The sequence below is a fragment of the Rattus norvegicus genome, chromosome 11, assembly GCF_036323735.1.
Source record: "Rattus norvegicus strain BN/NHsdMcwi chromosome 11, GRCr8, whole genome shotgun sequence".
Lineage (NCBI taxonomy): Eukaryota > Metazoa > Chordata > Mammalia > Rodentia > Muridae > Rattus > Rattus norvegicus.
The window spans coordinates 87326843-87398931 of record NC_086029.1 but is presented as its reverse complement, the minus strand read 5'-3'; the positions used below and the strand labels follow the sequence as shown (position 1 = coordinate 87398931).

The following is a 72089-nucleotide window of genomic DNA, read 5'->3' as shown; positions in this document are numbered from 1 at the left end:
TAGTCCTGCAAGTGAATTCTCACATTTACAAGCTTTTATTGTACAAACCTTGTTCCTTGATTTAAAACTATGAGTTAAATAAAAATTTTTACAGCCAATTTGGGAGGGATTAAAGGTAGGTGGGTTTTGAGTTAACTGGTTGGGTTTGGAGAAGAAAGAGGAGAAAAGAGAAAACAGGATAAGGAGAACAAAGAGGAGGAGAGGAAGATGCCACCATGAGGGGAGAAGGACCATGAGTGAATGGACAGGACAAATGGCAAGTTTTGTGATCAGCACTGGGGAGGTAATCAGGCCAGAAGTTAAAAAAGTAGATAAAGGTTACCTTAATAAGTGACAAAGCCAAATAAAATAGTCATAGTCTGAGTCTCGTTTATTTATAAGCTGGTCGAGAATAAACTTAAATTGGTTCTACTACACCCGCTCTTTTCTTTCTCACATAAATAAATAAACTATTGTTTATTATCTAGAGCTCTAAAGTTGTCTCCTTTGTACCAGGAAGAATGAAGAAATAATTCACAAGGTAAACTGTTCTTTTGAAATAAAGGGTCACTATATTCCCCTGGCCTGGAACTCTCTATGTAGACCAGATGGCCTTGAACTCACAGAGATCTAGCTCTCTGTCTCCCCAGGGTCAGAACTATAAACTGTGTGCCATATGTATCTATATTTAGAAAAATATTTTTTCTTATAGTGTCAGATTTCTTGAATTCACTTCCTAAGACCAGACAAACATCTACATTCCTTTCCCTCATTTCCATGAAATATTTATCTTTACAAAAATGATTTCGTGTTAAATTACATTAGATATTTTGGAGGCTTTTCATTTTCATGATTTCTCATTACTAATCCTGACCTACCTCAATTACCTCCTACCTTAATTTTCATTGTTACCCTGGAAATTCTAATTCATTTCTTTCCCTTTCATGGTAACCTAAATGCCTCATCTCCTACTTGCTAACTGTGCGACATTTATGATAAGATTTTTTGTTAAAATAAACTGTGGTTTTCAAAGGCTTGCAGTGAGATAGCAGCAGAGTAACTTATTACTTTTTCAATGTTACCCTTTGCTCAGCTTCCTGTAATCCTGCCTTTCATTGTAAATGACTTTAATTATGGAAGGCTTTTTAAAAGGAAGAACATAATGAAATATAAAACCTGGTGTTGGCTTGTATGAATTATAAGTTAACTAGCGTAAAGTACTAAGCAGGTTTCTAATGTAACAAAAAAAAATGTAACAATGAACCATAGAACCAGGTGCACCTCAACGAGACCTAAATAAATATTGTGAGACAAATTGCTCAATATTAATTTATGCTTTGAGTAGCTCATTGAATGGCAAAAAGGTCCAGGAAACCTGTTCTCATACCACAGCCTACCTTCAAGAAGGATCCAAAACTGGATTATTTAGCCCCAGAAAGTCACAAAGAATATGTTGAAACTATTTGGCCTAGACTTCTAATTTCACACAATTATCATCAACCTTTATTTTTGTGTATGAGTAATTGTTGCCCAAAAAGGAAAAAGGATTTGTATCAAGTTTCACTATTTTCGAAAAAGTCACAGGGACAATTATCCATATATGCTGTTATTTATTTGAGAGTTAAATTTTGAATACTTACAATTGATTGTCGTATTTTGTATGGATAACATGGTGCATAGGCAGTACAAAATACTGAACTTCATAACTTTAATTTCCTTTTCCATTTTTTCATGTGTGTATGGTACTCATGAGTATATGGATACGTATAGGTGCACACATGTATGGGCACAGATACACATGTGCACATTTGGAAACCTGGGATCGCTGTTGAAACTCATCCTTGATTCACTGAGACAGAATCTTCCAATTGAACTTGAGAGATTCCCTTCTGAGAATAGGATTACCGGTGAGTGCCTTAGCCAACCCAGCATCTATTTGGGTTTTTAAGGATCCCACCTCAGTCGTTACACAAGACCTTAAGCACTGAGCCATCTCCCCAGCAGCATATGTTTACCTTTAAAAGTATGGTTCTTCAACATATGCTGTTTAAATATAATAATCTTATTTCTCGCTGCTTTGTTGATTTACCAATTACTCATGTAGTGATGGCTACTGCTAAGAAGTTCCTCCGTGTGGAAAAACTCCTTAGCTTTTGGCTGTGCACTGTTTTCATTGTAATCATTCTTGTTTAGGGATTTGTTTACATTGAAGTATAAAAAGTTTTTCCAGGCTTCTTTGACTACTTACCATCTCCGCCATAGAGCTAGGCTTTCTCTGGTGGTTCCTGGCCCCTTTATGGGACAAAAGGGCTTAGTATCCAAGATCTGTGTGATGACAGGTGCAATACTGTTCGGTATTTTTAGAAAGATGGCTATGGTGTATCTGCCGAGCATGTTACATGAGTCTAATCTGAGTAAGCATTGCTCAAACCTAAGCCGAGAACCATTTCACAAAATAAATACCTCGCATTCTTCAAAACTGCTAAGGTCACTCAAGGAAGAAAAGACTTGGGGAAGCATAGAAACAGTAAATAAAGGCAAGGTAACCTTGAGTAATCCTGCCACAGGGGAGGAAAACCAACAGAACACTGCAATTTTAAATAAAGTATGATTACTGATTACATTCAGAGTAGAAAGATGCAGCTTTAATGTGAAATGCAGAATAGCAAGGTGAAAATTGCTTACTATATGGAATTCCCTGGCAGTCTGGCATGATCGAGTAAGTGCCAGAACTCTCTCTCTCTCTCTCTCTCTCTCTCTCTCTCTCTCTCTCTCTCTCTCTCTGTGTGTGTGTGTGTGTGTGTGTGTGTGTGTGTGTGTGTGTGTGTCCCATGTGCACTGTATGCGGGTGAGGATATGGATATGGATGCATATCTATGCATGTTACAATATGGATGCATATCTATGCATGTTACAATATGGATGCATATCTATGCATGTTACAATATGGATGAATATCTATGCATGTTAGAATATGGATGCATATCGATGCATGTTAGAATATGGATGCATATTTATGCATGTTAGAATATGGACCCCCATTAGTACTCATACAGAGGCCAGATCAGGGTATCAAGTGGTCTTCTCTCTCATTCACTATCTTCTGAAGACAAATTCTTGAGACAAAGTTTCTCAGTGAGCCCAAAGCTCACATTTTTCTAGGCTAACTGGTCAGAACGCTCTTGGGATCCACCAGATTCTTGTCTCCAATGCTGGGGTAATAGCACTCACAGCCATACCTAGTCTTCTTCCACCAATACTGTAAATTTGAACTTAAAACCTCATGATTGCAAATCAAGTATTCTTACAGAACCATTTTCACCCAGCCTTTAAATAGTTTTAATGAAATAACACAAGTTTAATCCTTAATCCTTTCAAATATTAGGTAGCTACTTAATTATTTTGAAGCCACTTAGTTACACTGATTCTCATATGCACGATAATTATATGGATATAATTTTGAAAGGTGAGACATTTAAAATAGGTGTAAATGTTTAGTTTTAATTCTGGTATCTGTAAAGTGTCTCCCTTGTGACTTTGCTGCTCTGCACAGCATATGTCATTTACTATATGTATCAATATAATATAGCAGCATCTTGATGAAGATATGTTGTCATTATCTCCATAATTTTATAGAATGAATTATGATACTGGAGCACAAAGATGAACTCAATGTTATTTGCAAATGATAAAAATTGATATCTAGGAAAGGTTGCTATTGTTAACTCCTAAGTTTCTCATTATACTATTTTAGAAGTCGACAATTCACCCTGGTTTTTTCTTCTTACTGATAACACCATGAAAACTGTCCTGAAATGTATTTTTGGGTCAGTGAAGTAGCACACTTAGTGGTGAACTGTCACTGCTCTAGATGCAGTGGGAGCTGGGAGCATGGTGCTAATAAATGAGACAGATTAAAGTCTCATGCTGTTGGGTTATATTGAGTGAAGGTATATCTTTAGCTATTCCTTGGTTAAGTTTGCACCAGCAGAGAGCTAAATGCTGGTAGGATCTTGGTATTGTTATTTCTATGGACCATCACCAGTCTCACCTTTTGTAAATATTCATCTTTCCTCACTAGCCTAGAATCAATCTAGCTTTGTATCAGATTAGCTGTAATGAAGAGCTGACAGCCAGTAGCTAGGCAGGAAGTTAAGGGCAGAACTTCTGAGAGAAAAAGCAATGCCAGGAGAAGAAATGAGACAGGGGAGATTCACCAGAGACACAGAAGTGAACTGACAGACCAGAGGAGAACAGAGGCACCACATGGTGGTGCATAAAGCCAGGGATAGTTGGGTTAAAGTAGATAGTTGGCTGGGAAACTGCCGAGCTAAGTAGCCTAAGCTTTAAAATATCAAAGAGCTTATGTGTCATATGTACATCTCTGGTGTTCAGAGAAAATCCTCTATACATGAATGCAACTGTATTCAGAGTATTAGACAATTAGTACTTGGAGGGTAAAGATCAGTCACCTGAGTAATGTTCTCGTGAGTTCAAGCCATACACAATCACAGGAACAAGTTACATGAGGCAAAACCACACTTCTCCATAAAGACATATGAACAAATAATGATAATAAGTTGTGATGAATAATCTGAAGTCAACTCATTCTTATCTACTATGCCTGGGAGGAGATAAAAACACATTCAAAGAAAATGGTTTTGGAGAAACCAAAGTCTCAAGACTGTGGTCTTGTTTTCTTGGAGTTTTCCCACAATCACACAGAATTCCTGATGTCATTCTTGGACCATGTTCTGAAAATGCATGTCTGTTATCACAACAAGTTATCACAAACCTGATGACTTTAAAGACCAGTTGATAAATACTCATTCTGCTGTAGCTTTGGAGCCCCGGAATGCAGAATTAAGACATTTTCAGTGTTAGTTCATAGCAAAACTTCAGAAAGAGTCGTGTATGTGTTTGCATCCTAATTTTAGGAGCTTCAACCAATTCTTGGTGTTAATTCGTTCTCTATCTCAACCTTCACATGAATTGTTTCCGTGTTTGTCTATGCGTCTATGTAAAATGATGTCATTTGACCTAGAATACTTTTAAGAAAGGAAAGATGAGTTCTCTCATTTCCTGGTAGAATAAGAGTTTATTTTATGAGCTAGTGTAAGGAACCTGTGTAAAATCCATTTTTCTTTTGGTTTCAGATTCTCCATGATTGGAAGTGCAGATGTCTAGAACTGGTAGTCTTGGCCCAGGTCAAACTGGAGTATAGAATTTCTGGCTATTAGATGAAAGCCAACATTCCTGAGAAACTTATGAAACTGGTTCCTACTCCAGAAAAGGAATCACTTTCCTTACCTCTGGCAGATGGGAAATGTAGCTCTCCATTAACAAATACCCATGGTTCCGTACTGAAGTCCATATTGGCCTCCGGATTCTTTCAGCCCCTATTCACAAGCAGCCACCATACACTTCAAAGCACACACACTAGCACCCTTACCCTTTACCTCAGATTTTGGCCTGTTTATAAAGGCAAGGTTTGTGGCTCTCCCTCTAACCCTGCCCCTTCTTGCCCTACCCTGCTCTTTTCTACTGCTCCTTTTCTTGCTATCTCCACTAGTCTCACTTACTAGTCTCTAATATTCTTACTTCCTTAGCCCTGGTCATGTTCAATATCTTACTTTTCTTTCAGCTCTGGACTCCAGTTAACACTGGATGTTTCTCTCTCTCTCTCTCTCTCTCTCTCTCTCTCTCTCTCTCTCTCTCTCTCTCTCTCTCATATCATATCATAAAAGCATCTCCCATTAACCATGGGGTGGCCATAGCCATTTCAGTTCTTTACTGCCCTCTCACATACACTCCATTTTTGTGGATTTTATTTTTAAAGGAAGAATAAATCAAATGCAAAAGTAACAGCCTTAACAAAAGCATATGTGTTCATTCACACATTTCTGCATATTTCTCATAATCTTACTTTTCAGTGAACAATAAATTCAAAAGATAAAAATACAAGACTAACGTGGTTAGACATTTATTGCTCACTGCTTTCATAATCCAAAGGCAGAGTTTGGTTTTGCCTAGCTTTCTCTTAAGTGCTTTAGAGATTAGTCAACTGTAACTCTCCACTGGTTTCTCTAGTAAGAATTGCTCTGCAGAGCGAGTGGCTCAATAGAGTCCGAGAGCCTTTCCTGTCATATAGTGGATCCCAAAATATCTTGAGTTTCCAATCTGACAAAGCCTGTCCCACATTAGTTCAACAAAGACGAAGTCCGTCAGAAAATGTCTCAAAAGAGTTAAAACAGCAAACAGGAAAGCGAAGCAAACATAAAAACTCATACATAGATAATAAACTTAACAAAGACTCCGTGTTCTCAAGAATCCATTTCTCTCCATTAAAATGCTCATTTTTCTTCTTCACCAAAGAGAATTTTTAAAAAGCTGCTGATGCTACTGGAATTGGAAAGAGGAGAAACAGCCCGGAAGTAGATGTTTTTACTTTTACTTTGTTGCTGCATCCATCTTTTTTCCCATCCAAAACCAGTTTCCTGCTGACGATATATCCATTAAATTGTGTTTTTTAATCACTTTGTGTTTGCCATATTGTTAGCAAATGTGTGGTCATATTCTATACTTCAAGCAGCCAGGTTTTGCCACAGTTCTTTAAAAAAAAAAAAGTCAATCAAAGCTGTAAAAGTAATAATAAAAAGCTATAATGTGGGGATGTATTTAGTGTGGCCACATTGGGAAGAGGTGTAAAGAGAGCCAATACACCCACCTAAATCCATCCAGGATTATCCATATCTAAAGAGTCCTGGTCAAGGTGTCGTCTCTCCCACCATTGAGTCATCCTTGATCAGGCTCTGGTCTCTCCAATAAGCTGGTATGACAAGCTATATCTCTGTTTGAAATCTCTTTCTGGGAGGCGAGCTGTATAAGTAACCAACTTAGGCTTCAAAGGGAGAGCTAGTGTGAAACCAACAAGGGAAGTTTCTTGCTTTAGTCCATCCAAAAGTAGTAACTAAGACTTAAAGAACATAGTTCTTATGCACAGCTATCTGGCACAAACAAATGTGCTCTAAACTTAATCCTACTCCAACTGCTTATGGTATTTGTTTCAGCCATAGGCATATGTTTCCTCAAGATTAAGTTGTTAAAACAGAAGTTATGGAGTAAACCACCTGGCAAAGATGAAGCTATTTTTAAAAGACACCTGAACACACACACACACACACACACACACACACACACACACACACACACACACACACACTGAGAGAGAAGGTTAGTTGCTGGGTTTTTGATATTGTTGTTGTTGTTGTTGTTGTTACTGATGACTGATTGTCAACTAGACACAAGCTAGTTATTTCAGAGGAGAGGAGAAAATGTGCTCAACTGATTGGATGAAAGGTTCTAAGAGTGAGAGGTGGTGATTGACTTCAAGCAAACAGTATTTTATCAACACAAAACAGTAGTTGCACATATGAATTACAGTGACTGTGAAAGCATGCTCAAGTTCAAGCTGAACAAACTCCCGGTATGAGGATGAGAAGGATTGTACATGAAGTGTAGCCACTAACTGAGAAATTGTTGGCATTTGATGGCTGCTTGGAAGAGGGAAGCCGAAGTAGAAGGCTTGCAAATTTGAAGGCAGCTTGGGCTATGTAGTAAATGTGAGGTCATACTGAACTATATTGTGAAATTCTCTTCTAGAGATAAAAAAAGAAGTATGTGGAGGTTGATGTCATTATGAAGGTGAAGGCAGGCCAGGATGGAATGAGGCCTGTCACTGAATGAGAAGTAAAGATGGGCGGGAGAAAAGGTTTAGAAAGGAGGAGACCGGAGTTAGAGGCAAGCAGCAGGAGAAGCAGCATGAAGGCAGACGTAAACGGTCCTCGCCGTGCAACTCTACATAGATCCAGGGTGTAATGAATATTCTTAAGGGATGCATGTGTAGCAGATTTTGTGTGTCTGGATGAGCAAGCTATATTTTATCTAGGTGGGCAGTTTATCAATTTGTTGTAAGTGAATTGTGTGGCTGTACTGTACATTGAGCATTTCACACACTAATCTGGTTGCTGGGTTCCAGTTTGCTGAGTCATGATTTCACTGGGTTGTTGGGAGTGTGAACAGAGTCTGTGACAGGAGGCGTGGCATGGGGGCCACCCTACCATAGCCTGCGGAACTCGATGTGAGTCTCAGGCATGGTAACAGTCACGAAGGGGACAGTGTGTGAAAGCAGCAGCAGAGAAACAGCTAGAGCACGAGGATCCCACGTGGACTGGGAACTCACGGGAACCAGGTCATGCAGCTTTATTAAATATACTGCAACATGGCGGGGCAAGAATGAGAGAAGACAAGAAAGAAAGCCAGAAAGCAAAAGGGTATGTGAGAGAGAAACAAAGAATGAAAGAGTGTGAGAAACACTGTGTGTGAGAGAGACGAAGACAGAAAGACAGCGAGAAAGTGAAAAGGGGAGGGACAGAGGAAAGAAGAAAGTCAAAAGAAACAAGCAGGAAGCAAAAAAAAAAAAGGAAGGCTTGCTCTAATTGAAAGTATTGACACTCATCCAATAATTATAAGTTAATAATAGTAACAGAACAAGAAACTGGAAAGGGATGACCTTATTTTTCCACTCAGACCTTTCGTGGGTTAGAGGAGAGACTGATAATCCTACATTTTTCATGACTTGTGTGCTTATACTCTTAGTCATCATTTACATTGATACAATCATGGGCTTTTAAATACCTTACTCTTTTAATCCTATGAAATAAATTATCTGACATATGCTTTGTAAGGTATTATTAATAAGTGCATCCACACTTTAAGAATGCAACTTTGACATCTTGGCCCCAGCCAGAAGACACTCCCCAAAATGTCCTCGGCATGTACCACTTCCAATCCCAAGATCTACCTCCAGGTTCCACACTCAATACCCAGGCATAGTATCATCTCATTATTCCCACAACCCACAGGCTTTGGACAGGAGGCACATCTCCAGCAACCAACAGCTCTTCAACTGGTTTCTTGCTAGAAACCCATCCAGATACCTAGGTAGGGTGGTCAGGGGAACTTTCAACCGCCACCTTACCATGGCAGCATAATTCCTAAGCACTTGTCTTTATTCCCACAGATAAATGAGCTCTTCACCTTTCATCAAAGAAACCTCATCGCAACAGACAGAGACCATTACAGAAACCACAATTGGCCAAATACAGAGAGCAAGTGATTGTGGGGATTCCCACCCCAAGCTACAACACAACTCTGGTACCTAAGGTTCAGGAAACATTGTCAAGCCAGAGGGACCAGAGGAACCAGAAAGGGTATAAGAGCCAGAGCTTCAAGAAATCTGCTGAGATTCTGTCTCCTAAAAATGACAGAAAAGCTTCATCCATTATACTCCAATAATAGCAAGCTAAATAGGTCTTGAACAACTACAACACCAACAGGCATGTTAACATGGAAGGGGAAATATGTGATTCCACACAAGAACAGAGAACTAAAGACAATGAAGAAATAGTCCTCCATTGGGATGAGCCCATAATTGGTTATCCAATATCAATAGTCAGCCCCGCAATCATATATATGTATATGTGTATGTTTTTGCCCATGTATATGTATGCAATCATGTATATACACACACAAATATTCTTGTATCTATACATATATGCATACATCATATACACATACACACATGTATACATACATTTATATATACATCTATCATACACATATATACATATATATATATGTACCCACACAGACACACACACACACACACACACACACACACATATGACACACTAAACAGACTGAACAGGTTGTAGTTATATACTTAGATATTTATGTATGTGTGTATCAGTTACAAGTAAAGAAAAATAGACCATAATTTGAAAGGGAGCAAGAGTAAGGAGATACATGGAAGGGGATGGAGAAAGAAAACAGAAAAGGAAAGCAATCTAATAATGTTTCCTGTGCTCTCTCTCTAGTCTGAATTACTCCATTCTTGGGAAGGCACAGGGGGAAACATCTACAAGTTCAAGTTCACTGTTCTTCCGGTCACAATCAGCAGGGTTCCTCTCCTTGAGCACCACATGCATGTCCACTGAATATTTTTTTAAATATTGTAAACAGAAAAGTAATTTCGGAATGATCAGATTCTAAATAATCATAACAATAGTGCTATAATCAATATAATTGTATATTATAAAATTTATTTTTATTATATCACTACTTGCCTTGCAGAAGATTTTACCTTCATCTATTTTATGAAATACCACCTATAATCTATCACTTTTATATTTTCCCTCAAGAGGGAATAACTGCAGAAAATCTCCGTGATATGAATGCTGAATAAAATAATACAAAATAGTATGTAAAAATGATACCAAGTGTGGAAAAGAGTGATTTTCCACACCTACTCATCTGAGTGTGCACCCTACTCAGTCTAAGAGTACATACACATGCACGTAAACTCACACAAATGTCACTGCAAAGGGTACAATGCACATTGTCCCTACCTCTGACTTTGGATCTTGATGGCTCCTTAATGTTTTCTCTTAGATTCCTAAATTATCTGACAGATAAATATTACTTTCACATATAGAGAATGAGTACAAGGTCATTGTTCGAGACAGCATGGAGAATCGATGGTAGGACTTGGCAATGCTTCTTAATACAGGGGAAGTTGAGGCAAGGGCATTTATGTTTGTCTATGCTCAGAACTTGGTTCCTTGGCTCAATTTATTTTTCTGGGTCAGCTTCTGTGTTACGAACTGGCAGTCAGGAGAAGGAAGAAAAGCCCGTTCGCTTAATGGTGATAAATACCTGGTTTGGTCCTTACCTGGGAGGCGGCAGTAACCTGGGTCTGCCTTTTGTGCGTGCCTGAGGGCAGCAGGCAAGAATTCCCCTGGTAGCTGTATGCTGGCAGGGCTCCCGTTTGGCGTGTGTCTGACATTGTCTGGGGAACACTTTGTGCCTGGTGAGGCATACTCCTCTCCCAGGGCCCACAGCTAAGAAAACAAAAGCTCTTGGTGCCAAGGCTGCCAGTCTTATCTGTAAATCACTTCTCCTTTTTGTGTCTCTTCAAGGGTACGCTGACCTTAGCCTAGAGCCTGGGCAGGCAGCTCATCAATTTTTTACTGACAACTTAAAAGATCAAAGGGATTTGGCTTCCCTCGTCCTTGACTCTGCCAGGGTTTGGATGTATCATTGTCAGCCTATCTGTCACTAGCACCTCCAAGAATTTATGTGTGCAGCACACGCTGACATGTGTGTGCTTGTATTCATAGCTACCTGTAAATGACTATTCATTAAAATATATGTAAGAATTCTGCTTGATTGTGTAACTTGAACAACATTAGTACATTTAAGTCTATTAGCCTTTACTATATGAAAATATGAACAAAAAGATTAAGGAAGTTAATAGGGCATAGTCTATAACTTTTACTTTTAGTATTTTTGCATTTATAAATGGCAATAATGCAAAATAAAAGAATCACTCAAGCCAAGAAAGCTTGTTTGCGGCTCAACAGAGTAAAAACCTTACCTTAATGTCCTAATGTCTTAGTATCATACACCATATCTGTCAGAAACAGCTGTCTTGTTCATACACAGTGTACTAGAGAACACAATCTACACAAATGCCAGCATATTAATAATCTCATCAGTAAAAAATCATTAGACATTTCAATTATAACCATCATCATCACAGCCAGACACATTGGTAGTGATTTTTATCATTTTTGCTATTTGAATTTTAACAAATTTCGATTTAAGCAGTTGCTATCTTCCTGTCCTCTAGCACACACACTAGTTGACATGTATGCAGTGCTGTGCTGGAGCATATCACATGGATGATCTCTGTTGTGCATCCTTATAGCCAATCACAGGAATCAGTTTGCATAAATAGTGCTGAATATAATAGAGTTCAGAGTCAGGGCTTAGTTTAAACCATTCATTTTCTTTGAGAATTATTCTTACGAAATATGTCAGAAAAACTTCATTTCAGTGTCAGTTGAGAGAGGAATCAAAGTTTCTAAGAAACCTAGTAACGCTCTTAAACAGAAGCCTCCTCTTCTGAGACAGTCTAGACTGCCTCCAGGTCACTGACCAGGAACATTTACCCCACAGGGTTCACAAAGAGGAAACACGGTGGCTACTTTAAAAATCTGCATGGATAACCAGTCTGAAAATAATCAACTCGAGCTGTCCCCACTAAATGTTACATGAAAGTCTCCAAGGTGACCAGCTAAAGTGGAGGAATGTTGATCATTTCAGACCTTTTGTTGGTAAGATGCACGTTACCATCTCTGACTTGCTGTCTGATGCATGGCATCAGTTATTGGGCCCCAAGTGAACATCCAGTGTTGTTAGTTAACACTGCATAGTGACTGTCTGTCACAGACCTGGGCAGGCTTTGTCTGAGACAGAGGTGATGGGACTTTGGGTATGGAAACCTTCTCTGGCTCATGTTTTGCAACAGAGATTTAAGGGACAGCTACAGACACGTCTTGTTTCCCCAAAGATAAAATCCAGTGACCTCTCTGAATTATTTTCTGAAGCTCTCCTAGAGTTTACTGCCCAGGGTTTGTCTCCAGGATTACAAGATTTGTGTACAGTTCTTGAGTGCTCTTTGTCTCAACAACTCATGCTTTCATAATGCTTTCTGAGATACTCTCAGCTCAAATTTAATTACATGTTGGCAAACAGTATCTAATTCAGTATCCAGTCATGTCTATGGGTATTCGTGCATGATCTGCTTCATTTTTTCCCTTATAATTTTACACCAAGGAAGGAAAAAGTGATAACATCATTTAACTGGTGAGTAATCTGAGACTCAGTGAAATCACAAATGTCTACCCAAATCCACACAGCTCAAAGTCAAATTTCTCCTATTCTTCATGAGTGCTTGACCTCAAATATGGACAGTTAGGCTATAGTTGATGTCAGACTGCTATCGGTGCACATGTACGGTGTTGATTTGTAACCAAGTGCAAGTCCATAGCATAACCCTTACGTCATCACATAGGTTCATTCATCCAGTAGAAAGTACTGGACTTCATCTCTTATGAAGAGATGGTTTCTTACTGACTTTCATCAAAATTTCCTAATACCATTTAGTCAGAAAAAGTCTATCTACAAAGCTCTCTCTGTAGTGTCATTGTTGACACTGAACACATTTTTTTTTTTGCTTGAGAAGAAATGGGGGGAAAGAAGAAGTTTGTTATGAAGTTCAGAGGTGATCACCTTGTGGATTATTGTATTATTCAGTAATTAATCAAGGAGAACCGATGTGACTGGAAAAGCAGACAACTTGGTTAATTAAAATAATTAAAAGAAGCAGGAGAAAGGTTCTGTGCATTTTTCCCAGAAAATGAATGACAATAATTTTTCAGCAATTCCACCATTGATTGCAAAACATACCAGTAGATGGTGCTGTGCATTAGCAAACATCCTGTCCTAGACCGGCCCGTTCTCCAGGGAGCCATTCCCTGAGTAAATGGAAAGAAGATAGCATTACAGCAGGGAGAAATAGTGAATAAATGATGCAGTAAAAAGGCACACCAGTGTGATTTGGAATGTAAAATTATTTGTTTTTTCATAAGGCACTGAAAAACACCTTAGTTATGTCTGTTGGAATAATTTTGGTGAGAGAAATCTAGCAAATTCTATGTAGTCCAATGAGCAGGGAGTTCATATAGGAAAACGTCTGCATCGTCTTGACATTTACCTAGTTTAGCAAGTGTTACATGGATGTCCAGTTAGTTCCAACCTGGGTGCTGCTTTCTGTGTTCCAATTAAGCACGAGTTCTCACACTCAGTTCTTCACAAGCCCTCCTCAAAAAGCACATGCCTATGAATTGTATGTATTCTGACAATCTCAGCCACTTTATATTTTAAATATTTTTCTCTTGACACTTGTGGAACAATAAAAAGACTTCAGTTCTTATAATGAGCATGGTGGCTCACTCCTTTTATCCCAACCTTCAGGGAGCAGAGACAGGCAGAACTCTGTGTCTTCCTGGTCTGTGTGTGGAGTTCCAGGTCAGGCAGGGTTACATAGTGAGAGCCCTTTTCACAACAGGAATCCATTTAGTCTGTGTCAATACTGCTCATACTTGGCTTTGTGCTCAATACAGGTTTATTGACTGGTTAATTCGTGACACACATTAGAGTGAGGTTTCTCCACACTCATTCACCCATTTTCAAAACAAAAATTATTCTGGCCAAAGTGTAAAAAGCAAATCGCATTTGTCTTGGGGTCAACAGGGATAACATGTTGCAGTACTGAAAGCTGAAGGCAGATAGAAGCCCACTGACAAATTGCAAGTGTGAAATTAAGTACCTGCTGCTACTCGGACAGTATGGAGACCTAAGCATCAAGGACGACCAGCAAGACACCTTATGGGAGATGTCTGACTCATAAGTTAAATGAAATATCACTGCCTTGAAGAAATGTAACTGGAAATGTAAGTTAATGGAGACATTGACAATTTTTAAAGTTCTTTCTTGGGAAGATACAGTGCATTTTAAACCAAAACTATCAGGTTTTATCTTGGGTTGATGCAGGATGCCACCAAGAAAGCTCAAGTTACCCCATCCGGAAAGCAGCAGGGCATTTGATGATAATAAATATTATATTTGCAAGTTTGGAGACAGAGAGGAACTGGCTAAGCAAGCAACAGAGAGGAAATCTGGACTTTCCAGATGCCTTTCTTTCTTTCTCTTTCCAAAATAATTATTGAAAGGACATATGAAGACTGTGTGTTTAGTGGTACAGCGACTAATTAGTCTTCCCAGAGGGATTGCTCCACTGAGAGTTCATTATGGCTTGAGGGATTAACTTTTGGAATAGATGACATCACTGTGCAGAGTGAAATGATAGACCTCTGTAAATAGTTCGATGTTGGAATAACTGAGAAACAGGAATAAATTAGAGTGATGGCCATGGGATAGACCAAGGAGATTTTATTATGTCAATCTCCATGGAAAAGAAAAGAGAAAGGGCAGACTTGGAAAGAAATTGGGAAAAAGTGAAAGATGAGCTATTTATTTGTAACATTGAGGTACAGGCCTGAGGGTATAGTTCTGTCAGAGATGTGCTCACACTGCATGTGTGAAGACATGAGTCTGATGCCCGAACCAATGTAAAAAATCTCTTCAGGCTTAGTAGTATGCTTTTGTAAACCCTTCACTAGAGAGTTAGATGTTGAAGTCATGTTTTTGTGCTCTATGTAAAAATTATCCTTATATTATTCAAACGTTGATTTCTGAACCAGCAGAGAACTGATCCAGAGACTAGCAAAAAGCTTAATAGTAAGGTGGGACATCCAGAGAGAGGGGAGGAGGAGAGAAAGAGAGGAGCTCTAGGAAGGAGTCGGGTGCAAGGGATTCAGCCAGATGGACACAAAGGAAGAAGCCAGCCCAGAAGAAAGGAGAGGCAACCAACCAGCCGTGTGGCAGAACTTAGATTAGTATAAATGGGATAATTGAGTTATGAGCTTGTGGAAAACACTGCCTAGTTAAAAGGTGTAGGATGATGCCATGCAGGTGTATGTAGGTACAAGATACAATGAGGCCTGTCATTGGACGAGAAGGAAGGATGGGCAGGAGAAAAGATTTAGAGAGGAGGAGATTGGAAAAGGCGGAAGAAGCAGCAGAGAGAACATGGAGGCTGATGCTAAGATTCCTCTCTGCACATTTACAGGTTGTTATGAATATTCTTAAGGGATGGATGTGTACAAGGCTTTGTATGTCTAGGTGGGAAATTATATCTTATCAATTGGATGAGAGATTATTATGTGTGTGTTCTTTCATGTGGTGATTTAAGTTTAAGAGAATATGTGGTGGCCAGAGACACTAGGCCACCATAGAATTGGGATGTATACTTCTGGCATGGGGCAAACCTGCCTTGGGAACTAGATGGGTAGAGAGATTGTTGCCAGGCTCAGAGAGAAGCCATCAGCAGTGTGACGTGGGATGGAGCAGTGCGGGTGAGACGCTTTGCTGACTGAGATGATTATGTCTACCAGATACCTTGGGGCACTATGGTGCCAGATCTACTGTGGGTAAAAGGAAAGCATTTTTTTAAAATAATTTACAGCAACAAAAAGACCAAAAAAAACATATAAATATAGTCTCTGTGTCGTTGTTTGGAATATGAGATGGGCATAGAAAATCCCATGGTAACAGTTTTACGGGACAATCCCTGGAGCTTATTTGGGAATCTCTGTGGCCACAATGGCCATCAGAATGCAGATCAATATGAGTAAAGTAAGAAGTCTGGTTCAACACAACTCAGTAGCCAGTGTTGGTGAAACTCTAAAAGCCTGACTGGGCACTTTGCTTTAGGCATATGTAAGTATGGTACAATTTAAAAAAAAAAAGGTTGTTGGTGATAGTTAAGTCAGTCCTGTGCATACCACAAAGCTTAAGATGGGACTACATTGAAACTCTTTGTAAAGTACATGATATATCTTCCATAAACATGGGTTCTATAGACTGACTACATGTGAGATGTAAGGGTATGGGGAAGAGCCTTGCATAGTCTTGGTTATATAAATAGCACAAAGGTCGCCAAGCTTTCTGGGCATAAATCAAGTTATATATGTCCTCCTTTGGAAGGACAGCCCTACATACGGAACACACTTGGTCTTCCTAGTGCTTATCTGTAAGCGCAAGGACCTCTGTGTCTCTACACTCACTGGGCCACCAACCTCAGCAAGAAGAAAAGCTCCAAGCCAGACACAGAGTTAGTTTACTTAAAATTAAAAAGGTAGGGTACGAGCAGGCCATTCCATTCAGCCAGGAATCATCTAGGTTAACTTCAGATCCTCACCTCCCCCTCCTCTCCTCCAAATCTAACTCTCCAGTCTCATCCACACCTCTGTAGCAGGCCTCCTGTTTAGCCTTCCCTCCAGCCCTGCCCTGAGGATCATTCACATGTTCCCTTCCAACCTTCCTCTCCAGTCATCTTATCCCTGCCCTCAACTGCAGCAGACATTCCCTGAGACCCTGTCAACTAAGCCTGCCTGAGAAATAAGTGGGGGAGCAAAGCAGGCAGGGAAGCTTCAGATTTTCTCTCACCCTCCTCTCCTCCAGATTCTCTCCCAGTCTTTGTAGAAGACATTTGCTGTGTCCTTCCCTCACTCTCTTTCCCACTTCCAGGGGTCTAAGCAGACCCTGATGGAATACTATGCTTTCCTCCCTCCTACGGACCCACATTCCCAACATCCCTCAACACTTGCCCATTCAGAACTAGCATTCTCTCATATCCAGAAACTTATTTTGCCTTAAACCAGAACTGTCCACTCATATAAAGATTCTAAAAGAATCTTATTTCAAAAGATTCAGATTAAAAGTATGCCTTCTGACTTTAAATTATCTAAATTTATCATCATCATCATCATCGATTAAGGAAAGTATTTCTCACGTGTGTACACAGATAATTGGAGTTTGGTTAATTCTAGGTATAGTCAGGTTGACAACCAAGAATAGTCATCACAAATCCACTCCTTGTCAACTGGAAGAAAAATCGTATCTTATTATGCCATATTAAATTACTAAATGAAAACAATGACTAGGTCACAATTATGCTTAACATGATATAAATATCCAGTGTACCACGACAAATTCATTGTATGTTTAACTATGTCATTACTGTGCCTATCGTGATATAGCTATCCCTACTACAGCAATAACTGCATTAGAAAAGTTTAGAGTATGTAGAAATATTCCTTGAGAGATATTATTTTAGTATCTCAAACAAATATAGATAACCACTGATATTCTCTTAACTGATGTCGTATTACATAATTTTAAGAGTTGAGGAAATAAATATAAATATCTGTACAATTACACTTTTAACAAAATATGACAAAAGCATCTATATAAATTATATTCCTTAGGTTTGCAACTCCTCACATGGGCTTAACTAGTATTTTTATAACTACTTTCCTCTGCTGCCTATTTTCTATTTCTTCCACCCACTTTAATCACCTAAGCATGTATTGGTTCTATTCCTGGAGGAGTGACACATACCTTCATTCTTTTTTTTTCCTTCGGAGCTGGGGACCGAACCAGGGCCTTGCGCTTGCTCCACTGAGCTAAATCCCCAACCCCACATACCTTCATTCTTGATGGTTCTATACCCTTTGTCATCCTGCCTAAATTAGTTGTTATAGTTTCCCTTTGACTCTAATCACAAGACACGGTAGTACCAATGGATGCCCTAAAGGATCTCCTGCCCTCCAGAAATAATCTTTCTTAACTCCATTATAAAGAAACAATTCAATTTCCCTTTGGCAATATGGATCAATTACCCTTCTTAATACCATTATTCCTTTCTTAGCCTGTTGGCTTAAGGACATCAGACAGTAGATAAAGCTAGGACTTCACATTTCACTGTAATTCAACCAACACACATGTACACACACACACACACACACACACACACACACACACACACACCCCACAAAAACAAAACAGCAAGATCAACAAGCATTGTTCATTGATAACTCTTAATATCAATGGTCTCAATTCATCAAGACAAAACACAGAGTAACAGAAGGGATGTGAAAACAGGATCAATTTGTCTGCTACATCCAAGAAGCACACCTTAATATCAACTGTAAACATCACCTTAGGGTAAAGGGATGAAAAAGATAGTTCAAATATATGGACCTAAAAGCAACCTGGTAGAGCCATTTTAATATATGACAAAATAGACTTCAGAACAAAAGTAATCAGAAAAGATAGGGAAAGACACTACATACTCAAAGGAAAAATTTAACAAGTTGACACTGCATTGTGTTTTAAATTTTCATTCATTTATTTATTAACTTTACATCCCAATCATGGTCCTCCCCCTCTTCTTTCCTCTTCTCTGTAGGGGGCATACCACACCACTTGGATATCATCCAATCCTAGTATTGCAGAACTAGGTGCTTCCTCTTCCACAGAGGCCAGACAAGGCAGCCTAACTAAGTGAACAGGATCTATAGGCAGGCGACAGACACAGGAACAGACCCACTTCAGTTGTTACAGAACCTGCTGGAAAACCGAGATACACATCTACTTGTGTAGGAGGAGCCTAGGTACAACCATGCCTGTTCTTTGATGGATCCATCTGTGGGAGCCTTCCAGGGTTCAGGCTAGTTGACTCTGTTGGTCTTCTTGTAGAGTATCTAACCCTTTTGGGTTTCTCAATATTATTTGCAGACAAATCTTGGGTGAGGTAATCCAGACTCAAAAGGACATGCATGGTATGTACTCACTTATAGGTACAGGATAGCCATGCTACAATTCACAGTCCCAAAGAAGCCAAATAACAAGGAGGGCCCAAGGGAGGATGCTCGACTCTTACTCAGAAGGGGAAATAAAATAGATATCAGAGGTAGATGGAGGGAGGGCCCTGGGTGGGAGAGAAGATAGGGAGGAGAACAGGGCAGGGGTATCAGGAGTAAGGAAAACAAGAGAGAGAGAGAGGACAGAAATTGGTAATGTTTAGTGGGGAGGGCATCTTTAGGACATACCAGAGACCTGGGATGTGAAAGTAGGGGCTTGGGGTTGGTCAGGGAGGCCCCAGGAGTTTATGGATTTATAGAGTCAACACTAGCTGAGACTCTGAGGAGTGGGGGCTATGGAGTCTGAAGTGTTCACCTCCTGTAGCCAGGCAGAATTCCCACAGGAGAGACAAAGACAGCAACCCACCCACAAAACCTTCAACAAAAAAATTTGTCCTACTAACAAGAAGTGCAGGGACAAGGATGTAGCAGAGACAGAGGGACTGGGCAACCGATGATTGGCTGGATTTGAGACCCATCCCATTGGCAGGAACCGATTCCTTAAACTATTAATGATACTCTATTTTTCTGGCAGACAGGAGCTTAAACTACCCTCTGAGAAGCTCTACCCAGCAGCCAATGGGAACAGATGCAGAGACACCCAGACAAACATCAGTTGGAGCTCAGGGAGTCTTGTGGAAGAGACATTGTAATTCATAGAATCAAACATAGAGCGTTTGTTAGAGAAACAACAACAAACTAACGAGAAACGACTAGTGGGAGACTTCAATATGCCATTCTCACCAATAGACATGTCATCCAGACAAAACAAAAACAAAAATAAACAAACCAAGCCACTAAACCGAAATGCTGAATCCAGCAGCCATTATAAACCTAATGTATTGAACAAATACTTATACCTCACACCCAAACACAAAAGAATAGAGGTTCTTCTCAGCACCTCATGGAACTGTCTATAAACCTGGCCACATACTCAGATACAAAGCAGGTCTCAACAGATTAAAAAAGAAAATGAAATGCCCTCTGTCCTATTGGATTTCCACATACTAAAGCTGGATATCAACAACAGTGAAACGCTTACAAATGCACAGAATCTGAACAACTTATTACTGAATGAAAAATGAGTACAGATAGAAATTAAGAGATTAAGGACTTTCTAGAATTGAATGAAAATGAATATACAACATACAGAAACTTGAGGGACACCGTGAAGACAGTTCTGAAAGGATATTCATGCCACAAAGTACCTGCAATAATGACCCTGGGAAGCCCGCCCTTTTTATGAAGTGAAACAGAGAAGAAATAGATCTGGGAGAAAGAGGACAGGTGTGTGTGTGTGTGTGTGTGTGTGTGTGTGTGTGTGTGTGTGTGTGTGTATGTTCATGGTGGGGACAGAGATGATTGAGAAGGTTGGGAAGAGTGGAGAGGAGTGGAAATTACAGTCAGGATATAATATATGAGAGGATAATATATAAAAAATATAAGAGAGATGGCACATTAATAACTTAATATCACACCTAAAAGTTCTAGAACAAAAAAAAAGAAATCACGCCCAAAAAACTAAATGGAAAGAAAATATCAAATTCAGGGCTGAAATCAACATAATGGAAGAAAAAATACAAAAATCAATGAAACAAAGTTGTTTGAGATAATTCATATGACTGAAAAACCAAATTAACTGTAAGAGATGCAAAATAACAAAATTAGAGGTGGAAAGACATAATACAAACAGTTTAAGCAATTCCGTAACCAACATCAGCATCAATAGAGAGAAACTTATAACAATTCCACTAAAATAAGGAACCAGACAAGGTTGTTCACGTTTCCTATACCCATTCATTAAAGTTCTTGAAGACTCCATTATAGGAATAAGACAAATGAAGAAACCAAGAGGATGCAAATTTTTAAAAAGGAACTCAATATATCTTTATTTGTGGATGATATGATAGTATATATTAGTGTCTCCAAAATTCCATCAGGAAACTCCTACAGCTGATAAACACTTTCAGCAAAGTAGCTGGTTACAAAATTGCTTCACTAAATTTCACAGCCTTCCTCTGTGCCAATGACAAATGGCCTGAGAAAGAAATCAGGGAAACGATAGAGCCTCGAATAATAAAATATATGCTGGAGTAACTCTAACCAAGCAAGTGAAACACTTAACATGATAAAAATTTCTGAAATACTGGAGAATGAAATGGAAGGAACTAACTGATGATAGAAAGAACCCTGTATTTATGGAACAGTAGTACTAATATGTCATTTGCTGGACATTCTGCCAATTTGAAAAAGTCTCGCACATACACATAAGTTTGCTCCCTCTCCCTCAGGCAAGGCGGAAGCTCTCCTAGCTGAGCTCTTTACCTTCAGGAATCTCCAGCTGGGATTGCATGCTAGTGAGTCTAGAGTTCTTGGCTTCACTGCAACGCCTAGAAATATTGCTCTACTATGGTGGCTCTACCCCTACAAGTTCTTTGTTGACACCCCACATTCTCTGCCATATCACTTGAAATCCAGTCACATTGCTCAACTTTTGACCTCTGTTGGTGGGAGGATTTCGTGTCATATAGACTCACCAAGGCTTACAACTTGTCTCCTCTAGGGCAAAAGCTAAGCTCCTTGTAGGTCACTTGAACCCAGCTCTTTTTGAAAGAGCTGTGAACCCAAGTTTGTAAGCTTTTCCTGGAAAATAGATGTGAAGGGCCCACCTTCGGGAATCGACATCACCCTCCTGAGGGTCTACAGAAATGAGTGGGGAAGCCATGACACCTGAAATGGTTCCAAATCTTCACCCCAAATTTGCCGCCTCCTCCCCACAATAAATTCCACCAAGTGACAGATTGCTCTTCCTAGTGTTGCCTCCCAGACCTGCCTTACGTAGCTTGTGAATGATCTGAATCATTCCATTCTGTTTCCTTTAGAACTAGAAATGCCATCTTTGTTATTTCTTTCTCGTTACACTCTGAGCTGTTAAAAGTGCCTACACAGCAGCTTAAACACATTGCTTTGAAGATGTGTTTTTTCTGCTGTGTGCCAAAGCGAGTTCATCACTCATAAATTATGCATTATCTAAAATCCTTAGGACATAGACTCACATTGTCCAAGTTCATGACAGCTACATACTCATGTGCTCTTTATTCTGCTTCTGATGCCTTTTTGTGCAGTTCCCTCAAAGATCTTATCATATTCAGCATGATTTCCAACTGTTCTACCAACATCTGATCCATGTTCACGTTAGTAATTGTTAGACAATGTAGAGTTTCCCTGGAGTTAGCTCATTCTTCCCTGTTCTCTGAAGAGTCCTCCCAGTGGTACATTTATGGGAACCTAGATTTTCCCTTGCCCACTCCTCCAAACTCTTACAGACTCTACTTTCTATCTAGTTTGAAAGCCATTTGCACATTTGTTATGAAAAGAACTTTGCTCTAAGCACCAATTTTCTTCCTTGATTTTCTCTTTTTCTGCACTATGATATCCAAAATCAGATTATACAACCCATACTTATATTTCTGCTTCCCAGAATTTTATGGGCTATGAAGTATAAGAGCATTTGAAAATGGGCCTCTCTGCTGCATTTTAACACAGCGAAGAACGAGTGAGCATAACGCAGAGAGGCAAAGGCTGGCTGTGTATGTGTGCTTCTGACTTGCAACCCCTTTCTGTGATAATGAACCCACTCCAGTAACAAGTCCATAAAGTCCAAAAGTAGAGCCCTCATAGTTCAATTATCCCTGAAATTCTCCATCTTCTTAATACAGCTGCAAAGCAATTAAATTTCAACATGAATTTTGAAGGGTGCATTTCAAGCCATTGCAGACTGCTATCAGAACTACGGAAGAAAGTTTTGTAGAGATAAAATGATCAATTTTTGAATAATATATACTAGCAGAAGAAAAGAGTAAAATAGACAAAATCATAGCTACAATTGTAGCTTGTAATGGCTACAAAGGAAGCAAAGGGACTTTCTACTAAGCACAAATAACATTAATGCTTAATTTTAACTGGAATACCAATTTAGTTTTTTAATGTGTATATCCATATTTTACATGGGTTCATGTGCAGCACATATGGGTCCTTGGTCTTGCAGGCCAGATGGCATCAGGTACTCTGGAACTGGAGTTAATGTGCTCCCATGTGAGGGCAGGAAGCAAGCCCTGCTGCTTCCCAAGTGCCATAAATGGTCTTAACCCAGCCATCTTTTTAGCACCTTAACATAGTTTTAATTAATCAATATTTGTGGAGTTCAGTAGGCATATTAATCATACCCAAACATATATGCCTATGCTTCCTGATGCAAGGGAACTAAAGTTGCTAATCAGCTGATTGGAGATGATTCCATATTATTAGATGGGGCCAGAGCACTAAAACTGCTATTCACAGGTAGGAAAGAGGTACTCGAGTTCTGTTTTCAGAAAAAGAGAAACACTGATGTTATCAAAAGACGGGCTGTGCTTATTTATAATAGCCAGAAGCTGGAAAGAACCCAGATGCCCTTCAACAGAGGAATGGATACAGAAAATGTGGTACATCTACACAATGGAATATTACTCAGCTATCAAAAACAACGACTTTATGAAATTCGTGGGCAAATGGTTGGAACTGGAAAATATCATCCTGAGTGAGCTAACCCAATCACAGAAAGACATACATGGTATGCACTCATTGATAAGTGGCTATTAGCCCAAATGCTTGAATTACCCTAGATGCCTAGAACAAATGAAACTCAAGACGGATGATCAAAATGTGAATGCTTCACGCCTTCTTTAAAAGGGGAACAAGAATACCCTTGGCAGGGAAGAGAGAGGCAAAGATTAAAACAGAGACTGAAGGAACACCCATTCAGAGCCTGCCCCACATGTGGCCCATACATATACAGCCACCCAATTAGACAAGATGGATGAAGCAAAGAAGTGCAGGCTGACAGGAACCAGATGTAGATCGCTCCTAAGAGACACAGCCAGAATACAGCAAACACAGAGGCGAATGCCAGCAGCAAACCACTGAACTGAGAATAGGACCCCCGTTGAAGGAATCAGAGAAAGAACTAAAAGAGCTTGAAGGGGCTCAAGACCCCATATGTACAACAATGCCAAGTAACCAGAGCTTCCAGGGACTAAGCCACTACCTAAAGACTATACATGGACTGACCCTGGACTCTGACCTCATAGGTAGCAATGAATATCCTAGTAAGAGCACCAGTGGAAGGGGAAGCCCTGGGTCCTGCCAAGACTGAACTCCCAGTGAATGTGATTGTTGAGGGGAGGGCGGTAATGGGGGGAGGATGGGGAGGGGAACAGCCATAAAGAAGGGGAGGGGGAAGGGTTAGGGGGATGTTGGCCTGGAAACCGGGAAAGGGAATAACATTCGAAATGTAAATAATAAATACTCAAGTTAATAAAAAAAAAAAAGAAAATGCTCTTCAATGTGTGAGTATGGGAGTTCTAATTGAGCAAGGGATTATTGGATTATTAATGATAACTATGAGGAAGGTAGAAAGGTGTGAGGGAGGTAACATTGAGTAGTTAGAAAATTAGAGGGAGGATGTAGTGAACATATATGAGCAACGTAGATTATTCCAACATGAAATTCTCAAAGAATAAAAACACTATTTAATAAAAATAAAAGAAAATGAATACATACATAGAAAGTCACTAAAAAAGAATAGTATAACCCACCAACTAGTGTCGTGGTTCCAGAAATACGTTCATAGAATCTAAATGTTATTATGTATTTTTGTACATTTAATTTTTATCCAATATAGTATTTAAATATGTTATTAACTTTCTTCTATTAACACCATTCTGATGCCTTTTAAACACAGGAGCTGGAGATCCACATTCATCTACTGAATTTTAACACTAAAATGAGCTTATGTATTATTCTTTGTGGAAATTACTTTATAATCAAATTGAAGAACCAGCCTTCCAGCCTCTAGCACTTAAAAATAGTAACTTATTTTATACATAATACACAATAACCTCCTACAAAAACTTAACATCTTTAAGTTCATCTAAATTTAAAACTGTATTTCAACCCCAAATTTTCATCTATCCAGGATATATTCATAAACAGTATCTGTACAAATGAAGAACAAAAATTTTGGTTTTTAAAGTGACATTGCTAAGACTCAAGTCAGACATGGGAAACACCCTTTTCATGTTTTTAACCACAGTATTTAATGGACGGAAATGTAAAAACAAACCTTCCAGGGCCAACTGACATCCAGTTCATCTGTGAGATCCTTGTTGCACTCTGAGAGAACGTGATGTAGGACTGTAGTAACTTGCTGCTCTTTGACAAGTTGTGGGTTTCTATATTAACCACCAACCACTGCTTGAGAAAGGGAATCAAAGTTGCATGAAGAAACAAATCTGTACCAGATACTTTCACAATCATAGTGACCAGAAATTAACACTAATTCCTCTGGAGTTATAGAAATTCTAAGAACAGCAAGAAAGGGGAAAAGAAATAATCACGTTCCCCAGTGACTTAGTCATGAAATAAGATTACTTAAAGTGTTTTATAATTATCACAGTATACCAAAGGCACAAGACTAGTATCCATTTGTCTGTAAGCCTTCTCTAAATATTGCTCCCTATTTTTTTTATCATTTCTTGATAACCTTTTATGCCCCCAGTCTTATATGTTGCATGCAGAAAATACCCTCCTGAGAGTTAGAAGGATGGAGTCTTTAATCCTAGGACCTTCGTTTGTGGCCCCATTCTTCTCTTTAGAAGTAGGTAACAGAGCAGAAGGAAGACACATTATCACAGAAGTTTTTGTTACCACTAGTTGAACTGAGATTCTAGCTGTACTATGAATAAATCCTGGCCAAATCCTAGTAATCAAATGTTTAGTACCTATTTACTGGAGGATTATTCGTGCTGTTCTAATCAATGAAAACAAAGATAAAAAGCAAATTAGAAAAACAATTTCAGTGATGACAAATTTACCTAGGGCTGGTGCCCCCTTCATTTTAAAGAAAACATTTTTACCTACATCTGTTTAAGTGTTTATTAAGTTGGGTGGACAAACTGGCCCAAATTATATAATTCTTTTTTTTTTCTTTTTTTTTTTCTTTTTCAGAGCTGGGGACCGAACCCAGGGCCTTGTGCTTGCTAGGCAAGAGCTCTACCACTGAGCTAAATCCCCAACCCCCAAATTATATAATTCTAACACAGCTTCATAATAGTAAAGATGAAATAGAGAGTTTTTAGGTTGAGAAAAAAAGTGAGAAAAATCAATACACCATGGCAAAACAGACTTATCAGTTCTTACACCACAACCTCCCACCACAACGTTATCATTCCATGTTTCTAAGATTCTTTACAGAAGAGTTCCTCCACAACATTCATTGGAAATGCAGTTATGGTATCATTTAGGAACATAAACTATAGTCAGATTATTTTTGAGTCCCAATCTAGGATCACCTCTTTCCTCATAAATAGTAAAGGCCATTTCTGTCATCTGTGTACCTATTCTCATCTATAAAAGAATGGTATAAGTAGTGACTTGTGTGGCTGTAACATTGCATACAATCATAAAGTTTATAAAGCCATGAGGCACCTACAATAACAGCCAATAACTGTTAATATTTATTCAGCTTAGCAGAGAATGGAGTTTATGTTATTCTTTATTTACTCCTCTCTTTCTCTGTCTCTCCCTCGTGTCTTACTCTTCCCTCATTTAAAAGGTCTATACTCAGTTTCCATTTATTGTGAAAAAGTCCATCTTGAAGAAGCAGGCCAAGTGCCAGGGTCTTTATGTGAATCTCTAGAGTCTGAACTCTACTAACTTGTAAGCTCCATTGAGCTATGGAGAGTGCCAGATAAGGATTTAATGAATCTCACTGTAAGTAGGTCTGAATTCATTGCAACTAATACAATCCTTTTTTCTCTAACCACGCCAAAATTTCTTGACACCATGCATGACCTCCCATTACTTATCAACAAAAGCTGACAAGCCCAACCTCGCTGATAAAGCAAAGCATCCCGGCAGGCTCAGCCACTGAGTACCAGCATGTTAAAATGAACAGCACATTCCAGAGAGTTCCACAAAAGCTCAGCCAAGAAAAGAAGAAAGAAGGAAGGAGCGTAATCCTCTAGACTACTGACTTTGATATTTCTACATTGAAACCCAAGTATACACTAGAATCCAAAACGATTCAAATTCAAAATGTTCCATGTTCTAAGATGGCATTCTCAAGTGGCCCCGTTAGAATTCGCCCTCACAAAAAGCATCACAGCTGTCCTCCTGATGGGACAAGACTTCGCAGTCTTTGAAGTTTCTGCCAGCAGTACCACAGAGAAAGCAGCATGCCATATGTCTGAGTAGGTTTAGTGAGAGCTCAGCCTGGTGTGAAATCAGTCTGCGATGACTGCTGCATTGAATAAGAAATGTGCAAGGAAACATTAAATGGAAGGAACAGGAGTTTGTTTAGTCTCAGAGGCTTTGACATTTGCTTTGTGCTTTTGCTGAAAAAAATTATAATTTTTTATTAGGTACCTTACTCTCCTATGAGCTCAAAGCAAGGTTTATATTTTTCTTGTCTAAAATACCACATGGTTCTCCAAGTCCTTTCTATGATGAATATGTAAAGAATGTTAATGAGAAACCATTAAGACACACAACTTGTAAAACATCTTAATTGGGACATATTCATATGTAGTGCATACACACATACACAGGAAGGACAGTATGCTAGCTTTTTAGGGAGCAATGTACATCACATTTCCTTCACAGTCAAGACACAGACTGGAATCAGAAAATGGGGCCAAGCTATAAAATCTTAGGCCCAAGCACAATGACCCAACTTTTCTGCAAAGCTCTCTATTCTAAACTTCCAGGCATGCCCAACCTCCAGGCCACATGTTGCAACATGCTCCCTCATTGAGGTATCTCCATGCTTTCCCGACAATAAAATTTGCAAACCTTGAGCCAAAATATTACTTCTTCTCATAACTTTTTCCTTCAGTGACTTGATTACAATGCTGAGAAAAGTCACTAGTATTGTTTACCAGGATTTTACCATCATGCATTTATACATTAAAAATAACACTTATAATTTTGTTGATTGTGAGCCACTGAGCTCCATTTCTTTAGTATTTTATAAAATGAATAACATATTTCTGGGGAAGACTATAATTTCCTATTGTAGAACACTATCATGTACCCTCCTATCTAACTGTAGGCAACTGCCTGCTACTAAAACCTTTCTCCTCATTCTCCTTACTGTTTATAGACTTAAGCAACCACTATTCTACCTTTCTTTAAAAAATGAAATTAAATGAAGAAAACTTTTAGTTTTCTCATGAGTGATAACATTTATTATTAGTGCTCCAATATCTTACTTATTTCACTGACCATAATTAAACAATATTTTATTCTAGTTATTATCATAGAACTTGGGGCTGGGTAAGGGTGATGCTGAGAACTTATTTGCCCTCAAAGAACTCATAGTCCAGCAAAAAGGATCTGATATGAAATAAATTGACGATTGGAAAGAAACTCACTGTGTAGGAAATGCTCATGTTCCATTGGAGAAAACAACAACACAAAACAAAACAAAAACAAAAAACGAAAAACAAGCAAAGTTAGAGAAAGACATTCTCCATGGTAAAGAATTTATCCTGTCCAACCTGTTAATAAAATAAGGCAATCGGACGACTGATATTGTCATGACGAATTACCACGGCACTGTAACCAAGGCACTGCGCAAATGAAGTGAGATGAAAGCTACCGTGTTTGATGGTTAAGGTTCACTCTTTTCAATGACCAGAGACACTGATCCTGTTTGTTGTGCTCCTCAACAATATCTGTAACATTGAGAATGTAGGATAGAGTATTTAGTTGACCCAGTTATGGTTACCCCAGTTATGGACTTGTTGGTAATTAGTTAAACCGAAGAAAATGCACTGAATCAATTTATTTAAGCATAGAAAAAATGCAACATGCTATTATAAACTCTAATTTGGTTTGATCAGTTTGCAATTTCTACAGAAGCCAAGAAAATGGAAATCAGCCATTGGGAAGAGAATGCCTCAAGAAAGAAGTATGATGGAACACAGGCAATACGAAAGTTGAGAGTGGAATTCTATAGTATAGCACAAAGGTAAAGCAGGGTAAAAATGTATGTATAAGGGAGACAAGAGGAAAAGAAGGGAGTGTTACTCAAAGTGAAGGGGCATTAAAAAGCCTTATGGGATGAACTAGGTTGTAACCAATATAAACATTTTACACGTAAATTACATGGGAGATACTTGCAGGGCTGGAAAAGCATACTTTTGGAAGCCACAGATTATTTAAAAACTCAAATGCCTAGGGTGAGAATCCTGTCATGAGTTTTCAGCCAGGGACATCCAAGAATCCTACAAAATAGGATAGGCTTTCGCTGTTCCTTTTAGTTGTCTGACAGAACAAGATGATACGTCCTTATTGCTTAAAACATCATAGATGTTGTTTGCATAATATAGAGAAATCAAGCCAGAACTGAGCTAGAAGTATCCATCTTTTGGCAAGCACTCATAGGCCTGGAAGAGACGATGCAGGATACTGGGATGGCAGGAAAAGGCATTAACAGAGTTATTACAAACTCTAGGAGCTAGGAGAAGAACCACCAAAACAAGTTGTGTGCATGTGTTCAATATTATTATGACACTAGTATTATGGTACTAGTATTATGGCAGTAAACAACCTCTCACTCTCAACAAGAAGGAATTCATGCTTGGACTGTAAATCTGGTCAAAGTCCGAAGGCCAACATCAGGGGAGATTCTAAGGTCTACAGAGGAGGGGAGAGTATTTGATACCATTGTTTTGGTAATATAATATGTAAAAAATGTGTATTGAAACCCAGTGTTTTCAGCCTTAATCATAGACATCTCTTTCTAGTGAATCATGGTGATATGAGATTCTTCATTGTGCAAGGAGCTGAGAATATATGATGAGTGAGTGCTTAGTCCTAAGAAAGACAGACACTCATACTGTCTCCAATAAGCTTCAGGGAACATTGCCAAAGTGGTGTCAGAAAGAATGTGACATCAGAAGACAGGGAGAAGGGTAATGAGATATCATATTCTCTGTAAAAGATGACCATCACAGTCAGAAGCTCACAACAGTTTTAGATGCCTTCACTGAACCGGTACCTGGCTACTAATAGGCATTCATGACACTCAGAGAACCCTAATCTTCCTTGCTAACCATTTATTATGGACAAATTCAGAATGTAGGATGCCATTGGCTTCAGTTTTGATGACCCTACCAGCATTCCATGGACAGTTCCAATCCAACAGTCGCACGCACATGTGAAACTGGTTAAACTAACTTGGCCACAAAACCAACCCAAAAGTAGTGAATCCGAGAAAGAGACTAATAAATAGGAAAGAGAGAAGTTGATAGGGATGAGAGAGAGGCATGAAACAGTGGGTGAAAAAACAGGGGTGCATTATATTTATCCAGACACACTTGTCAAGGAACTAAAATAGTTAATAGAATTTTAGATACTATAAGTGACTATTATCAGGCACCTGCTTAATCACTGCTACAGTAATGTCACCAATTTGTATAAAGGTATATCACTGTGTGCTAGTGTGCACCAATCTATTCAGACATACATATAAAGGACATATTTTTGAAATGAGCTTTATCAAGGCACACAACAATTATTTATACCACTTTCAAACTTTGTTTCTGAAATGTCAGCAATGATTTAAAGAAATTTTAACGCTGTGCTGGAGGCGTTCCTTTGTTACTCAGGGCAGCAAGTGATTATCAGCTAATGCACCGACTCATTTGAAGAAACACAGAGCCCTTTGAGGATTTCTGTGTGACTGTTCTGGAAGTGAACACTTCTGGGAGTGAAATCTGTGCCCAAGTATTGAGAGCAGCCAGTATACTGTTAGTTAGGCTAGCTGAGAAGGAAATGCTGTTGGAAAGTTAGTTGCTTTTCCTGTGATTACAATTCTCACACTTGAGCTAAATGTAGCTAAAGGTTATGAATTAGCTCTACATTTTGAAATTAAATAGGGTTATTTATAATGAATGCCCTTACTCTCAAAAAGAAACATCCACTTCAATTTGTTTCAATTGCAGAGTGACCAGGTTGAACTCTCCTGTAATACAGTGTTTATCCATCGAATAAGTCAAACAGTTCCACGGATGCCTTTTTTATTCAAGTGCATCACACACATCGATTCAGGCAACCGAATGATATGAAATTGCCAAATCCATATTAAGCTATATAACTTTGATAGAAATGGAAATTTAGTATAGTTCAGCTGAATAGATAGTTCTGCTGTTGGGAATGCCAACCGTGACATCTTTCATGAAAACTTTTTGTTCTAATGGAGTCATTTTAAATAAAATTAGAGAGGTTTGAAATGTACTCTGCTGTTTTCTTTTCTTTATTTAAAGAAAATCCATTTTCCTGCAATTTCAAGGATCCTTTCTAAACTTTCATAAAGAATGATGATTCTAGAAAAATATGCAGTCAAAATCTGGGGGCAAAAATTATGGGCAGTCAATGACATATATTTTTCAAAAGTGTAGGGACAGGGAAAGACACAGGTTGAATCTCATATCATTAAACATGATAGACAAGATGTTAAATGATAGTGGTTGTTTGAATTGAAATTTGTGTTTTTCCTACATCATCAAAGATAATATAAACAGTTTCATAGAACCAATTATAAATCAGTAGGGTTTGTTTTGAATTAGTTGTGCTTGTTAAGTTTGTTCCACTTTAAAATGATTGGCTTTTTATATATGTATGTATGTGTGTGTGCCTGTGTGAGTTACATATACCATGTGTGTCTTGTCAGTTGTGAGCTGTGTGATGTGGGCACTGGGAACTGAACCCGTTTCCTCTACAAGAGCAGAGTATGTTCTTAATCGCTCACTCCTTTCTCTAGCACAAGGTGGTTTGTCTTTTTTGTTAAATCTTTGTTTAGTTTGACTCTGTCACATGCAGCCCATGTATTCTGAAACTTGCTATATAGAGCAAGTTGGCCTTGAACTTCTGATCCTCCATATTCTATCCACTGGATGTTGATATGACAGAAAAAGGCCACAAGGTCTAGCCTGTTGTTTTGTTCTATTCTTTGTATCTTTGTATCATCTGGTCACAGTTGATTTTCTTTACTTCATATTTAACATTTCAAATATTTATCATCTTTAAACTAATTATTGATTTTCTGCAATGAGAAAGTTAGGCTTTAACTTGACCTAAGAAAAAATTCCAATGCTGAATTAGCAATCTCCCTTCTTCCGCTCACCTTATGTTTGTCAGGACTCTTTAATGCAATAGCCCAGGTTTGTTATAATGACTAACATTCATGAACTGAAATGAAAGTCAGTGAACCAGCTGATAAGGCAGCCCGTGACCTGACTATGCTGACCTCTCAGAGTACTGCAACCTACTTGGCAAGATGAGTACACTCTTTTTATTCATGCATAACAAGGGTCACTTAAATTTTAAGGGATTAAACATTTCCTCTAAGTTTGACATCAATTAAATCTACCATTCTTTCATGATCCAGCAAGAGGATACGTGAGTCTCAGTATGTTTTCTTCTGGGTATTTGAGTGTATTCCTGGTACAGGTTGTATGCACTGGCAGTTATAAACTACTTTCAAAATGGAACCAAGTTTTTATTTCCACATTTTATCCCACCAAGACACGTGCAAATGGAAGACCTCAGTTTGCCCTAGCATGCCAACTACTGTCCATACAATTATTTGTTAAGACAAATAATTGTAACATGTAATCTTTTTCCATACCTTAAATGTCTTGGTTCTTAAATGCTTATACAGGTATATTCTGGGCACACATAGTAAAATTTAGCCTAAAAATGTTGGGTCAAATATATTGATAATAAGTTATTTATGATATACTTTAAGAAAATCCCTGAAAATTGATATGGTATACTGTTAAATTATTTGTTGAGATATAAGAAAAGAATTAAAGTTCATATCAAATGAAATATGAAATATGCAAGGTGAAGGGATGTTTTCAGAAGTCATTAGATTGGAGTGGATGTATTAAGCGAGGCAAAAAGTACAGTGTAAAAAAATAAACCAGGCCCAGAACTCTGTTGATCATAATGATGAATAATGTTCTGAAAAGAGAAAACTCAGCAACATGGGAAGCATAAAGAAGGGCACGTTTTCTGTACCCTATGGATGGAAGGCATATTACTTAATTATGTGTTATTATAACAAAACACCTGACATAATCAACTTACTAGAGAGAAAGGTTATTTTGACTCAATTTAGCATGTTACATTTCATTGATTGTCCTATGTCATCCTGTAGTAAAACGTACGTCATGAGTGTTTTATAAAGGAAGCTGCTGAACTCCTGGTGAAAAATAAACAAACTGAGAAAAGATGGGAGCAGGAATACCAATATGGCCTTCAGTTGTATCCTTTCATATGAATGGAAGCCTTACAACTTCACCTCCCACCTTAAAGTTTCCATCACTATTTCAGGGCATCACAGGCTGAGGACTAAGCCTTTCACTTCACCTTTTGGGGATAAGGACATGTTCATATCAGAGCAGTAGTAGCTACTACATGTCCATATCAGCTAGAGTAGTAGCTACTAGTACCTAGTAGTAGGATTTACAAAGGGAAATGAGGTGAGCATATGTGAGTCTCTAAGACAGAGGGGGAAGCCAGATGACAACAGAATGGGAGAGACTTCAGTGATGCTTGAAGATGTCACTGTTAATCCCAAAGGCTGAAGATCTGATTTAAAGACAAAGCATTTGGAAAAGAAACATCTGGATAACAGACTGTGAGTATCTACCGTATTATCGTATACCAACTTTAGCTTTCATTTCCAATGGAAGCCATTTCAAAGGCTTTAAATGTGTTATGTTTGAGAGTCAGAGCTCTTTTGAGGAGTGACTTACAGACTTGACAGCGCTGGAATGTTGTTATTATCTTAATATCACAAAAGATTTTATGGCTTGCCATTTGATCAGTTAAATATATGCTTTAAAATTAAAATAAAACTCTTAGATCTTAAGGATTATAAAAATCCAAGATCAAGATGTATAAGTAACTGAGGTTCTAAATTATTGTCAAAATTTTATTAAAATGACCACATATAAGGACTTTTTAGTAAATTAGGTCAGCCCCCAATCAAGCTAATATTCGTTGTGCTATACTTATAGACATCCCAGAATTTAAAACACTGGCTTTAGGTTTATTGTTCAAATGACAATATATGATTATTGGAAGAAACTTACATGGGTTTGTTAGATTGTGGGGTCAAACAGTTGAAATGGAGAGGACAAAGTATAAATTTGACTGACTGTTCAGTCCTCACTGCTAATTTAGATGATACAACAAAATTGATCTTTTCCCTGTCATTAGAATATTTAAATTCTTTTCATTGCTTTAAAAATCTAAACTCAGCATTGATGATCACAAAACACCAGTAAGTGATTCTGCTATGTACCTGTTGACCAATCCCCAGCTCCATCATAACCTTTAGCAATAAGTTTTACTTATTTTAGATTTTGCTTATTTGAATTACATTTTTTTAGAGTCTGTTCGTGACTGACACTACATACTGTCTCTATTTCTGTGCCTAGCTTACTCCAGGTTCATTGCCATTGTTGCAAATTATAGAATTCTGTTGCTATAATACTTGAATAATATTCATATTTGTAGAATCGTCATACAGGTGAAGGCAGGTACAAGATAGAATGAGGCCTGTTATTGGACAAGAAGGAAGGATGGGTGGGAGAAAAGTTTGAGGTAAGAGGAGGAGACTGGAATGGAGGGGGACAGGGGACTGGTGGAGACTGCAAGAGAAGCAGTGGAGAGAACATGGAGACTGACGTTAAGATTCCACTCTGTGTATTTACAGGTTGTTATGAACGTTCTTAAGGGATGGATGTGTACAGGGCTTTGTATGCTTAGGTGGGCAATTATATCTTATCAACTGGATTAAAAGTTGTTGTGTTGTGTGTTCTTTCATGTAGCAATTTAAGTTTAAGAGAGTGTGTGGCAGCTAGAGACACTAAGCTGCCATGCGTTGGGATGTGTGTTCTGGCAAGATATCTACCAGATATCTTGGGTCACTGTGGTGCCAGATCCAGTGGGGATAAAAGACACCATTTTATATAATTTTATAGCAATACATATACACAATTATATATTCATTTTATGTATATGTATCATATATATACACAATCATAGCATTAATGGATTGTACAATGATGGACCTTGAGATTGATTCAGTAATTGTGTTATTATGAATGTTTCTGCAAAAAAAAAGTGTGGGACTACTGATTACTCACATCCAGACTGATTTCATTGCTTTTGGAATTATAACCAAGACTGAGACTAAAGAATCATATGACTGACCTGTTTTTAATATTGATGAATCTCTATATTGTTTCCACAGTGATTATATAAATTCACGTCTCTACCACAGTATGTTAGAATCTACAGCTCCTAATACCCATGCCCAGACTTCCTATCATTTGTGTAACAGCCAGTTTAAGCAGGGTAACACGTTATTTCATTATGCTCTTCCAGCTATGTGCGTGAAACAGAGTGAGTTGGTTAAGCCAAGACTCTCCTTTGATTTTGTTTTTATTTTCTGTTTTTATGTATTATTTTCCAAATGTCACTAAATTTTATGTCAGTGTATACTAGTAATTCTTTCTGAGTACTAGTCTTAATTTTTCACATTATTTAAAAATTCTCTTCTATTTTTCATTCTATCTTTAATTAGACCTTGGTTAGCCTCTTTTAAAGTATCATCAGTTTTTGATCATTTAATATCACTGCATTGTTATCTGTGCAGAGGAGGAGATGATCCTCTTGCATTTATAGCTCTTCTAGGATGGCAAGAAAACTTAAATTCACTCCAGCCTATGATTCTGGAGGTGCCACTCAGTGATGACCTAGGCAGACAAAAAAAGTGAGTTCTCTAGTTTTCTGTTGCATTTCACCCGTATCTGATGGACCTAATATTTGAGCTTTGACAACCAATGAGAGTATTCCAGTGGTTTGCTATCAGAAGCAGCTGTTAGCTCAATTACATCATGGCTTTGTATAGGCCATGAAGTTACTATATAAATATGTTGTACTGCTACGTGGGTTCTGCAGTTAGACAGGCATGTAAGCTGGCTATAGAGTTCAGGTAAAATGAGTCACTATGAGGACAAATGCAAAGGATATCCATGCTGCTTAGAAATGTGTAGTGTACGAATTTTTGTCTGTATGAGTAAAGAAATGGGGTACATGTCTGAGTGAGTTAAGCTATATATGCTCTTTTAGATCAAACAAGAAGAATCCAGACAAACCTCAAAATAAATACGTGGACAGGAGTTTCCCTCCTGGCATCATCATTGTTTGAACCTTTGGATATCTGTGGCTATTCTTTGCTTTCCCCGATATTGACATTAGAACCCATTTGATGCTCTGAAATCTACAAAGTTGAGATTCTCCTTGCACGAACAGGAATTTTCGAATTGGCATGGAATGAAGATCAGGTCGTCTAAAAGCTCAATCTATATTGTGTTTCTCACCATAAATTGTAAGGCTACCAGATCTCCTTTACAGGTGAGCTGTGAGTTAGGCTTGCATTTGTGCTTTGGTATCAAAGTCTTTGCATTGATCACATTCTGTGCTGAATAAAGAATTAAACCACTGCATTTTTCTTAGTGCTCCCGTGAAGTGAGGATAGAGTAATGTAAATGTCACTTTTAACTGCCTGATATAGTTGTCTTAGAGACTTACTGCTGAATAAACTCACTCTTTCTAGTTCTTTCTGAACTCTGACTGGCTGGTTCAACTCAGCTGTTCAGGCTCAAGTTCCTCTCGAGGCTGACTGATGCAATCAGGCTTTTGTCAACTTTTTACTGAATTGCTCTGCTTGGTCTTAAACTCACTCTGGAAACTTGTTCTAATATTCTGAGTCCTTTTTCTCTGGCTTCACCTGCCTCTGCTGATCTGTACCGACCTGCCTGAACTCACGAACTAACTCAACTCCACTGGACTGCTCTCACTGCACTGACTTCCAACTCACCAATTAAACTGACTAAATTGCCCTCTCTCTTTCCTGTCTGTTCTTGTAAGCTTGGAGCTTATCCTATCTTTGACTCATTCTGTCAAATCTTTCTCTGAGTCATCACTTGGTCTGCATTGCATTTAGACTCACGTTCAAACCCTGCTGCTTCCTTCTATAAACTAACCTTACTTTCATTATCTGGTATTAAAGGTATGTAAACTAAAGACTTGTTTATTCCAGTCAGATCATACTCTAATCCAGGGCATGACTGCATTCAGCCTGATCACATAGACATAGAAGGAATTTGGATGTGTTCACTTGCTAGAGCAGCCATGTTGGTGGATTAAACCTCTACTACAGACTTGTCTTCCTGAAATCTCACAGGGCCAGAGAATCTGATGCCTGCTTGTGCCTCTTTTTGCTGTAAGAACTGAACACTGTGTCCTGTGTGTCTTGGCCTGTGCTGACTTGAGGAAATAAATCTTAACCTTATTCAAATGTCATCTAGTTGTGCTAACTGTGTAGGTATTTTAGACGTACTGCTACATGTCTTCAAGAGTCTAGTCTGGATAATTTGATATTCTGAAATGACCTATTCCTATTATACGTCTGTATTTGGTTTAAGGTCTCTTGCATATATACTTTAAATTTGCTTGGCTTTCAAGCACTTAAAATTATATATATATATATATAGTTATATAATTTTAATTGTCATTGTCTGTTCTAATTTTTATTTATGTTCTTGCACATAAATGTTGTACACAACACACACTGAAATAACTTTTAACACTATGAAACTGTTGGATATAATTGGAAATGCAACAGAGGACTATCATAGCTTCTATATTTGGCTGTGCATTTGGAAGGGAATTTGAGGCTGATTTCAGCACCTTGGCTAGAGCAATGGGATTAACATTTGTATATTTTATTCCATAGGTCCATAACGTTTCTACACAGCAATAAGTCTTTGTCTAAAGGTGATTGATAAAAAGATGCTGCAGGCAGCTAATCATCCTGCAAGTAACCTTTATGAAAGGTGCCAGAAACGTTAACTTTTATCATCATACTTAATATTAATAAAACCAATCAGAGGGCTTGGAAGCTGAGTTAATCATTAAAGAACATAGAATCCAGATCCTTCTCACATTATGGATGATGACTTTTGTGACTGTTTCCTGTTGAGAATTTATCCATAAAGTACAGTTCTCCTTATTAACATAAAAATTGCACATACAAAAAGACAGGATTTCTGGTTTAATTAAAAATTAAAATAACAACTTTGCACATCCATCTTTCTATATAAAATGAAATGACTAATATCAAAATGTAAATTTAAGATGTTTACTTATGCAATGAAAGTGGGAATTTTATGATACAGGTTTTACTACTGTATGTTTATTACTATTTTTAAAAGTGTCACAAAAGCGTGTAATTTATGACAATTGATTAGTATAATGACTAACATCTCTCCTTTTGTTTTGCATTACTAGTTTATGAAAGTGTTGGAAAGTATATTTGTTTATGGTCACTGGTTAGCACAATAACTGGCATCTCTTCATTTGAATGGTGCACATGTGGAGTGAAGTTTGAAAATAATATCCAATAATAATTGGTTATACATTCAATGAAAGAATCAAAGTGCTTCCAGAGACCCTAACCCTATTGAAATCATCTTGGTTAGTACCAGAAGAATGAGGTCGTAAATTACCTCCTAAGACTACACACTATAATGCTGACTCTGGTTTCCTCATCGATGAATCAAACTGTTCAGAGGGATTTAGAGTGTTACATGTTAAAGTGATACCTTCCAAACAGATACAATTAATCTCTTCCTCTCGACCCACACACACTTTCTTTCCCTTACTTTTAGCACTCGGAGTATAACAGGGACGAGACCTGTTGAAAAATGACAGCCATAGGAACATACAAAGTGAATACTGTGGGCCAAGTCACTTTCTTCTTTTGTGTATCTGCTTAATTTTGTTTCTTGGAATGACTTTTAAAAATACAGGAGGAAATGAAATGTTATGCCATGCAGTCATAATCAATAGAAAACTTACTTATGCTGGATTAATACATTTAAAAATCTTGTAAATTTTGCATAATTGATTTTTTTTTATAAAACAAACCAATGCTGTGCACAAAAGAAAGCAGTTTTGTAGTACGTGGGACAATCTTCATAGACAGTTACATGTTGATCATTTTTCTTAGAAAGAATAAACGCCTGGTAATTGCAGAATATTTACTCATTAGTATGCATAATATAATAATGAGTGAACTATAATAATACATTGTTCTGAAAATACTCAAAATATTAGTCATAGCAGTAGTAGTTACTATATAGCAAGAACCATTGATACTTGTTGCATTTCATGGAGTTTTCATGAAGGCTTAATTTTTATGTTTGGGATATGTTTAGAACAATGGCCAGATATGCGTTGCTCCTACTTTGGTTAAAGTCTTAACAACTACAAGCAGCCAGAGAAGATCACAATGAAGAGCAAGGACAGGAAGCACAAATATTTTATTTAACTTCCTTCCGAAATTCTAGGGGCAACTGTATTTCACCCAAAAGAGACCTTGAGACTTTCTTTCTTTTTTTTTTAATCAGATTGTATTTTATTTAAATATTTTCTTGTTGCTTCTTAACTAGCTGGGAAGACCACTGCACTGCTGTTGATGTCATGAAGGTGGCGGCCTTACAAAATATTGTTTCTCATTTACATCCCCACAATATTTCATGCACACATGGCTTGCAAAATTTAATTGTGAAGATGGTGGTGGTAATGGTATGTGTGTGTCTTGTGCGTATGTATATATGTGTACACGCGCATATACATATGGGAACACAGGCGCCTCAACACATCCTGAGGAAATAACAGGCTGCGGAATTCACAGGTCAACCTGTGTTGGTCTTCAAATGCCACTTTGAGACCACGGAGCTGTGTCTAGCGTAGCTGCTCTGTAAACTTGAAGGGAATTCTCCTGTTTCTGTTTTCGTCCTAATGGAGGAATACTAGGATCGCAGACTTGTATTACCACACCCAGTTTTTATGTGGGTTCTAGGGATCTGAACTCAGGATTTCACACACGTTCTTCTGCAGTCCAAGATTTTGGAGATCACATGGACTATATCCCCTAGCTGTTCCTGTCTTACATATTTTATAGTGCGTAATTACATTTCCTATAATCATTCATAATAATAGGCCTTTCTATAAATGTATTGAAAGTCAGTTGCTCGCATCATCACTTTTGATTTTTTGCCTACACATAACACAGTATTTCAATTGAAAACATAAGAATGATGATGTAACTAAAGGTAGTTTAAGAATTAAGAGGACACTTGCACAGCTATAACCTAAGAAATTAGGGATCAGGCTCTGTTGACTTTCCAAAGTAGAAATATCACCATTCCACCAAGAAGTAAAATGACTTGAGAATTTGTTGTTGAAATATCTCACTCGGTCACACCACCACTTATCTCTTCCCTGGACACCGCTTGCTCTTCCTTGATTTGGGACGATGGAAATCTACCACCTGTTCATCATCCAGGCCTCTACTCAGTTATGTTTTATGTAGCTTCTTTGGTTTCAGCATCAGCAAAAATGCATATGAGAGGGGAGAGATCACCCTAACTCTTTTCTACTGCTCTCCACATCCACAGTTTATTGTTATTCAGTTATTTTTATAATTTGCACATACATTATTACTTTTCTATAGAGATAGAACCACTAGCTTTTTTTGTTTCAATTTAACACATGCTTTCTGATTGATTTATGTATACATATAATTCAAAACATTAATTTTCTTAATTCATACCCAGACAAGTAAAAGACACATTATAGAATCCTTTATACAACTGTGATGAGAAGATGATTCAATAAAATTAAATGTATTATTAATATTTTGCATTGAACAACCTTCTGACAGCCTGAATCTTTTACTAGAAGAGAAACAAAAGGCTTTGTGTTACAACATCAGTAAATAATTTTCACTGCATTACATTTCTAGATCAGCATTGACTTTCTGAATATCTAAAGATTAAAGTTACAGCAATGCACTTATAATATTCATGTATGCCATATACACTTAATACACTTAATAAGGAAAGTCATTGCCTAGTAAGATTCCCATTTTTCATGTTATTGTATAAAATATGATTAATGAATAAAATGAACTTGAATTATACCTAGAATGAGAAATTTATATGGATTATTTATAAAAATTAGACTCTTATGTCTCAAAATTCATGAGCGTTATCAATTGACAGAATTAGAAGTTTGAAATTCCAGACAACTTTAGTAAGACAATTAAAATATTAGTACTGGGGCCTCAGAGCCAACTCAGTAATCAAGAGCACTGTCTTTCAGAGACCTTGGTTCAATTCCCAGCACCCATATGGCAGCTCACCGTCATCTGCAACTCTACCAGTACAGAATCTGACACCCTTACACAAATACACATCTAGGCAAAACACCAATGCACATCAAAAAATCTATAAGCTCTGTTGGTCTTAGTAACTTTATTAACTTCATCTTCCAAATCAGCAGGTGAGATTTTCCACACCTAACAGACACTCCATAAGTATTATTTTAATAGAGGAGAACACAGAAAACATAGTCTAACAATTATTTCTGAGTTATTATGGCAGCTTTTTTCAGGATAGCATCACTGGCTATAGAAGTACTTTATGTGGCTAAAATCCAAATGGTGGGCTTTCCAATATATTGTAGACATGATCCTGGTTTATAGTACTTTCTTCTCAGATAGATGACAGCACATGCTTAGAGCTCAGGCTACATGCTCAGGCTATGTAAGATTTTCAAGAAAAATGTAAATTATTAATAGGAAAATATTAAAATGAGGAGTTTGAAAACTATTTTGTTTTTTTTCCCCTTGAGGGATATTTGATTCAATCTTATGGCATTCTAAATATTTTGAAAGAAAACCTAAAAGAGTTTTATTGTTTTAAGGCCAGTGTAAACCGACGTGAAGTGTAACCCCTGCTGGAAATGATAGAAATGAAACATCCAAACCATTGCCTCACTCCTGTGGATTCAGTGCCCATTACTAGGTTTCTACAATACATAGAAATTCTGTATATGGAGAAACTTCTGCTGGGTTCTAGGGACATAGGTGTCCTTTATGAAAAAAAAATCAAGTAACCAACAAGCTGGTTCCCATTCCTGAGTAATCTCACACCTTGTCTTGTCTGTCTTCTGTTATCCTTCCCACACATACCTATACTGTTTATAATGACAACTTTGGACCCCCTGAATGACCCTGACACCATGCTTTCAGCAAACACTTTTCTGATTTTCCTGTATTCAAAAACTTTTGGGACATGTACCATAGTCCCTAGGAAACAAGATTATATTTTGAAATATATATATTTAAATAATTAAATGTGTATTACTTATTTAAAATGACCTGTTTTAGGAAGTATGAAGACTTTTCCTTTGACAATTTAAAGAGGGATATTTCAGCTCCGTGTATTGGGTATAAAAGTAGACTTGGAAGCTATACATCATCCTTTTAAAAAATGTATCACCACTCCTAGATCAAAACATTGACATGGAGAAGAAGAGTTTATTACTAAGGATGCTTCGAGCAGAAGAGCCACGTTCTTTTTCTATTAATTACTGCATTTATTCACTTTACATCCATTCCAGACTTTACAGCTCCTCTCTTCTACCAGTCCTCCTTCTAACATGGTCCCTCCCCCTCCACCTTCACCTCTGAGAAGGGAGAGGTGTCCCTCTGTCCATCTGTCTCAGTGTTGTTCCTGCAACCCCCCGATTTCTGCTCATTCTCCTGGCCCTCTCTTCCCAGTAGCCACATAGTTTTAACAGTAAAATCCTTTCTTTGTTCACACTCTCACGGCTGTAAAAGGAAGGGATATTTGAGCATATTGTGCTTTGATTTGCTGACATAAACATACCCTTGTAATTGCTGCTGATATTAATCAGTCTGTGTACTAATGCACTGCAAAAGAGTGCTTCTTGAGTCCCTCAGTGGGCTAGTTTAGAATCCTAGACCATTTTGTCCCCACTGTTGCTAACAAACTTGATTCGGCCTCTAGGCCTCTATCATTTCAAAAGTCTGTTGACTAAAACGTTGATACAAATGTTTGGTAAGCACAGTAAGAGGGCCAAGTGGGCTAGTCATGATTCTTACACACCAAAGGAGAAAAGGCAGTCTTTGGCAAGATGGTGTTCCTACTCCCGATGGAGGCTGTGTGGTGCCAGGCAGTTGGGCCCAGGGGAGCACCTGTACAGGTGCCACTTCCAGATTCCACCTGGAGCCACACCCTGCTCGCAGGGATGGGGGAAGGGGGATTCTACGGACTCTATAAGGTAACAAATCCCAAGAGGCTGACATGAATGGAGGGTGTGTTTTGGCCTTTTGCCTGAATGTAAGGAGGGGTTTTGACTTCTCCCAGCATCCTCATTAATCTGAGGCTCCGGCTGTCAGATTCCCTGCAAAGGCGGATCTTGAGGGACCACTCCCTCCACAACCTGAGATACTGAGGCTCAACCCAGCGGGACATCCATCCCTTTATATTTCAAATTATCAACCTGGCATAAAGACGAATGTCAAAGCCAAATACAGCTATTATTTCCCTGTAAAAGAATATTTGATCGTCCATTTCCAAAGAGAGAGGACAGAAAGCACCTGGGGTCTACGGATGTATGGATTCTTCATTGTATGTGTCTTCAACCACTATCTTAATAGCCTTCCATGATTAAGTAAAATGGTCACACACAAAAGAGAATAAATAACACCAATACCTCAAAGAAAACCAATACCTTTCTGAAAGCCTTTTGTGTCTTATGCGTGTGCAGGTGTGGTACCTTATTTGCATAGATATTTACATGTATGCCAGACAAGTGTTATGTAGATGCAGAGACCAGATGATATGAGAGGTTTCTTCTTGAACTTTTCTCTACTTTACTTATTTGGGCAAGATTTCTTCCTGAACCCAGAGACCTCAAATTTCATCCAGTCTAGCTAGTCCATCTGCTGTTTTAAATGGATCCTGGGATTTAGTTCCTTTTACTTCCCTTGTTTTCTTGGAAAGCACTTTATTTAGCGACCCCTTGCCCATTATCCAGTAGACTTTTATGTGAAATACTTGTACATTTCTGCTTTAGGTTTTCACATGAACAGATGTCATTGGGAAATAAATTAATTTTCCCTTTAACATCTCTGCCCTTCTTTGGGAAGAGGCCCATTACTATTTTCAAGGGTTAGTCCCTTCTTGATAGTTTGCTACCATTTCATCCTCATATTAAACTTGTGAAATTTGAAAAAGATCTCTGTTGTACATGATGAAATTTTGAGTCTCCAACTAGACCAGTGGTAACAAGAAGATAAAGGACTAAGAGAGCTGCCTGCTTTGAGAGCCTTTGTATCAAAGGCCTCGTATATTCTTCTATAGCCATGGTGCCATATATTCATTGGACTCCCATAAAATAAGCATTATATATTTATTATAGGGCTTCAGTTAGTTTTCGTGATTGACCAGAAAACTGGACCTAAGTTTCCTAATAGTTCTCATATAGATATTTGGATGATTTTGCCCATTTCCCTTTCCAGTTGCACCTCTTCCATGTGCTCCCTAAGCCCTGCCCTTTCTCCAATATATGTCCTTTTCTTTAATTGTTATTATCATATATAGGTACAAGTGCATAGCTACGTAAATATAGCCTGCTTGAGGTTGTTTATATGTATATAATTTTAGGACTGACCACTTGGTATTAGAAAAGCAATTATGGGGTTCAACCCTGAAAAAGCTAAATTTCCCTCTTTCTCATTATCCATCTGCTTCCTGTAATTCTTTTTCTGGGGACAGGACTCTAAGAGATTTACCTCTTTCTATAAAGCAGGTCTATCATCGCTCTTATTGTTGAAGTCCCATTTAGAAAATGAAAGTACTGAAGTATAATGAGTGTAGTTTCCCTGCCATTTGCTTCCATCCCTTTTTTCTTGATGTTCCTTGACACTAAAGTGTAGGAGTTGTGTTATGGTTATAGCCATTGCTTCAGAACAACCCATGATCAGCTTTTCTTTGTACTTTGTCCAGTGTAATGTAATTGCCAATGTAATGTTCATCTTTGCTGCAAGAGAAGCTTCTTTGATGAAGGGAAAGAGGTGCAACAATCTGTAGGTATAAAAATAAATATTTAGAATCTAGTTAGGAGTTGTTTGAGTTATGGATCAGTTAATTAGTGCTAGAAGGTTCTCCTTCAGATCCATGACATCACTAGCCCCTGAAAGTTGAAAAAGTTTCCAATAACAGGCATGGTTTCCCTTTTGTTGAGCAGTTCTTAGTCCAACGAGAGACCTGATGGCTACCACCAAGGTATAACGTTATGTTGTTGCACTTGGGAATATGGTGCTGTGAGGCCATTGTTGGGGTTCATCGGTGTTACAGCTGGGTAGGACTAGTAGTTGCATTCCTGCCTGGGAAGCTTGCATGCACCTTCACTCCAATGAAAGCTAGTTCCCAAGAAAGGCTTTCAGGTTAGGTCAGCATGGATCCTTGAGTTCTGTATCAGAAGTGCATGGCCTCTTCATCAAAAGATTCTCTCCATCAACCAAAAGGAAAAGCAGCAGTTGTCTATATTGTTCAGGGAGTCTGTTTATCCCATTTTCCCTTCATGTCATTTATATCCTGCTATTCCCCTAACAAGCACCCACCATAATCGAAGTATTTACTGTTCTGCTGCATTCATTATATTCTTGTTTAAGTTTCATTCAGAGAGAAATTCAGTCAGTTTTCTCCAAGACAACCCCCCCAAAATCAAATGATGCTACAAAAATAAAATAAAATCCTGACACTGAAAAAATCTCTGTGTATTCCTGCCAGATAAATATTAATACTTTCCTTGTGAATGATGGTCTAGAATAGATCACAAGCTTGGGACACTGCTCAGTTTCTGTGTGCAATAATTCTAGTCAGCTAATTATTCCACTTGGCCAAGCCCACCTTCCTTCTATCATTTGGGACAATTATAGGTGAGAAGATCAGAAAAGTGTTTTATGAGATGAAGCTTGCCTTTTACATTCACAGAACTTGTCACAGCCTGTGTTCTTTCATGTTTGTTTGTGCAAGCACCTCTTTATTTCAATTTAAGAATCTGCTCCCAATTATAGCCTCTCTCAGGAAAGATTGCCATGACCAAACCTTGAACATGGATTAGTTCCCATTGGAGCAGATGGCCCTTCTTGAGAGCCAGCAGTTTCCTTGCCTTTGATGAAACATGTTCAAGTGGTGCTTCCCATTTGCAGCTAATATGTTGTATCCTAATATCATCATTAAAGCCTGTCATAGGTCATATCAGGTAAACAGTTTCTCCCTTGTTAATAATTGTGCTTTTAAAAAACTGATTTGGAAAGGAAAACCTATTTTATGATGCAAAATATATAGCAGAAATAGGTTCAAAATTCTCTTTCTTAGAACACTGTTCCACTCACTGCAAATCATTTCCAAAATAAGAGTCAAAAGGCAATAAAATAAGTTATGTAATTTATTGGTCATAGATTGATTACAAAGTTGACTTATATACTTAGAAATAGTTCCAATCAAAAAAAATCTTAGCATTTACACTCCAAGAAGTAAATTGTTCTTGACATTTATAGATATTTTTGTAAGAATTAAAACCAAATGTCTATGTCCATCTAAGAAAATGAAGATTTAAACATATTTTAAAACATAGGTATGCCATAAATGTATATTATAAGAACTAAACCTATCAGGTTGATTCATAAATAAGTCAAAGCAAAGATATTGGGTTTGTAAGGGTAGAGAAGGTGGATCTGGGAGGGGTTGGAGATATTAGTCATCAAAATACATTATATAAAATTTTGAATAATTAATATAATATTATTAATATGATTAAAATCAACATTAGATTCAAATTCTCCTGTGAAGGTAGGTTTAAGACAGTTGCACTGATTAAGCATTTGATCCCTTTTAGGCCACAGATTATTCAAAAGTCTCACTTATATACCTGGAAAAAGGAAACAATCAGTAACCCTAAGTCCCAACGATACTAATCCAGCTATAAACATGTTACAAAATTAGTGCAAATAGAGAAGATTATGGTTACAACCTAGAAGGAGCGATATCTATTTTTGGAAATCATTTCTACCATGTGAAAGTGCCCATCCCATTCAGCAAAAGACAGGGTTTTCATTTGTCACTTTACCTTGTAAAATATTAAGTGGATGGCTGGAGAGGAAAGATCAACCCATAAAAGTCAGAACATGTACTCACATAATGAAATTTGGAATTTCTTACACATCAACAAAATGAGAGTCTATATGTAACTCAAATAAATATGAGAAATTTCAAGATATAATTGCAAAAACTATGTGGTAATCCCTCTGTTACCACCTTTTATATTATACATCTAAACAAGTTATCAATGGGATGTAACTTCTATACATTAGGCTGAGACAAAGTTGATGTGAAATGATCTCAAAGCTGTGATGTGTATGTGGCTGTTCTTTGTGTCCCAAAATACTGTGCTGAACTTGAGTATTTCTTCATGGCATACATCACACAATACAGTGCTTAAACAACGTAACATAAATATTTGTTTGCCAATTTGATTTTCTGTGTATTCGACTTTCAAAGTAATTGTGTTATTTACACAATTCCTAGCAGAGTAACACACAATCTATTCTAATGTTCACTTTGTTATTCTAAAATGAGATTGACATTACCCACCAGGGATGTGGATACTAAAATGTAAAAGGAACTCTTTTGAAAAGGAAGCTTTTAAAAGTTCTATCGCTCCATAAGTTATGAAAACACCCCAGTGAGTACCAGTAAACAAAACTGATTAGCGATAGAAATTATAACACAGATTCTTTGAATTTTATGATCAAACTAAAACAGAGAACAAAGACCAAAAACCAAAGGCACATCTTTCTAACAAAAAAATTACAGTCAGTAGACATTTCAGACGTGCTTTCTGTGAAGTGACAGGATGAGGAGGATGATGGAGAAAGAAATAGTAATGAACTGTGTGCAGACAGTACAGGTGAATGTCCATGATGTATGATTAATTCTGACAAGAACAGGGTGGAAAGGAAACAAACACGTGGGAACATTTCTTTAATCTAGAAAAGGATGAATCCTTGCTGTTAGGATTTGCATTCAACCTATGCACAGTCTGAGAATTAATTCGTATCTATTGGTAGATGCAAATGATTCTCTACCAGGCTCACTAACACACAAAACTGGCTGATGCTGAAAAATATATGAGAACAGAATTGGTGATGCTACAAATAGATTGCTTATCATCATTTTTCTTGTTTTGATTGTATATAAACCCTATGCAATGCCTGCATCACTTACCAAAATTAAAGGGAATAGGCTGGGATGTTATTTTGGACTGAAGCTGATGGAACCCACACAAACATTCAGAATGTTAGTGGTTTCCTAGTCTTCTGCCTGTAATCTAGAGTCAGAAAAGTCAAACCTTCACACAAATCAAATAGCTTTTTCAAGGTTAACTGGGGCGCTGTTGTTGATCTTGGGACATATGTCACTGTACCTTGTCCAACACAGATACTACGTATTCCATAAATATTTTGGTGGAATTGCTGAATGAAGGGTGAACAAGGGTAAGACAACATCAACTTACTGTTCCAGTGAAACAGTTGTCAGGCTCTGTATAGTTTGGGAAACCTTGCTTTTTTTTAAAAAAAAAAAAATTAAAGTCCCTCAAAGAAGTTTGTACCGTATTGCTCAAAGAAACAATGTTAGCTGCCAATAGAGATTAATATACCACGTGACACTTTAAAGCAGATGCAGTTCTTTTGACTGCTGTAATCTGTCATTGGTATTGCTTATCAGTGAGGTTAGCTTTGTTTAAGAGACACTCACTATGGTACATTTAATTGTTTGATCTTCCATGGATATGATGTTACTCACATCCACCCTGTGTCTTCAGTAGTGCCAAAGGGCAGTACCCCCATCTGTAAACATCCAGTGGCAAGTATGTGAAAGAGAATTGGGACTCACTCTAAATGTAGCCTTCAGAAATAAAGACAAGCAGAGGATGAATGGAAGCCAGGTTTACACTTTGACTGAATATGATATACTGTTAAACTGGCCATAATTGGAAAAGAACAGTTTTGTCTTAAAAAACAAAAACAGAAAAACAAAAATGCACCGGTAATTAGAAAATATATTCCCAGGCACCAGACAATGAGAGAAGGCCAACAGCAGGTATGAACATGTAAATGGGTCAAATATGAGTAAAGGAAGAGCAGACCCATTAGTGTGGTTTATGAACAACCATACGCTACAAGTTTACATGTGTAACCTAAAGGAATATTGGCAGTGGCAAGAGGCAGGCAAGGGCTGCTGTGTTCTCAGTGGTCAAGTCCTTATGCAAGAGGTCTTCGTAGATGGAGATCCTGGCAGTAGTCTGTGATAGAAGAAGGGAGTCACTAGGTCTGCTTAGGGACCCAGGTAAACTTCCAACCTCCCTCCTCATCTCGACACACAAAGGCTTGTCCCTGGTGGAAAGAATGCGTTTTCACATTGCAGTGAGGGCTCAAAGAAGTGGAAAAGGCCACCTCTGTCTTGTTGGGTGACACATCTGCAGTGTGGTAAGGAAGAGTTTGCACCCTTACTGGAGGATTAGAAAGCCTAGGAAAACTGAAACAATCATCCTGGTGAGTGGAGGTTGTATGTGAGGCATGCGTTCTCTGATGTACATAGTCAAGGTGTAGGTCTCTGGGGACATTAGCATAGCCAACTTCATCGTGTACAAACTGGGAGGATGTACTGGGAACTGTTCTGAGATGAGAGGCGACAGCGGTGGCACTGTAGTTAGCTGGTAGGGTGTCATCAATGGTGTTGAGGTCTTTCAACCCAAGGGTTTGAAGAACCCAGGGGTCCACATGGGGCCCAGGTTGTTGTTCACAGTTAGTAAACTCCGTGGAGAGGTTTCTCTTGGCAGTTTTGGACTGGGGAATCTCAGTAGGGGGGTGTCTGTGTTCTTTGGGTTTCCTCTTCTCTTTCCTGAGTTTTCCAAACACTTTGGAAAACTCATCCGATGACAACAATTTCTGGAAAAGCAATATTGGAAAACTATACCTCCTGCAGATACTTACTGTTCTCCCGATTACTTAGGGAAAAGGGCTGAATGTCTTATGGATTTCCGCATAAGTAAAACTAATCAATTAGCTACTGTTTGTTGCATAAATATTCTTAATAAATTGCTACTTTAATTCACATTCTTTACTCGGTCTTTAAAAGTTGAAGGAAGCAGATATCTGTAAGATTTCAACTAAGAGAAGGAAAAGCTGATGTTAATAGTAGGTGTCACTTATAAAACTTATTTATAAGTAAATAAAATAGGACCATCATTTATAAACCATTGATTATATGTTTTTCCTCGTTGGATGCAGATGCTATCAAAGTGATTAATAAATAAAGTAAGACATAGTCATAAGAGTGATTGACTGAGTACTCCTTAGCCTAGATTTAAATCTCATTCATCTGAATCTAGACAGAACCACAGATTTAAACACTATAAACCACCTCTTACTTTTATTATATTAACTTTCAAAATAATCCTATGTGATGTGTTTCATTATTCTAAATTTAGAGACCTGATATCAAAAGGGTTAAAGATAATATCACTTTAATAAATTTATAAAATACTTTTTATGGATTAATAACCAATGTTAGGATTTCAGAGTAGCAACTGTAAAAATGTGTTTTAGTCAAAGCTAAATAGATTGCAAAGAAATCAAATTTAGTGACTCTTTGAACTGAAAAGACAGGTGGTAGCATCAAATTTAGATTAATGTCATAGTTTGTCTATAAATGAGATCACTGATGATCGATACATTAATGAGAGTGAGGGCAAATGCGAACTGAAATGTGAAATAAAAGAAGGAAAAACAAAAATGCTTAAAGGTGAGATATGTATCCTTGAGTTAAAGTAGTTCACTTAGAAGTCCAAGAAAAATGGGAAGAAAGATAGAATGCTGGTGTATCCCTCATCACCAGTGGGGACACAGGTGGGCGGGGGAAGGGTATGTGTGTGTGTGTGTGTGTGTGTGTGTGTGTGTGTGTGTGTGTGTGTAGGCCTGAGGCTGAGTTGGGTAGGTGTCATTCTCTATCACTCTTCACATTATATTTTTATGCAGAGTCCCTCACAGATCTTCCAGGATGGCTGGCCAGTGGGATTCAAGGGTCTCCTCAATTTCCCTGTAATCTCCCGGGAATGCAGACGAATACCAAAACTTCTAATGGGAACTCTCCAGGGTCTAAATTCAGTTCTTCAAAGATGCCTGAAAATGCTTTACTTACTTAACTGTCTCTACAACCCGCACCCTGCCCACCCCCGCCCCCCCCCCACCACCAGGGCTCTTTGCCCATCCATTTACAAATTAAGATAACAAAGGCCCTGTAGTGGGTTGAATAATAATGGCCCCTGAGACTCCGCAGGAATTTAAACGGTTGGCCTATAGAGAGTGGCACTATTAGGAAGTGTGGCCCTGTAGAAGTAGGGGTAGCTTCGTTGGAGGATGTGTGTGGCAATCTCTTCCTGCTGACTTGGGATGCAGATGGAGATGTCCTAAATCTCTGAACTGTAAAAGGCAACTCCAGTTAAATGCTTTGCCTTATAAAAGTTGCCATGGTCATCGTGTCCCTTCATAGCAATAAAACCCTAACTAAGACAGGCCCTAAGGAAGAACTTTAGCTAACATCTAACACATACTTTGAACTATTGACATTTTTTTCACTTGATTTCTACTCCAATATTCCACATTTAATAACACCAGGGTCATCAATTCCTCTAACTTGTGTCCTGAAACAACTTCCTTGATGATATCTAGTTAAAAATTGAAACTAGAAACTTCTGGGAGATGGTATATATAAAAATCCTGTTGAAGCCATATATATCATGAAGGCTAGATAACGATCCTATTAAGTTCCATGTAGGCACCTTGTTCAAGTAAACATTGTGTGTTTAGTCATGGGGTATTACGTGATGATTCCCTTGTCAACTCACTGTCTTGAACTTGTAAGACAGATAATTACATACCTTGGCCTTCTCTTCCAGACGTTTAACCAAAGTGGAATTCAGGTATTGTCTGAGGTGATTATTCTCTTCATGTAGCCTAGCAAGTTCTTCCTCCTTCTGTAGTAGAGTATCCTGGAGCTGCAGGAAGCACAAAAAGGTGAAGGGTGCTCCCAGGTGTTGGTTTTGTAACCTAATAATAATTCACTGCTCCCCAACCTTCTTAAACTTGATTGTTCTTGTTTGTTTTATGAACATAGTTTCAAAGAACCCTACTCCTCCGAGTCCTAAATTAAATCCACACTCCCTACCACCTGATTGTTCAGTTTTGTGCACCGAATATTCCATTCATTGCAAAGTATTTAGAGAGATCAGATGACTCTCAAAACTGTAACCACAGGGAATTAGGTGGGTATGGAGGAAAGTGAGCCACACGGAACTGTTTAAACATAGGAAGGATAGTAAGAAGGTTTGACTGGACTCCTTCCTTGCACGTTTATGAGAGAGAGAGAGAGAGAGAGAGAGAGAGAGAGAGAGAGAGAGAGAGAGAGAGGTGTTGTGACCTTGCTTCCCCCCCCACACACACCAGCACCAGACTGGTTTGTCTGTGTGTGCAATAAATAAGACTGCTCCTCAGGAAGAGTCACAAATGAAACCTGGAGAAGGAGTGATCTTTGGAGTGAAAACGTTTATCATCATCCCTCCTCTCAAAGATGAGCTATGTTTATGGTTGGAAACATTACTGTATTCCTTCTTTGCTCTTGGCAGCAGCCCAGAGAGTAGGGCTGCTGAAATATTCCACAGATAATATTAAAAAAAAATGGTGAATTGAGAGGTCAGTCACTGGCTTTCTTGGAGCCACTGTTTCTGTGAGTTTGTTCATCTAACCATTATCTCTTTGGACACACAACACTGAGCCACTGTGATTTTTTTAAAAGTAGAAATGATATAAAACTAAAAATCAATATGAAAAAAGGGGGGGGGACTCAGGAAAGAATGGGATTTATGGACTTGGATAGTGTCAATATTCTGGATACTTATCCATACCTGTTTATTTCTGTAGAGCTGGGATGAGAGCTCAGTCTCTTCCCATGAACACGAGTCAGGAACAGGGAAACTGAAGCCACTGGGCGATTCTATGTGAAAACAGAAAACGAATGAACACATGCAGGACTGTGTGATTGAAAACTCGATGAATGAGTTTGAGTGTTTAATAGACTTAGTTACTTCTCTCTTACACAGGAAAAGACACGTTTCGAAGATGTCGGAAGAAAGAAGTGAGGAAATATTTATGGACTGCCTGCAAAAGTGACCAAAAAGATGCCCTCTCAAGAGAGCTCAGCACCTAGAGTGGGATGTACATGCTTGCTGGCTAAGGGAATACAGGCTACGTCTTCCCTCTCAGTACCTCATAGGAATATTGACTGACCCTGCTTTCCACTAGGCACAATATTGTGGTTCTACCAATCCTTTCTCGTGTTTATGATATTTTCTGAGTTTTAGCATTTGATGATATTTAATTCTGTGATCAAATCCTACATTGTAAAGCTGCCTTTCAACTTCACTCTGCCTACTTGTGACCTGTGAAAGGGCAGAATTTGTTGAGAATTTTATGCTATGGTATGATAACATTTTCCAGCATCTGCTTATTTATTAATTAATGCTAGACACTTAAACAAGGACCTTGTATATGGTGCAGAAGTCCTCCATGGCCTAGCCAAATTCCCAGCTCTTACTGCCAGTTACGTCAGTGATATGCTTCTTGTTTCTCTGAACAATTTCATGGAGATTTCCCTACCAAATTATACATGATCTATTTCAAGTGTTCATATCTGTATATTTTAATTTTTTTCAAAAAGGTTTATGTTTTTCATAATTTACAGCAACTATACCCAGCAATCAAAACTGTTTCTCGCACAATCTCAGTTGTGACATGGGCTGGTTTTAGCATAATGTTGCTGAAACGTTTAGTATTAAATCACAATGGTGAGCAAGAAAATAAAAATAAAACTTGGGTTCACATCCTGAGACATTCTACTTCTGCTTTTGCTTATAAATAAAAAGACCAGACTGAACAACTTCTTCCGTGCCTTATGTGTTTGTTTTTGCTTCAGCATCTTGTCCTAAACATTTCAGTTTCCAAAATACTTTGGGACGGAGTAAATGCATGGGTCTTTGATTTGGTAGTGCCTGAGAGTTTTACAGAAACCACACATTAATATAGAAATCCCTTTAATATGCATAAGCGCCAGCCCAATGTACTCTGTATAATTTCCATCAACATCGGACATCATTCTAAAGTTGAAGTGCACATGTGAAAGGGAAACGGTTGTTTCTATGTACGTAGTACTGTTCTCAGAATCTGTGCTATGAAATAAACATTGTTACTCATTCTTGATTTTTCCTCAAGGTCCTAAGGATCTCACCAAATTACTAAATAAATGCTCCACCTGATACCTTGACTCCAAATATGTGCTGTTTATGAAACTTTGTTATAGACCCAAAGTTAATCCATGAGTTGGAAACCCCTAAGAATTACACAATGTAGGGAATAACAAGTTATCTAACACAGAAGAGGGAAGACTTTCATTTTTCCTAGTTGATGAGTACAGAACAACCAGATTTATCCCATAAAATGCAGGAGTTTGGGGGCTTACTCGAATTCCCTACAATATCTCTTTTTCTGTAGCAGTTCAGCCCTATCATGGGGATTGCGAAGAGGCCCATTCTCACAGGGAAGCATAAGAGTCAACTTACCCAACACATGTGGTGCCTGTTGGAGCTCAGAGTTGTCCAGGAGACCAGCAGCCCAGAAAGAGACCCAAGTCTCCTTGGAAACGTCAACACCAGATTCTGACGTGGTAGTGGAATACGGGCAATTAGAACTCTGGCCTCCTACAAAATACTGATCTTGGCAAGGCAGAATGGTGTTCTGTAAAATTCAGCATGGTGGGGATGTGGGGATGGCATGACGGCAGGTGGGAGAGGGAGAGAGTGGGAGAAACAGAGAAATGATAAGCGGTGAAGCAAACAATGAAGGTGATAACTACAGGTCCAACAATACATGTTGTGGTTACAATTACAAGAAAAAGGGAGTAGGATCTCTGAATTACCCAGTACTTTCCTAAGGCCTTTTCCCAGAGTAAGTAGCATTGGATGGACCTGGCGAGTAAACATCAGAAGATTATTTCCTACTATACGTACTCAGTTCAACCCATAAGCTACCCAGAAATTAAATAAAAAGAAGATTCAAAAATAGAAGAACTATTTGTAACTCTGTAGGAAACATCTTGATTGTGTTTCTAATAGCCTTGGGAGATAAGGATCACAGACTGCAATGTGTTGAGAGAGAGAACACTTCTGCATGGTATCATAGCAACTAACTTCCTAGACTGGGAATCTGAACCAGGTATGTGCCTTATACCATAGGAAGCCCAATTTAAGCTTATCCCCAACTAGCTAACAAATGAATGAGACTCAGACTGTGGTTATTTTATTTGGCTTTGACAATCACTGAGGTGGGGGGAGCACCTAATGTAATTTTCTAACTGCTGACCTGGCTACCTCCCCAGCAGTGTACCCCAGATACTTGCTGTTTCTCCTGGCCACATGCTCATGGCTCATCTCCCCTCACCAAGGCTTCCTCCTCTCCTCCTGTTCTTTTTCCTTCTCCTCCTCAGCTCTCCTCTCTCCTCTAGCCTCTCCAGTCCCAACCAGGTAACTCAAATCCTTCTAGTAATTGGCCAGTTTTATTTAACCAATAGCTTTAAATTAAGGACGAAGTTTGCACAACAAAAGCTTGTAATTTACTCATAGAGCTAGATGTTCTGGTACGGAATTTAGCATCACAATACGTAGCAACAAAGCAAACCTCAACATGATGGTTGGATGACAGATACGTGGATGGACATACATATATAGGTATCTATGTATACAGAGGTGATTACATACATTTTCCCCTCAGCTACAGTCACTGGGTCCTACTGTCGCTCCATGTCAAAAGTTGAGAATAAAGGCAGTGTGCTCTAGTTTCCACCATCACTAAAGCTTGGTACCCTTTCCAAGTTCTCTTGCCACCAGTAGCTTCCTGGCATGCTTTCTGCACTGTGTTCTGATTCACTGAACACCTTCCTGCCCCGCCCCACTCACTCCTCAAACCTCAGATATGGTCTTTCCAAATGTCCATGCAGGGCAGGCAGGCTGCCCTAAGTTGTCCAACAGCCCACTCTTAATTATGTGTCAATGTTTAATCAGGTAAAAGACATCTGTGGCAACAGAGGACAGGTTTGAACAAACTTTTTGAACACTGTCAGTCTGTTGCTGCCTTGAAGACTTTCTTAGACATAACATAAATAAAGATACCAGAAGAGAAAGCAGAAAGGAGGGAGAGGAAAGGAGGGAGAGGAGGAGGGGTGAGGAAGAGGAGGAGGAAGGAAAGGAGGAAGAAGAAGAGGAGGAGTAAGAAAATAAAACTAAGTTATCATTGAGTCTCTAGACTAACACTTGGGCTCTGCTCCCAGCGAGTGAACTTTTAGAGTACAGCTTGGGCAGCCGTTGCCTAAAGAAATGCAGCCAAAGGTTTATCAAGTGCTGTGTTCTTTTTTTCTTTCTAAAAGTATGTTTGTAGACTCTTTTCGGAGGTTATTATTGGAATCAGAGCTAAGCTATTATGCAATTGACACCCGAGAGGAAAACAAACCCCAAAGGCTCCTAAGCAGTTCCAATCTAAGTGTTTGCAAATGTGGGCATCAGCTGGAGGAACAGGTGGGGGGGAAAGAAAGTCTGTGCGGGGTGAGGGCAAATGGGTGGGGTAGGGAGGCAAATGTGCAAAGAACGGGAACAGAGAATAAAAGGGGTGCCTATTTTAATTGGAAAGTACAAAGGCATCTCCCAAAGAGGAGTATATTTGAAATGCAGTTTACTGTCTTCCAGGGCCCCCAGGTCCTGGCAGCAGACCAGTTAAGGCCAGCTCCTCACTTACCATGTCGCAGAAGAAAGCGCTGAAGATACTAGGCTCACTCAACTTTCTCTTAAAGCCAGCCTTAACTTTAAACGGGACTGCAGGGAGGAGCAAGGAGGCGAGTTCTAATCCGCCGGAGCTGCCAGTGACGCGCGCGAGGCTCCTGGCCGGCGCTGCTCTCTGATTTAGTAGGAGGCTGTCAAACAAGGTGACGTGCGTGCCTAGGGAGCCGCCCAACCTAAGCCACGGCCACTCCCGAGACACCCGCACTGGGACGTGAGATCTGCGCGTCTCCTTGCGGACGCGGAGGCAGCATCCAAGGCACGCCCGCCCGGTCAAAGCCTGTGCCTGTGTGAGCTCAGTCTACAGAGTCTACCTGGCGCGGTGGCAGCCGGCGATGGGGTCTTGGCTGCCCTGCTCGCTCTGCGCCACGCGCCCAGCAGCCGGCAGGGCGGGGCCGGGCAGGGCGGCCAGCCAGCCCCCGGAGGCATCTGAAGGCCAAACCTTGGTCTCTGCACAGCACTAAAGCCCATCCAAGGGGCCCTGGTGTGAGTGGCGCTCTGTGCATTCCCTGGTCACAGGATAACAAGTGATGGTAACTTAATAGCAGCCACTAGATTTTATTTTATTTTTTTCATATTTAATGCAAGAACCCAGTTCTTGCAAGGCTTAAATGTAAGGGGAAAATGTATAAAGTCTGGAATATATATTTTCCAAGACATCTATCATGAACCATGGCCTGCAAAAGTACTGAATAAAATTTGTTCAAACAGTGAATTAGAGTTTATAGTTAGGAATCTAAAGTGGTTTTCGCTCAGTTGGGCTGATGCACGGCACAATTATATAAAACAAAAAATATTAATATTAAGAAAAATAATGTCTGTCAATACTTCATAGCATATTTTATTTCCCTATCTTTTATTTTATCCTTATATGTATCTCTACAATGTTCAATCTAGGGATGACAGAGAAGCAATGCCTCCTTTAGGCAAACCCCAGTAGGCAACTCTCACTTGTGCTGACCATTTAAATGGACGTAAAGTAGTGGATGACTAGGGTCCAGCTCCAACAAGCCTGGGAATATCCCTAGAGGTCTCGAAGGCACCCTGACAGGCATCTGCACAACACTGTCTGTTGCTGTTCAAGTCACAGAACCAAGGAGTGGACAGTGCTCAGCAACAGATAATATACACATGAGGAAAATATATAAACCAGGGAGCCTTATTTAGCTATAAAGAATGACATTATGTCCTTTGTATAAAAAAAATGCTAGTCTTAGATACCATAATGCTAAGTGAAATAAGCCAGAGCCATAACAAATACCTTGTATATTCTTTTTTATGAAAAGAGTCTCTATTTAAAGTGCATGTATATGAGTATGTGTGTGTGTGTGTGTGTGTGTGTGTGTGTGTGTGTGTGTGTGTGTGTGTGTGTGTAAGGACCAGAGTGTGGAAGGGACAAGAGAGAGTAATGGGTGTAAATATTAGCAAAGTACATTCTGTACATGCACGATTAGGAAGCCCGATATTTTGTACAATGAATAAATGCTAATTTAGAAAAACGCTAAAGAGGTGGACAGTCAACATAGAAGCCATGTTGACTCTCAGTGTAAAAGGGAAGCCCTGGGGGTAAGAAAGTGAACACTGTTAGCACAATATGTGAGTGTCAGTCTTGGGTTTTGGACTTCAGGCTAAGCCGTCCAAACTTCATTCTACCTATCGCAAGAACATTGCATTCAACGCGCTACACACAGATGTGTGCGTAATTGGCACAGTTACGATACCAATTTGCACTTCTTTCAAATTCATAGGTTGAGGCTCTGGTGCCAGTGTTAACTAGATTTAGAGAAAGGTTACTTCAAGAACAAAGTTTAAATGTGTTCATAAGAGTAGACCTTATGCCTGGTGGTATTATCAGAAGGTAGACACACCAGGGACCTGGGATGGCACTCAAACAAAATGTCATAGCAGGACAGAGTTTACAGACATCTGTTTGGGGTTCAAGAAGGGAAAGCTCAGGAAAAAACATGTGCCCAGCAGAAACCTCGATGTTGCACTTCCAACCTCTCTGAGAGCCAGGCTTGACCTACTATAGCATGACTGCTAGGTAGCCCTGGCAAACTGATATGGACGTGACACAGAAACTGAGAACCAGAGTTTGAGTCCAGATTAAATATTTTGTTCTTTAGAGAAGAAATTAACATTTCTTTGTTCTCTTCCTCTGTCTATAATAGAATTTAGAAAAACTATGAGGTGACTAAATGGCTCAGTACCCCCACGATCAAGAAAGGTATAGAGGAGGGAGTTGAGAATGTGTCAGACTCAGTGGTATTCTTTCTCCTGCTCTGATAATATTTATTTGTAAATTTTAATGAACAAGACTACACGTGAAGATCACTGCACGGGAAATTGATGAACTGGATCACTCAATGCCAGCCCATTCCAATGTGTTCTAAGAGAAAGCAGTTCCCACTCTGCTCTGACAGTACAAAGGACAAAGTACCAAATTCATTTAGATCTTGTGAATGAGCGGTCTTGTTCCAGTCAAAGCGTTGTTCATGCATTAGTCCTGCAAACACCTAAGCTCTTTAACAAAGCCTGGTAGTTTCATAATGAGCAGCAGAGGCAGAGACGGGAGGACTGAGTAGACTTGCTTTGGGAAGTTGTTACAGATGAGAAGTGTGAGAAGTGTAAGCCTTCGCAATGAATGACACAAGGCAGGTAAGTGAGCAAATATAGCATGATAAAAAGAAAAGAAATGGCCATTGGCTTTGCATTAAAATATTTGTGGATTCCTTATCCTGAATAAACCTGTAGGTTGCTATATCAAGGTCTCTCGATTCTAGTAATCCATTTGATGGATTAGAAGAAAAATGCCTACAAGAGAGTTCAAATATGAATCATATCTGCTAATGCTCAATAATTTTCCTATTTGCTGATTAAATACTAGTAACATTTTTACTATTACTCACAGGGAGACTTCTGGCTTTGAAGACGTATAAATGTCTATTGCTCTGCAGGGTCTACTAAATTTTCTGAAGGGCATGCTGGATGTGCAAACTGGGTATTTTTTTCTTGAGGGTTAGATGTAAGTCTTAAAATTCTTTAATGTATTTTTAGAATATAAATGCTTTGGAAACAACTACTTTAGCACAGTACACATGGGCGAGCACATGGTAATATAGAATCCAAGAACACTGGAGAGCTATTCTCAGTTGAGTGCAAATCAGATCATAAATCAGATCATAAACTCTTGGTGAAGTTAAAACACAGTGGAGGTGGGTGTGGTCGTCCACACACTTAACCCTAGTACTTGGGAGGCAGAAGTAGGCAGGTTTCTAAATTAGAGACCAGTCTGGTCAACAAAGGAAATTCAGGATAAGCAGGGCTGTCACAAAGAGAAACCCTGTCTTGAAAAAGCAAAGGGAAAAAAGGACCCCTAAAACAAAACAGAGCAGAACAAAACAAAAACAAAAACAAAATCCAGAAGCCAAAGATAAGAAATTTAAAAACAAAAAACAAAAATAAAAGCAGAAAATCTACAGTGGCAACACTTCAAATCCTTGAGCTCTGGCTATGCCTGTTATTTTGTTAAGATTCATTGCTGAAACCTGAGTTTAACTACTTCTATATTAAAAACAAGACAAGAACAAACACTGAAGAGAATAAACAATAATGTGAGTCCTTTGGTAGGTACATCTGCGTGTATGATATAAAAGCTCATGGTTCTTGGTGTCCCATATAAACCCATGCAAATACTCTTCTTAAGTAAGCAATGAGATCAGTTAAAAGCTGCCTTCGTATCGTGTTAGAAGAGGTGGTGTTGAAGAGGAGGCTAATAACAGTTCAGTTGATGAATCAGGGTAAAAATATAACAAAACGGGAGGTAATTTGACCTGCACAAGAACCAAGTCTACAGACAGCGAAAGGTAGAGTGTGATCAGAGGTGGGGTAAGGGTATAAATAGATGGGCATATGGAATGGTCTTTCATTTCACCCCTGGAGAATGCTTTCTTCTATTTGCCCATTAGTGGATTCAGTAGCTACCATATATAATAAAGAAGAATCATTTTTCTTTGTAAACACAGCTCCTTCCCATAGCACAGACAGCTGAGTCTCCAAGTAATAAAAGGATCATGTTTCTCCTTTTTCCTGCAGGTAGAATGTTACATGTGGAAAAATTTCCATGCGACAGTTTTGTATTGTAAGAGCTAACATTTGCTATTCTTTAGTGTATCTGAAGAGGCATGACCCATTCGGCTTATGAGATACAGTTTTAACTTTACTGATCCAAAAGCAGATGTGGAAATCAGCATTGTAGTATGGACGGAGACTTACCTCTTCCTTGCCACCTGATGTCATTGGAGAATTCTTGTGGTTGTGATATATATTATATATTTTAAAGTAATTAAAAATTGTTTCTATGGAAACAGGATGCATGAAAAACAGTCAACTTTTAATTCTGAGAACAGAAATAAACACAATTGAGAAGAGCATAGTGGTTATTAGCTAGAAACAAGAAATGCCTTGCTGAGGTCGAGTGAAATATGTCATGTGTAACAAAATCAAAAAGAATGCTTCTGTGTCAAAAGTATGTGTGTTTCTGTGTGTGTATGTGTGTGCGTGTGTGTGTCTGTGTGTATGTGTGTGGGTGTATGTGTGTGTGTTCATGTCATCCAGAATTTCTTTAATAGCTTTATATCAACCATTATTTATTGTCTCATAAATGATTGTTGATTACTCAGTTGTACTTGATGGATTTTTGTTAAGGCAAATGACATAGCATTCAGATATTGAAAAATCAGAAGATTATTTTTATAAGAGCATATCTTTCCAATATCATCTAGTGTGCATGTGTGAGATTGCTTGGAAATGGACACAGGCCTGTATTCATTATTCGGGGGTGCTCTTTTGTTTCTGGTAGCCTTGCTCTCTGACTTTTGTCATAATTTAACGTTTCAACATAGGATGTGAGTCTAGGTAGGCTGAAGCAGCTTCTCCTGGCAGTCGATAGAAGTGGGAGTCCCTACTCCCTTCAGGCCCCAAATGGGATCTGGGCAATCAATACCTTACCTCTCTGCCACTTACTATGTGAGCATTGGTGGGAGCTCCACTCTCTGAAGAGCTATCTCTCTAAAGTGAAATAAGAAAATGTCAATAGGACTATGGAAGAACATTTAAGAAAAATGGAAACGTACCTCACATTAACACAAACATTGGAGAGGAAGCGTTTTAACCCAAGCAAAGAGGAGTCAGGGTTAAGGGGAAGTTCTGGGATTCAGTGCTTGACTATATTGTGAGGCCCCAGACTCCATGCACAGCAGTGGTAACAAAATACATAAACAAGTCAATAAGCCAATAGAGCTTTATTCCACACACTTGATCTCAGCGCGCTGAAAAAGGATTAAGATAGTTGGGATGATTCATGTATGTCAGGGGTATGCTTGTCTCAGTTAGATATGAAATGCAATTCTGCCCCATGAAAAATCAATATTTTACCAACTAGATTCCCGTGCCCACATTGGTCAAGACTTCCTATCAGGGATGCTCGGCAGACTAGATGGCAGAAACCCAGTGCAACATTAAGCTTGGAAGGGAAATTGGCTGTGCCTGCAGCATTTACATTTATTGAAAATATAGAAATCAGAAAGCCTATTTCTGTCAAGACAACAGGACTCATACCATACCAGCCTTACATGAGAAACTAAAAAAATGTTAATTATATCACAAAATGTATACAAAAACTGAAAAGAATCCCCTTACTTCTTAATAACACATTAATTCAACTTAGTTACAACCACATCAAAGAAATTGAAATCAATCAAATTTGTTTCTAGTCAAATTTATTTTCGACATTTCATTTTTTAGAAAATGAAAACTAATACTAATTAGTACCAATAGAAGCACTTATGTACTTTAAAAGTGTCTAAGATAATATACCTAGTGTTTGCTGCTGTGAAAGTAACATTACTCAACTCTGGTAAACTTTGAATGGAGGTGGGTACTGCAAATGACAAATGAGAACAGTGCAGAATCCCAGTCTCTCTCTCTCTCTCTCTCTCTCTCTCTCTCTCTCTCTCTCTCTCTCTCTCTCTCTCTCTCCCTCTTTTCTTCCCTCCCTCCCCCTTTTCCTACCTCCTTCCCATCATCCATTTCCCATTCTTCTCTCTGCCTTTGTTTGCATGTGTGTCTGTGTACGTGTGTGTTGCTGTTTTTGTTTGCATGTGTGTGCTTGTGTTTGTGTATGTGTGTATGTTTATTCCCCTCAGTGGTTCTTTGGACAGACATACACATTTTAATGGCTTTGTATCTGGGTAAGAGAGCAGCAAGAGCAAGGCGATGGGATAGTGGTGCACAGCTTGTACCTCAGCACTAGGGATGCACAGGAAGGTGGATCTCTGTGAGTTCAAGGCCAGCCTGGGCTACACAGAGATTCAAGAATATCCAGGTTTAAAGAGAGAAACCCTTTCTTGAAAAATCAGAGAGAGAGAGAGAGAGAGAGAGAGAGAGAGAGAGAGAGAGAGAGAGAATAGTTTTAGCACTTAAAATGTTTTTTTCTTCATAAAATATATCATGTGAAAACATTCATTCTATGGATTCTCTAGTACTCATGAATACACATCTAGGTGTACATTTGCTTACATATTTGTATTTATTAATAACTTGAACAGTCAGTAAAGCTCAGAATACTTGGAGATAAATAGAACACTCAGATGTGAGAACATGAGCCCTGATTTTGAACTTACACATTTTCAGTAAAAGACAATAATCAGTCTAGACATGTTTAACTGTTGATTCTGAAAAAATGAAAGCAATATTTCTCCCCTTTCCTGACATCAGTGTTTGTACACCAGTAAATTTCTACTTCTGGGAAGAAGTTAGAGAGAAGCCTGTTCCCAAGGAGTGTCTTTCTGGACCCAGGTTACGCAGGACAATATGAATACAGTTACCTTCCTCAGCCATGCATATTAAGAGGTCTGATCTGCATTTATATATATATATATATATATATATATATATATGATACTAAAGGCAACTCGTATTTCTGCATCTGTATTAGATATCAGTGATATAGGTCAAGAGAGGAATGCTGTAAGTACTACTGTATGCCATGAAGTGATCGAATGCTTCATCCGAAATCAAATCACGAGGAAAATAATATGTCCATTTGACATTTGGACACACACAATAAAGTATCAAGAACCATTCACACTCTTCAAGCTGGTAAAGACAAAGGAAACCAACCAATAAGAAACAATCTAAACGCAATTGGTTTATGACTTTGCTCACATGTCAATATGAAGAGCACATCATCATTTGGGGGGAGGGTATTTTGTGTGAGTGGTACAGTTGTACGAGTTTGACACTGGATAGCTTCATTTCTCACTCTCCTGAATTGAGACCGGCTCTCATACCCAAGCCTGCTGTATTTGACCAGTCTCTCTAGCCAGCTTCCCTGAATCATTCCTTATCTGCCTGCCATGCACTGGGATTACAGGGAGGCCACTGAGCAGCTTTGATGTGAGTGTTAAGGGAGACTTGGTCCGCGTGTGCTCACACAGCAAATACATTACTTGCAGAGTCATATCTCTTGCCCTTGATAACATTTAAAAAGCTGGAATAATAGAAATGTTTTCAATGAATTAGACTGTCTACAGTGTGGATTGCTAGTCCTGGGAAACAATTCTATGTTCATTATGTTAAATTGTATGTAAGTACATTCTCAGTAATGCCTCAGTTAATATAGTAATGCCTTAAATGTGTTATTGCAAGCTCCTGTCCAGCCTGGTTGTTCAACAATGCTGGGAAGCAATGCGTAGAGACAGCAAGAGTCTCCCAGTGTCTAGCATGTACCCATTTTAAATCCAAAGCCTGAGGACATTTCATTCTTTACTTTACAATAATTTAGACCCTTAAAATGTGATTGTAATATCTTTCTTTGATAATTCTCAGCACCATAAGAAACATTTATCTAATATTCTGGATTAAATTATAGTGGGAATTCTCATATTGTTTCATTTGGTATAAAATCAATAGTATATAGAAAACACTATATTCTTAAGGGGAAAACAAATAATAAACTAACATCTATAAATAAAGAATTCTATAATTATGACAAAAATATGCAGGAGACATGAACATGCACATAGGAAAAATAAATGGTTGCCAGTATGCAAAAATATTGAACTTGTCTCCTGAGGAAGAAACCCAAAGGCATGGAGAGGCTACCTGGGGCTGTTGCTCCAGTTGGCAGCCTCCGATCTCAGCGTAAATCCCATAGTTAACCTCAGCACACCGTTTCCCTGATTTCAGAACTAGCCAAAGTGACCAAGGTAATCTATCCATGTCCATAAAATTTAATGTCCAAAAGCAAATGTGTATATAGTACACGTACATATAAAATATAAGACTTACCCAGTACTTTACAAAAAAATTAAGGTATTATAAATATTTATTTACACACTTTTCAATAATATCTTGTGGGAATCAAGGAAACTGAAACAATTTTAATGCAGTCTTTCAAATTTGTTATAACCCAATACATTTCTAAACTGTTACATTGGAGAGAGATTACATAATGCATTCACTTTTTCTCTCTTAATGGATATGTTTAGATTTCTCTCGTGCCTTTGTTTCTATAAACAATATACATGCTTCTCATCCCAATCCCCAGGGGTACAACCAGAGGTTGAGGAGTTAAAGTCATCCTTAGCTCTGGAGTGAGTTTGAGACCTATTTCAAATACAAAGTAGGCAGAAAGGAAGGAAAAAGGGAGGAAGGGAGGGAGGAAGGGAGGGAGGGAGGGAGGGAGAGAGGGAGGGAGGGAGGGAGGGAGGGAAATAGAATGCAAAGATTTAGCAGGCAGAGGTAGGCACAACCTGGCATGGCTGCCCTCTGAGAGACCCTAACAGCAGCTGATTGAGACAGAAGCAGATATTAACATTCAACCATTGGACTGAAGTCAGGGACCCATAGTTGAATTAGGAGAAGGATTGATGAAGCCAAAGGGGAGAGCAACCCTATAGGAAGGCCAGCATTCTCAACTAACACAACCCCCAGGGAGCTCCCAGACACCAGAAGCATACGCAGGCCAGTCCGAGGCCTCTGGCACAAATATAGCAGAGAACTGCCTGATCAGGCCTTAGTGGGAGAAGTTGTGCTTAATTCTCTAAGGACTTGAGGGCTCAGGGATTGGGGAGGCCTGCTGGGGTTGGTAGGGGAGAGCACCCTCTCTCAGAGACAAGGAGGAGGAGGAGGAGGAGGAATGGGATGAAGGATTGTGGGAGGGAGGGACCAAGATTGGAGGCAACAACTGGAATGTACATAATTAAAATAATAAAAATTGAGGAAAAGAAAGAATAAAGAAAAGAAGAATGTAGGTCAGTTTACTAAGTAAAACCTAGGTCATCAATGCTACATAATGAGACTCTATTTCAATAAACAATCAAACAAATTTACTAATGTCTTAAAAGTGCATCTTATATTTTTAATGAAAACTCCAAAATGAACTGTACTTGATGTTTAAAGATTCCCTTCAACTAGCTAGAATCATCTCACTAGCAGGAAGAAGTGCGATTCTTTCCCACCTTACTGTTAATTTGTCTCTTTATCCCGGTGCCTTCACTTTCTCAGCCATCACTGAAATCTTACAGCCACAGCAGGCTTCCCAATCGAAGGTCCAACCTTAGATAAACTGACATCAAACCTCTGTGATGTGTAACCCTAAGTGCTCCTTAATTTGTGTACCCCCAACTGTTTGTCTAGTTTTTCTTCACTCTTCCACCTGACGTGCTTAGGAATGGCTTCTGTCTTGTATCAGTTGCCTCTCTGGTATTTCTGACTGCAGGGTTTTGATCATCTGCTATTTCCCCATCTCTTCAGTGCATCACAAGCACCCATTCTTCAGATGCTGGATAGCAAACCCTATCTCTCTGTATTTCAAAGTGTGTATTTCATATTTTCTGATAAACTTCAACTGAAGAGATGATATAATTTGCTGAAAACCCTCCATTTGTTTTCCAAAAGTCCGTGACAGGAATCACGCATCACAAACACGCATTCTGTTTCTGTCTTTGCCCTCCGTTTGGTGCTTCTTTCTCGTGCTTGTGGATGTTACTTTCTTTCTTTTGTCCTTGATTGGAATTTCGAGGCCATCTTCACATCAAGCATGGTTTTTCAAAGCTCTGCTGATTTATTGGTCTTTTGTGTTTTTCCTCAGTTGTAAGCAGCACTTATACTCGTGTCTTTATATATATACTAACATATAATATACATCATGAATGTTATGGGGGGTTGGGGATTTAGCTCAGCGGTAGAGCCCTTGCCTAGGAAGCGCAAGGCCCTGGGTTCGGTCCCCAGCTCCGAAAAAAAAGAACCAAAAAAAAAAAATGAATGTTATGGTGATAGCTGGGTTCCTCTTCATGAGATGATTATTTTGCTCAAGGACCAAATGAAACACATGCAAAGTTCTTACTGTAATTGCATTTTTATCAAGTTGCCTATGTATTAGTAAGCAGTTTCCACTCTGTCCTCATCTACTAAAGCTTCTTATACACAGGTCTGTGGCCGTGTCTCTTCACAAATGCACATTTATGAAAGGACAGCAACCTACTTTATCTTCCAGACCATTCTCGCTACCCCGAGGTCTGCCCGTGCTCATCAGTATTGCATCTCCTCTGTGATTGGTTTACATGCCATTTGCTTTTAGGTATTCATTGCTTTCTCTTTATTCTGATTCTTAGAAATTGCACACAGATAAATATTTTTTCAAATTAAATTAAAGACCCTAAATCTTTTGGAAGATTATGATTCACTCAATGTTACAATTTAGGAGTGTTTACTATCTGGCATTGTACTTTAGGCTTGAGTTTATACTTTTTTTATAATTGTGTCTGTTTTATAAAATTATAATCATTTTTATATCCATGAACATGTATCTTTCTTAAATGAACATGTATCTTTCTTAACATGTATGTTTCTTAAACATGTATCTTTTCCTTAAATAAAAAAACAATGCCTGTATTTTCTTTGTAGTTAGACATTATTTATAGTTCAAGAGAATAACATAACTGTCATTCTTTTTGAGATTATTACAATCATATTTATATATACATATATACTTTAAAGCAGCAAATTATAAAGTGTTGATACTTTAAGCTACAGGTAACATAGTAGCAATTAACATATTAAAAAAACTAATGCAAATCTATCACATTAAATGGCTGACAAAATTACATCAATGGACGGTGGGGACCACAGAGAAATGCATCACTTTCGAAATTAGTAAGTGCTATTTTACTTTTTTCAACATTAAAGGAAAGTTGAATGGGAATTCTGGAATTTTTATGAGCAAATTTTTCATCCTTCAGTTCCCTCCATTAACCAACATGCGATAATGGGGATAAATGTGTTAAAATGTCCAGTTAAAATTGGTACATTACGAGAGCGGAGACCCATGGTTCAGATTTAGGTACACTGTTTGTGGTGTCCTTTCCGGGATTTTGGCTGATGTAACGGCACGTGTTCACAGGCAAACTGTCAGCAGCATTAGCTCCACTGTCGTAAGCTGTCCTTGGTCCCTGCTTCTCCTCATTGCCCTCATTGTCCATTTCATGTTAAACATTTATGTAGCATGTTTATCCTTTCTATGATTTTTCCTTTTTTGAAAAAGTCAGAATTCATCATCTTGTTAACTTGACATGCAGCATACCGTCTGTTATTTATTTACTTTTAGTATTCAAACTGAAGACATATCTCTACAGATAATCCTCTAAAATAATATTAATATTATTTAGTACATTTTATGTGCTTGCCAATTATTAATTATCAATAGTCTAGGTTATCTGTAGAATATAGCTAATAATAGTCTAGAATTATGCATAGTATCTAATTCAACCTTCACATCCCTACATGATGAGCAAAATAATCACAGAGGAAAATAGTTTTTGTGCAAATTGTGCAGATAATGGGAAATGAAGCTGGCATTTTTTAAAATAAAGTAGATTTACCTTGGGCACAATTTGGGATGTATTTGTATACTGACACTTGATGGGATAGTTTAGTAAGTTCACTTGTAGATTACTATTCTGAACAATGCTTTCCCATATCACAGATTCAAATGAGATTCCATTGCTCACAGGACTAATCAAATTAAGATCAAAGCGAACATCAAGAAATGTACAGAGCACACAGAGTAAGTTAGTGTCATTTTTGAAAAATGGTGTTAATAAAAATACCTGCATGTTAATTAACAAATACTTACCCCTCTTCAACTTGGAATTCATATCATAATCATTCAGAAATTAAAATGTAAGTTAAATTAAAATGTTTATCATAACACTAAATTTGTAATAAAATTTATCAAAAACTAATTAAGCTGGATGTATTAATAGCATTTAACCTTATGAAAGAATTTTATTTAATAATATGTGAAGGAGAAAAATCAATTATAAATTTAAAAAAATGGTGAGTGTGGAGGCAGGTAAGGGAAAGGAAAGATGAGTTAATTAAATTAGACTCTCAAAGAATTATTAAAAAGATGCAAACAATTCAAGCTAGAAATATCTTACCTAGACCGGGGCTGATAGGAAGGGAAAGCTGTGTAATTTGACAGCAAGTGTGAACTCCGGTCAACATCATAATGACTGCCTGAATTTAGGAGCATAATTTAGCATGCAGTTTTATAAATCTGTAACGATTTTATAAATGACTGTTTATTTATGATCAGTTTCAATCCTGACATTTAATATTTTAAAATGCATTTGTCCATTGCTTCCCCATAAGCACCATTTTCTTTCATACTCCTGTATGTTTGAAAAACGTTATATTCTTTTACTTTTTGAGATTATAATACACATCATTTCTCCCTTCTTATGAAGCCCTTCCATATAACTCTCCATGCTCTCTTTTGAATTCATGGCCTCTTTTAAAAAAAAATTATCATTGCTACACACACACACACACACACACACACACACACATTTAATTGCCTAAATACGACCTAAAACGTTACTTGTATGTATGTTTTCATGGCTGACTCTTTGGTACTGGATAGTTGTACATAAATATCCATAGGTGATTAAGGAATACTGAGTGCATTATATTCTTTACAGAGAAGTAGGGTCTCATACTAAGACAACTTGAATCATACTGCCCTCTATGGGATTTTGACTGATTTACAGCGTTTCTTTCTTTCTTTTTTAATTGGATATTTTATATATTTACATTTCAAATGTTATCCCCTTTCCTGGTTTCCCCTCCAGAATGCCCTATCCCATCCCTCCTCCCCCTGCTTCTATGAGAGTGCTCCCCCTTTCACTCATCTACTTCCACCTCATTGCCCTAGCATTCCCCTACACTGGGACATCAAGCCTTCACAGGACCAAGGGCTGCCCCAAGGGCCAGACAATGCCATCCTCTGCTACATGTGAGGCTGGAGCCATGGATTCCTCCATCTGTACTCTTTGGTTGGTAGTTTAGTTTCTAGGGGATCCAGGTGGTTTGGGGTCTGATATTGTTGTTCTTCCTATGGGGTTGCAAACCCCTTCACCTTCTTCAGTTCTTTCTCTAACTCCTCCATTGGGGTCCTCGTGCTCAGTCCAATGGTTGACTGTGAGCATCTACTCCTGTATTTGTCAGGCTCTGGCATAGCCTCTCAGGAAGACAGCTATAACAGGGTTCCACTTCTTGGCATCAGCAATAGTGTCTGGGTTTGGAGGCTGCATTTGGGATGGAACCCCAGGTGGGGCAGTCTCTGGGTGGCCTTTCCTTCAGTCTCTGCTCCACACTTTGTCCCTATATTTCCTTTAGTGAGGAGCAATTCTGAGTTAAAAATTTAGAGATGAGTGAGTGGCCTCATCCCCCAACAAAGGGCCGTGCCTAACCTCTGGATATGGTCTTTACAGGTTCTCCCTCCCCTTTATTGGGCATTTCAGCTCATCTCATCCGTGTTGGGTCCTGGAAGCCTCTTGCTTTCCTGGCATCTTGGACTTGCTGGTGGCTACCCCCCAGTTCCCTATCCCCCATTGTTACAAATATTCCTGACTTTCTGTTTACCATGTCCATACCTGATCCCGACCCCTTTCCCCCTTCCCCATCCTCTCTTCCTTCCAAGTTCCTTCCACACTCTACCTCACATGAATATTTTGTTCCTCTTCTAAGAAGAACTGAAGCATCCACATTTTGGTCGTCGTCCTTCTTGAGGTTCATATGGTCTGTGAATTGTATCTTGGACATTCTGAGCTTTGGGGCTAATATCCACTTATCAGTGACTTCATAATATGTTTGTTCATTTGGCACTGGGTTACCTCAGGATGATATATTCTAGTTCCATGCATTTGCCTGGGAATTTCATGAAGAAATTGTTTTTTAATAGCTGAGTAGTACTCCATTATGTAAATGAACCACGTTTTCTGTATCCATTCCTCTGTTGGAGGACATCTGGGATCTTTCCAGCTTCTAGCTATTATAAATAAGGCTGCTATGAACATAGTGGAGCATGTGTCCTTGTTATATGTTGGGGCATCTTTTGGGTTTATGCCCAGGAGTGCTTCTATTCTTTTTTTCCTCCCTTTTCTATTCCTCTTCTTTTCCCACCATCTCTTTTCTCTTCTATATATTTATTCTTAAAGACCTAATCACAGACTGTAGTAACATGAGCAAATATGTATGTGTACTCAGGGGATCTTAACATAGAATACAAATGCCAGACCAGAGTAAAGCCTGAGGTTTTTACACTTGCCCACAGACAATGGCTTGGATAAAATTTGTTTTATAAACCATAGACTGATATGTAGATGATCAAGT

The 72089-nt window shown here is 38.5% G+C and overlaps 1 protein-coding gene across 2 annotated transcripts; it reads right to left on the bottom strand.

The window, feature by feature from the left end:
• Window positions 1-46782: 46782 nt before the first annotated feature.
• Gmnc (geminin coiled-coil domain containing) lies at window positions 46783-59315 on the bottom strand. Of its 2 annotated transcripts, none has more exons than XM_006248531.5 (5): window positions 57307-59315; window positions 55083-55257; window positions 53373-53461; window positions 52350-52466; window positions 46783-50358 (listed from the first exon to the last, which is right to left on the bottom strand). In XM_006248531.5, the coding sequence occupies exons 1-5, from the start codon at window positions 57307-57309 to the stop codon at window positions 49735-49737; spliced, it is 1008 nt and encodes a 335-aa protein (XP_006248593.1). In that variant the 5' UTR covers window positions 57310-59315; the 3' UTR covers window positions 46783-49734. The 2 variants fall into 2 exon arrangements, with proteins under 2 accessions (XP_006248593.1, XP_038944876.1); XM_039088948.2 differs by having other exon boundaries at window positions 46783-49712.
• Window positions 59316-72089: the final 12774 nt, after the last annotated feature.

Bases quoted from the DNA above. Each gene is read 5' to 3' on its own strand.
- Gmnc (XM_006248531.5), bottom strand. The intron at 53,462-55,082 runs GTAAGTTGACTC...GTTTTCACATAG, and splicing joins ACAGGCACCACATGTGTTGG to AATCGCCCAGTGGCTTCAGT. The intron at 50,359-52,349 runs GTATGTAATTAT...TTGCTTTTCCAG, and splicing joins GTCTGGAAGAGAAGGCCAAG to AAATTGTTGTCATCGGATGA.